Source organism: Sphaeramia orbicularis, chromosome 19 (genome assembly GCF_902148855.1).
Source record: "Sphaeramia orbicularis chromosome 19, fSphaOr1.1, whole genome shotgun sequence".
Lineage (NCBI taxonomy): Eukaryota > Metazoa > Chordata > Actinopteri > Kurtiformes > Apogonidae > Sphaeramia > Sphaeramia orbicularis.
Window position 1 is genome coordinate 23,662,058 of NC_043975.1, and position 72,089 is coordinate 23,734,146.

The 72,089-nt window shown below is 36.7% G+C and overlaps 1 long non-coding RNA gene across 1 annotated transcript; it reads right to left on the reverse strand.

Annotated features, from left to right (window-relative positions):
• Nucleotides 1-8,871: 8,871 nt before the first annotated feature.
• On the reverse strand, nucleotides 8,872-31,283 carry LOC115410506 (uncharacterized). The gene is made up of 3 exons (XR_003934102.1): nucleotides 31,273-31,283; nucleotides 22,227-22,238; nucleotides 8,872-8,939 (listed from the first exon to the last, which is right to left on the reverse strand). It is a non-coding gene; the product is annotated as an uncharacterized LOC115410506 (long non-coding RNA).
• Nucleotides 31,284-72,089: the final 40,806 nt, after the last annotated feature.

Sequence of the window (72,089 nt, forward strand, 5' to 3'; positions counted from 1 at the left end):
TGGAACCTTTGGAGGGCCGCATTTGGCCCCGTGGGCTGCATGTTTGACACCCCTGATCTAAAGTGATCAGACCAGTACAATACTATCATAATTACCTAGAAATAATTACAACTCCGCAGTTTTCTCTGTTTTAGTGTAAAAAAAAATTTAAATTACATGAAGATGTTGGCATTTATAAACTATTCTTTCACAAAAAAATGTGAATAACCTGAAAAAAATATGAACAACCTGAAATATCTTAAGAAAAATTTGTGCATTTTTACCAATATTCTGCCAGTTACTAAATGCTTTGTGTATTTGTAAATCAATTATGATGTGTAAGTTGAAATGTACATGTCTAAATGATAAACTGAGAAATAATATTGCTAAAATTGCACTTATTTTTATAAAGAGATTTCAGGTGTTCATGTTATTCACATTTTTAAAAGATAGTTTGTAGATGTAAGCATTTTCAGAATGTCATTATTTTTCTGGTTCGGCCCAGTTCAGATCATATTGGGCTGAATGTGGCCCCTGAACTAAAATGAGTTTGACACCCCTCTTCTACAACATTGATTCACCAGTAAAAACCACGGAGTTGGATCAATGACAGTGGATGGACACACTTGGTAATGATAGATTCGCTGATAAAGTCACCTTTTCTTCAGTTTTCTCTGTTTCTGATATAATAACCTTTGAATTTACTCCAAGCTTTAATAAACATCTACATGATAAGTAAATTAAATACAGGAAAATACAGGATTTACACAGAAAAGTGTAAAATGCAGATGATAATATTGCAATAAATGGTAATAAATCACTTGAGAAAGGTTAAATGTAGAGAAAAATTCATTGAAAAGTAGCTCTGGATCTTTATGGGTTAAATGTTGTTATAAGTGAATGGGATGATGAGTGAATTAACCACCAGTAGGAGGAGCATTATTCATAGTGTTTCATCGCATACCTAAATATGTACACCGTCTGCCTCTCACTCCCTTTCTCACGATCCTTCACATGATTAATGCCAAGCACATGAAACCTCACATGCGGACCCAGACGGAGAACACATAACATGACATAACTCCCCATGAATATGCAGCTGTATACTCGCCATGTGCCACTAAACATAAAATGAAGCCGGGCAGAAAGCGATCCGCTGCCGTTTCGACCTGTGTTTACTCTGCTGCCGATCACGTTTCCACTCTGCGGTTTTAGCAGAAACCACATAAACCTGGGAAAGAGCGCAGGAGACATAACATAACATAATGAAGTGGCCCGCTGGTTTGCATATTTACAGGTCGGCAGAAGGTATCAAGAAACCTCTCTGTACATTGGAGATATAAATACATGTTGAACTGATTTGGTTTGATTTAAGTCGCATATAAAAAATATACACATTAGAAACTATGCATATCTAAGCTGGGAGTATGAAAGTATCCATGTTTCCAGTGGAAACTTTAACCCTTTAACAACTGCAATGTCTCTGGCGCTGCATTTTAACATTTACAGCATTCAAATTACTGTAACTCCTGAACCATTTGCACTATTCACAAAATTCAAACTGCGTCGGAAAGCAGAGATCCTGAGCTTTCTGACACTATATAGGGTCAAAACACAGTAATGTCCTGTCAGAAAGCAAACTTTAACTCTTTCAAGCATAGTGGTCACTCCAGTGGACAGTTATACTCCAGCTGTTCTCTTGTATATTCATGGGTTTTGTTGTTTTAGTTCATATCAGCCAACACAGTGGACGCTTATACATCATCCCATACACTGACATTCATCCCATTACTGTAACTTTGCTGTTCTTGATAAACCTGATCTGCACTAACATGTTTTAGTGTAAATCAATTGTTATTTGTTAGACAAAAAGTTGTTTTGGTTTTCTTTTGCATATTACCTCCATGAAGTGAGTAATAACTAGCAGTAGAATATGTTAAAATGTGAGAAAACATCAGATTAGTAGGATTAAAATCGTTTCATTTGTTTTTATCTCACTTTCTGATATTGGGTTTTAAACACGTTTCTTTACTTCAAAAATTAAACGCATGGACATTTTTGTAACTTCATAAAAAAAAAAAAAAACTCAATTACTTTTGTTTTCATGCCTAAGGGGGGATAAAAACAAGAAGAAAGAAAAAATCTAGACTATGGTTGTCATAATTCGTGCATGAAAGGGCTAATTGATTGTCATTCCAACATTTATTTCAATATGAAGTACCTCCTTGTTTTGGATAATAACAATAATAACAATAATAATAATAATAATAATAATAATAATAATAATAATAATAAATTTTATTTGTATAGTGCTTTTCATGGAACTCAAAGACACTTTACATACAGCAGATAAAAAACAGAAATCAAACACATTAAAAACAGATAAAAGTAGGTGCAGAAAGCAGGTATATAAATATAAAACAGTTAAACATTGAAAGCAATCTTAAATAAGTGATTTTTTAAAAGGGATTTTAAGGTGTTGGGGTCGGAGCAATGTCGGATAATAGGTGTGAGAGAGTTCCAGAGGGTTGGGGCAGCAATAGAGAAAGCTCTGTCCCCCCAGGTTTGGTGCTTGGCTTTTAATGGATAATCCCTTATGGTCCAACTAAAGCTAAAATGAATTTGAAAGTAAAATTGTGGGTCATTTAGCAACATTAATGAGTCGAATTGTCTCTAAAATGTCCCATCAGAGAGATTTCAAACAACATGTTTTGACCCTATAAGACTTTACAGCAGCCATGTGGAACAATATTACAAGTAGAAAGGAACTGACGACTAATGTTTGTGTGCTTTGTTGTCGTTACCGCTGTGGTAACCAAATAATTTCCAGCAAACGATCAATAAAGTATCTATCTGGGGTGTAACTGTACAGAAAAATTTCAATTCCGTATGTTTTCAGTACAGTTCAGGTGCACTCCGTAACTACCGAAAACCAAAAGTGACACTTAAGATGCTTTGAACATTCAACCTGGCTTCTGTGCCTCTGAGATGCCACGTTTCCACTACATGGTATCAGCTCGACTCCACTTGACTCAGCCTTTTTTCGTTTCCATTACGAAAAAGGACCTGGAATCTGGTACCCGGTACTAGTTTTTTGGTATCACCTCTGCCAAGGTTCCAGGACTGGGGACTAGATACTAAAATATGACGTGTAAACACTGCAGACCACTGATTGGTCAGAGAGTCGTCTTTGTGACTCGCCATTTTACAAAAAACAGATGTGGAAGTTGACAGTAAATATAGCAGTAGGTTAATCCACATTATGACAGCCCACAAAACTACACCATGGTTGGTCGAGGAGGTTCAGACGTAAAAATTCAGCATGTACTTGACGAGACAACACACAACAAGTGAGTTTATCAGCAACCGTTTGAGCAGATGACATGGAAGTAACGCGCAGCATCGCTATGACGTCCAGGTACTGTATAGTCGGTAGTATCCTGTAATGGAAACGTTCTCCAGGAATAGGACCTGGTATCTGTGTCAAGTCGAGCCAGTTCCACATAGTGGAAACGTGGCATTACATTGTCTATTGTCATATTCACCCCCCCATCGGCACACCAGCTGCAGAATAAAGTGTTTTGGGTTTTTTTCACAACGGCAAGGCTGCAGAGTGTCTATAAGGAAAACCCTGCACAAGGGTTCTGCTTAGGGCTACTCTGCTTCCTGAGTGTTTGTGTTCTTTACATAGGCTACATGTATTAGGTCGGTGCACCTCCTTATTGCATCGAAGGCCCCGAATCGAAATGGTACGAGTGCACAGTTACACCTCTACCATCCAACTATCCATCTATCTATCTGAGACGTCCACACGGGCTAAAAAATGCATGGAAATGTAAAAAAATATGAAGCCATAATATGGATACTGAATGTTCAAGACCAACAAGCATGTTTGAGCAGATTTAAAATAGTTGAAAGTTTATTTTTCCAATCTCAAAATGTTTTATTATGGACATTTACAGTTTTTTCTGATAATAAATATGCTAAAAACTTCAAGTTTTTTTTTTTTTTTTAATTTACTAAAACACACTAAGCATTTGTTATTTATAATAATAATAATAATAATAATAATAATAATAATAATAATAATAATTAATGGCCAGATATTGAAAGTTAAGTTCTTCCTGAAAACAAAGGTTTGGGCAAAAGAATGGGCAAAAAAGACATTTTCTGACACTTAAAAAGGGTAGTTTGAACACATTACATTTTTGCCAAGTTTATAGCGGCTTCTTACAATATCATGGTTATCCTTATATGGAAGAAAAGTTGAAAAAAATAAATGTTTTGGCTCTTTTTGCTGTATTTCCGTGGCCGTTCAGCCTCAGTTATTTGTTTACTACAAATGCTGCCAGGCTCTTTACATGCATCTGACCAATGACCATTTCATCTTACAAACAAGCAGAGGTAGAAAAACATTTTTATGGTTTTTGTTTTTGTGCCATGAAAAAAAAAAAAAAAAGGACAAGGAAATTTAAGACTTTTCACTGGCATTCCACGGCATTTTTACGACATGCCCGCAGACTAGTACCAATGCACAGTAACCAGTGGAAAAACAACAGCATTATTGTTTGGGGACTCAGCCAAAGGGAGGATCTGAAATGCATGGAGAGGATTTAACAATATAACACACAACATAAGAATCAAGCGCTTCACTGTTTTCCCCTTTTTTTTTTGGTGTACTCCTATTTTTCCTCTACTGCGGTCGCATTTTCTCATTTCAGTTTCGCCAAGACTTGACCAAAAGAACCGGTCACAAAGTATTATGGGTCCTAGATGGCTTGTTAATCTGGCCCTGCACCTGCCTGGTTATATCTGCAGTCAGTCAGCGGGGAGGTGTGAGGTGGGGAGAGGGGCGTCAGAATGATGTAGAGGGTGGTGGAAGTGGGCGGTGCATCAGGGAGCTTGATTGACAGGTGCAGACAGCAGACAGGGGATCGTGGCAACAAGTGGACTGCAGTTACTTCAGCTGGACCGTGGACGGAGGAGGAAGGGGGAGAGGAAAAAGCCCTCAGCTGTGACAAATCTAAGCGCCTTTAGAGATGAAAGGTACCGACTCATGAAGGAGTAAGAGGAGTGTTTTTCTCCATGTTGGTGCTGAACATGTCAAGGCAGATGTTAATCTCCACAGGGAGTATTTCTTTGAGATTTTATTCAAGCAGACGTCACACGGAAACAGCATTTACAGCCAAACAATGGAAGTCGGCATTTTTATCAAATATGTTCAATATGATTTTTCAACTCCCTAAAATATAAACCCAGTACAGAAGTAGAATATGAATGTTTGAGCATCAAATCCATGTTTTAGATCAATATTTCTGCATGCATATATGTAACCGATCATCAGGCCTGTCATCTAGGCTACAGAAGTGGAAAAAAAAGATTTTCAGACACCCTCAAAATATTTTCATAATCGCAAATATTAGCATGAAATATTTGCAGAAACATCTTTTTTGTGTTTCAAAAGCTGCAGAAACAAACAAATGCATGTGTTTATTCTTTTGTTAACAAGAAAGTGAGGCTCTTGGCCAACGCAAAATAATCTGGGCATAGTGCAAGATAATGTCTGTGTATATGTGAACATGTATACAGGGTGGGGAAGCAAAATTTACAATATTTTGAGGCAGGGATTGAAAGACAGTGTATGACCAATTAGTTTATTGAAAGTCATGAGAATTTATTTGCCACAAGAAAATTTACATAATAGAAAATGTTTTTATTCTATGTGTCCTCCTTCTTTCTCAATAACTGCCTTCACACGCTTCCTGAAACTTGTGCAAGTGTTCCTCAAATATTCGGGTGACAACTTCTCCCATTCTTCTTTAATAGTATCTTCCGAACTTTCTCGTAATAGTTTTGCTCGTAGTCATTCTCTCGTTTACATTATAAACAGTCTTTATGGACACTCCAGCTATTTTTGAAATCTCCTTTGGTGTGACGAGTGCATTCAGCAAATCACACACTCTTTGACGTTTGCTTTCCTGATTACTCATATAGGCAAAAGTTTCTGAAAAGGTATGGATAATAGTGTTAGGTATGATTATGACATCAATATATGTTTGGTTTCAAAACAACTGACGTAGTGCCTGCTGAGAAAAAACAACTAAATGTTCATTGCAAATTTTGCTTCCCCACCCTGTATATATGTCTGCTAAAATTTACTTAGGGGTCAAATGAGTGGCCATTTTTGACAAAAAAAAAGTTGTAAGAAATGCACAGAACTGTGTTGAAATAATGCTAATACATTTGTGCACAGACTACTGATATTATTTGAAGGTGGAAGCTATATTTTCAGAAATATTGGATTTTGAATAGCACGTGTATGTGAAAACTTTTGTTGGTGGACGGACGTGACATTACCCATGATGATCTGGTCAGTACCAGAACTTTATTAGTAATAAACTTATATACTTACTATTGCTAATTCTCCTCTTATTCATAAATGTTAGTATTGTGGATCTAAAACAATAACAGCTGACACAAAAACACAAAATGCGGCAGTGGACGGATGTGACATGGTTGTTACGGATCCCATCATACTGATGCTCGGCAGCCATGTCACCGTTTCCACAAATGATCCCTGTGCAAAAACTAGGATCATAATTATTTATTGTATAGTTTAACATCATACTAAAGAGTAAATAATATAGAATTGTTATTTCTTTAGAAAAATGCTTATTATTAGAAAACTGTTGATTTAAAAAGTGACAAGTGACATTCTTAATGTATGTATTGGTGTAACATAAACAGGATGGATCAGCGCCATACTCCATACTGCAACCTGTAAAAATAAAACATTTGATATGTTGTATATAATCTTGTAAGAAAAATTGGGGAATCTGAAAGAATAGAATATTTGTTTTTCAGGTAAATTCAGTTAAAATATAACTTGGCCATTTGTGACATGAAAATATAGTATTAATTGTGATGAAATTGGACATTTTTGACCTGAAAACATAGTTCATATGACCATCAACATGTTGCTACAGAACTGAAATCCTGTACATTTGTATAACTTGCATTTACAAACACAAATTTCCTTTGGGGATTCACTTACATTGATTTCTTATGCACAAAGACATAAATAAGACCTCTAAGCAAATTTTAGCCGATATATGTAACCGATCATCGGGCTTGCCATCTAGGCAACAGAAGTGGAAAAAAGATTTTCAGACACCCTCAAAATATTTTCATAATCTCAAATATTAGCATGAAATATTTGCAGAGACATCTTTTTTTGTGTGTCAAAAGCTGCAGAAACAAACAAATGCATGTGTTTATTCTTTAAATGGTTAACAAGAAAGTGAGGCTCTTGGCCAACGCAAAATAGTCTGGGCATAGTGCAAGATAATGTCTGTGTATATGCGTACATGTATATATATGTGTATATGTACGTATATGCTCATTTACACTGACTACCTCCTGGGCCAGTGTAATACACAATGGTCTCATCTTTCCCATTTTATATAAGGTTTTTATGTACATATATATTTGGCTTCTCTTGTATTTTTTTTATCTGACTCCCTAAATGATCGTACAAGAGTTCCATGTGTATATGGCAAATAAACTTTGAATCTTTGAAAAAATAACCAAACTAAAGTCTTGACAGTTTCAACATGTCATTCATAATTTTGCCAAAACATCAATTTTTCACCTCAATGGAACAGAGCACGTGTAGAAGGGAGCATGGAGAATGAACCAATACTTGGCAGAGTTCAGTGACTAAGACTGATGCTTAATACAATGTATCACACATGCATGGGGTGGTTTTTACTGCTGTGTATGGTATTAAGTTCAAGACCACCTCCACTACTACTGAGGAAGTCCACAAAGAGAAACCACTTTAACCTCAACACAGTGTTTTCTGAATACTAAACATTGTTTTGCTAAAACACCAAAAACTTGCATAATACCTACAGAAAATAATGCACACAAAAAATTCAGTTGGACCATCTTTGGCTTTGATTATGGGATGTAATCACCATGGCAATGTTTATGTCAAACTATACTTAAGGAATGTCACAACATTTATTTCCATCAGGGGTGGTATTCATTTTTCACCAAGATCTTGCAAGGAAGGAAGGAAAGAAGGGTGGAAGGAAGGAAGGAGGGAAGGAAGGAAAGAAGGAAGGAAAGAAAGGAAAGAAGGAAGGAAAGAAAGGACAGAAGGAAGGAAAGAAAAAAGGACAAAAGGAAGGAAAGAAGGTAGGACAGAAGGAAGGAAAGAAAGAAGGACAGAAGGAAGGAAAGAAGGAAGGAAAGAAAGAAGGAGAAAAGGAAGGAAAGGAGAAAGGACAGAAGGAAGGAAAGAAAGACAGAAGGAAGGAAAGAAGGAAGGAAAGAAGGAAGGAAAGAAGGTAGGACAGAAGGAAGGAAAGAAGGTAGGACAGAAGGAAGGAAAGAAGGTAGGACAGAAGGAAGGAAAGAGGGAAGGACAGAAGGAAGGAATGAGGGACAGAAGGAAGGAAAGAAGGAGGGACAGAAGGAAGGAAAGAAAGACAGAAGGAAGGAAAGAAGGAAGGAAAGAAAAAATGACAGAAGGAAAGAGGGAAGGACAGAAGAAAAGAAGGAAGGATGGAAGGATGGACAGATGAACAGGAGAGCACACCAGTGTAAAGTCTGTTCCATCCCATCTCAGACTCTCAGTGGGGTTCAGGTTCAGACTCTGGTTTTCGATCCATGTGTGAAAATGATGTCACATCCTCTGTCACTGTTTGACCTGATGAATCCTGGTATTATCGTAAAAAAAAAACCAAATAAATAAATCCACTGATGTTCCTACCTGGTCCTTCAGTATGTCCATGTTCAGTTGACCTCATTTTTTGGGTACAAAACGTTGCTGAACTTAGACCTGACCAACTGAATCAAACCCAGGAACAGGGTCAATCTGGACTCATCAGATCACATGACCTTTTCCACTGAAACAGTCCAATCTTTCTGATCTCCATCAAACTGATGGTTGTCTAAAAAATGAGAAGCTACAACTGCACCAGTTAAAGGGATAAAGAGTTTGTTGCAGGTTTTTATAGACAGTGTAGACAGACATGGTTTTCAGAACAGTACAATAGCAACATTTTTTTTCCTATTATTGCTCATTTGCAAAGTTTAACATTAATATAAAAGATGCATTTCCTCTTAAATGTCTGTTATATGTGGATTTCCATTAAAGCTACATAATCAGTCTGGATTCACACCAAAATATGTGATGTCACAAAAACCTGCTGGTATCAGTTCCACCTTAAACTCAGATTTTTAATTGTGAAAACATTCCACTTTGAGCAACCGACCATGGAAACAACACAAGAACTGGAAAGCAACATAAAAAAAAAAAAAAAGTTGTTTTTGTGTGGAGGCAAAATTACACAGAAAAAAAGGGCATGTTTCTGATTTAACCTTCTGTGATGATTACTCCATCTCCTGTCTGTTTTCATATAAATCTGTAGTTACAGTTAAAGTAAATTAAACTCTGTTTCCTTTTAAAACCTTCCATAACCTTTGTTACATCTGTGCATGTTTGAAAAGCGCTGAACTTAAACACAATCTGAGCTTCATCATAGTTTGTAATTAAGTATATGAGCAAAATTTTAATTATACAGCACCTTTAAGAGTGTAGTTTAAGTGGAAAAAGATGACAAAAGTAAAAAAATAACAGAACTGCAAAAGAAAGTGCAGTAGAAACAAACGCATGAAAGATAAATAAAAGATGTTCTTTGAGTCTGCGTGTGTTGAAACCACAAAAAAGCATTCCTATTTCTACGCATTTGAGTCGCAATTGTAAACCCCCGAGTAAAGTTTGTTGTTTTTGTGTTATTAAACTTACTGTCACCGGATAGAAATCAATTAAATCACGTCTCACATTTCACATCTCTGAGCCCCTTCGACCTGATACCATCAAAGAATAGCATACCAACATCTGCCATCTGAGAAGCCCGCTGCATACTTTTCTGACACGGTAGTTCATTCTGATCGGAAAAAAATACCAAAGAACACTTGAATGAAATGAGAATTGGACTTATCTGTTCAGACAGCAAATTTGGATTAAGGTTTTCCCTATTGTTTTGTTTGGCCGGAGAGACTCGATCCTGTTACAAAACCGCAAATACCTCTCTGTGCGGTAGGATGTAGGGAAACCGGCAGTGTGTGTGTGTGTGTGTGTGTGTGGGGGGATGCCAAGACCCCCCCACCCTCCCCAGAGAAGAGACACCTGAGCAGGGGAGGGGGGGACCCTGGAGATTTCTCCCATTCCAGCTAAAACACAGACTATTTAAGCAGGAATAATAAAAATGCCTAACCTTGTTAAGTATAAGGGCAAGTATTCTCATAACACTCCCATGCAAAGGCATAAGGGAATTCAGTCATTGAATTGGTTGGGGTTGAGCTCGCATCACAGCTCTCCACAGCGCCTGCAGCAAGACTAGATTGCCTTTCCTAAGCCTCCCAAATAATATCGGCTGGGCGGTGTGAAAATGGCAAGAATGTTCCAATCTGATCTGACATAAGGGGAGGATTGTTTCATTTCTTTCTCTTTTTCTTGCCGTCTTTCTTTCCGTTGGACACATTCAGACACGGTGCCCGCTGTCCTCTGAGACGGACAGTAAAAGAGGTTGTGGTTATGTTTTTTTTTTTTTTTTGAGAGTTGTGTGGCGTGTAATTGGCATCTCTGGCCTCGGGATCTTTGAGCAGATAATAACTGTCTGAGTGGAGTGTCTCCGACCAAATTCATTACCTGAGACCATTATTCAATTACTCCACTCTATTAGGACATCAATTATTTGCCCCAGCGCTGCCAGATAAAGATGAACCCCGACTCACAGGGAGAATCTGTTGTAGAACTATGAAATGCAAATCAGGGTGTCGAAATGAGTAATGAGAAGGGTCAACCGTATGGTTTTCCAGGTTCACGTCACTTTTTTTTTTTTTTCCTTTTTCTATTTTTGCTCAAGTTATCATGAAATAGCGACGCTGGTCCCACACAGTATTGTTAACTGTATTTTAACCCTTTCATGCACAGTGGTCACTCCAGTGGACAGTTATTCTACAGCTGTTCTCTTGTATATTCATGGGTTTTGTTGTTTTAGTTCCATATTAGCCAACACAGTGGACACTTAGGCACCATCTCATACACTGACATTCAGACCATTACTGTAACTTTGCTGTTCTTGATAAACCTGATCTGCACTAACATGTTTGAGTATATTTTATTTTTATTTTTTTTGTATTATCTCCATGAAGTGAGTAATAGCTAGTATTAGAGTATGACCCCTAAGGATTAAACTGAGAGAAAACATCAGATTAGCTGCATTGAAAATATTTTTATTTTGTAGTTTTCACACAGTATATCACTTTCTGATATTGCGTTTTAAACACATGTTTCTTTGCTTCAAAAATTAAACACATGGTGGACATTTTTGTAACTATGAAAAATAGGTTTGTTAAAAAAAATTTGAATTGCATTGTTTTGTTTTTTTTTCCAGGCCTAAAGAGGAATAAAAACACTCAGGAAAAAAATGTGACTAAGGTTCTCATAATTCGTGCATGAAAGGGTTAATTGCATTTTAAATTGTATTTTAACCCTTTCATGCATAGTGGTCACTACAGCGGACAGTTATTCTACAGCTGTTCTCTTATATATTCATGGGTTTTGTAGTTTTAGTTCCATATCAGCCAACACAGTGGACACTTATGCATCATCCCATACACTGACATTGATACCGTTATTGTAAATTTGCTGTTCTTTATACACCTAATCTGCAGTGATATGTTTAAGTGTAAAAAAAATAGCTTGATATCGTTATTAGACTGTAATTAACAGGTTTGTTTTTTTTAACAAAAAGGTGTTTGTTTGGTTTTTTTTTTGCATATTATCTCCATGAAGTAATAACTAGTATTAGAGTTTGTTAAAATGTGACAAAAAATTGGATTAGCAGCATTAAACATGTTTTTATTACATAGTTTTCACACAGTATATCAGTAAATACATGTTTGGTTCAAAAATTAAATGCATGGTGTCCAGCTAAGAGGACATTTTTGCAACTCCATGAAAAATAAGTTCATACACTTTTTTTTTCTCCATTGCACTGTTTTTTAATGCCTAAAGAGGAATAAAAATACTCAGGAAAAAATCTTAAGGTTCTCATAATTCATGCATGAAAGGGTTAAACTGTATTTTAACTGTCTCTCACTGTAAGTACTTTGTGACTCCCTTTCTGTGAAAAATGCTCTATAAATAAAATTTACTTTACTTAAGGAAATTATGAGACCAAGCCACAAATTGTCACACTATAACTGTCAAGTAAGTATAACAACACAACAGTGAGTAAATGCTTCCTGGAATAAGATGCAACAATACAGGAACCCAAATGAGCAAGGCATGTATGTTAGTAGAACTGAGGAAAAATATTTTCACAGACTAAAGTAAAAGACGCTTTACTCAATCTCTGTCCTACAGTACATTACATTAAATACATTTATTAGCAACAAAACACAACGCAGAGGAAATATACTGTGCACTTGTGGACTATTTTGTTCGGAGAAACTGTTGGAAAAAAGTTTGGTTTTTGAGTTTGATTTTGCCTTGGTTGGTGGATTTGTTTCGAGTTTTGGACTTTGGGGGGGGGTTTGTGCATTTGAATTTGTGTGTTGTCTGCAATACATGATTTAGAATTTTAATTGGTTTAAATTTGGGATTTCTTTTCTCGTCATTTAATGTGCAGGGTGTTTGTTTAATTCAGCTTGCATCCTTTGTGTGGGTTTGAGGTATAACAAACAAACAAAAGCTAAATAACCAAAAACAAAAACTCAAGCATGTACAAAAGACTGAATTAAACCGACTACCCGACTTAACATCTTAAATGCCAGGAGAGAGACCTGGCTGGCACCCCTTATAAATCAATATAACAAAATAATATAAAATAAATAAATGAAAGTTTCAAACTGTCACAACACAAGCATAGCATTTACAGTTCGTGTAGACCACAGGAAAATGTTTTAAAACGCATAATTCCCTTTTAAACTAGAAAAAGCGCAGACCCCCCCCCCATCAACATTTCCTGAAAATTTCATCAAAATCCATCCATAATTTTTTGAGTTATCTTGCTAACAGACAGACAGACAGAACCCGACGAAAACATAACCTCCGTTGTTGTTGGCAGAGGTAAAAAGCTAATTTATCACTCCTTTAAACAACTCTAAAGTTAACACAATCCTATGTACTCCTCATTCAGACTGCGCTACTGTGCCCAGGTGCAATCTGGGAAACACATGAAAAATTAGCCAATAGAAATGAGAGGCAGCCGAGTGGGTAAAGCCGACCCACTGACACAGAGCCCCTGTGGACTGCAGGAGAGATGGCTGCAGAAGTGGGAGGAAGGGCAGATGGCCCCGGTGGTGCAGGAGCCACACAATTTCATGGCGTATTTTCTGCAGATGTGTCTGTGGTAACTCATGCAAGGGTTCAGTTCAGCCACTGACAGGGGTGATGGATAGACCCAGAGTCCCACTGTGACAAAAAAATACTTCGTCTGATCTTCAATCTCACTTTCGGGCCCTCAGTAGAAAAGTACTTTTATGAAAACAAAACAAAGAAGTGTAAGCCTATCTTTTAATGTGCTGTCGTTGGGAAGTCACCGGCACATTTGGGAAAGAAAACTCCAGACTTTATGCGTGAAAGGATCAGACGGTGACAGGGATGAGTTGACCATAACAATGCAGATGCAGCTGCTCTGGGAAATATTCTACCCTCTGTCAGATGGAAGACGAATCAACATAACGGATACACTAATCAGAGCATTGATCATTTCTTAAACGAGACACAAATTAGATGGGGGGATCACAACAAATAATCAATCAATGTAAATGGAAACTAAGGAAAGCCAATATGTAATGGATCTAAAGCAGTGGTTTCCAACCTTTTTTGACTCGTGACCCCATTTTTACATCAGAAATCTCTGGCGACCACAGACATTCAAAACGGAGACTTTTTTTTTGCTGAAATGAATTTGTTTTTGATCATGTAATAGTTTGCTAGAATAGTAGCTGAAACTAGTAAAGCAGGTAAACAAACAACTACCCCTGTCTGATAAATGAATTACCTACTATAGCAGGGGTGTCAAACTCATTTTCTTTCAGGGGCCACATTCAGTCCAATTTGATCTCCAGTGGGCCAGACCAGTAAAATAATAGCATAATAGCCTATAAATAATGACAACTCCAAATTTTTTAGTGCAAAAAACAACATGAAGTGATTAAACTATTTCTATCCAAACTGAAAAAGATGTGAATAACTGGAAAAAACTGAAATGTCTGTATATATATATATATATATATATATATATATATATATATATATATATATATGTATATATATGTATATTTTTTTTTTATCAATTACTAGAAATTTCAGGCAACCCCAAGTTTGAAAAACACTGCAGTATATAGTGCAGTATCACATGATGAAAAGGGCTGCTGTACCGTTTATAGAAATGTATGTGAAACCATTGAAACCAGTTAAAATGGATCATTTTGGGGAGCACTGGCGGGGGGAAAAAAATCATCATCAGACTGTGATAATTTGTGAGTTGTGATTGCAGTTTAAGTCTACTTGTTTGATTTTTAAAGGACAGTACATGGATTACTGATCTATAATGGGAGCTGTTGGCTGATGTGCCCTTGAGCAAGGCACTTGCAAAGGGTTAAACACAAAAAACACCATAAATATGACTTTCATTTGCTTTTTTAACTCAGAGTCAAAGTACCCAAAATACCCCCCCCCACACACACACACACACACTTTATTATTAATTTTATTTAATTTTTTTGTCCAATTACTAGAAATTTCAGGTGACCCCATTTGAATTCCAGGTGACCCTAAGGTTGAGAAACACTGATCTAAAGACAGTTGTAGCCAGTGAATTAAACAGCTATTTGATATGTCAGTAGGTTTTTATGGACGTTACCTGTACTTCTAAAGTACAAAAACTCACTAAGAACATCAGCTGGGGTGGGGTGGGGGGATAAAGTACACATGACTAATTTCCCCATTCACCTGAAAGCCCTCTGCAATTTCCCCCGAAAGGTGGGAATTTCCCTCAGGATGAGCCAATAACGCGCTGGAGATGCATGATCGATGCGATTCAATGGCTGATGAAAATGAAGCAGATGTTTTGAAAGCGAAACATTCATCTTGTGTCGAGCTTTCACGACATGCCAGCTTTCATTCAGCTCAGTCAGAAATTAGGGAAAAAAAAAAGTAGACGTGAAAAAGCTGATGAAATTGCATCATATTGCATCTGATGGTAATTGCCCCCCTTTGAATGGGACAAACATATTTTAATAAATGAGACCCCGACTAATTTGATTAATGGCCACAGTTTGACACATTGAACATGTCTGCAGGGAGTCACTCATTTAATGCATCCTCTGATTAACCCATAAAGACCCAGTGCTATTTTTGTGGCAGTTTCCAAATTTTTTTTTTTTTGCTATATCTACCTTTCTTAACTGATTTAACATCTTTTTTTTAAGTAATATTATGCTCTGTATTTTGCATTTTTTGGTGTAAATCATGTGTTTTTCTATATTTAACTCACAGATCATGTAGATGTTCATGAAAACTCAGTAAATTCAAAGTTAATTATATCAAAACAGAGAAAAACAAGTGGTGCCAGGCCCCTTGCACGTATTGTAGCTTATTTTGGCATCGATCCAGCTGATGTCATCATGTCTAAGTATGTGCGGTTGTCAGCATAGCAATTGCCTCTATATTTGTGCCAAGTTTGAAGTAAATTGAAACAAAATTGGAGATTTTTATAGACATTTGAAATCTCGCCCATTGTGAGTAAATGGGAGAAGAAAAAAAATTGCAAAAAAATCATAAAAATGTTAAATTTCAGCTACACTTCCCAAAATGTAGTCGTATCTATTCTTGGTCACTGGCAATATATAAACCCAGTTTGGCATGAATTCAACCAATAGTTTTGCTGCTACAAACATTTGAAATGTCAGCCTTTATAAGGAAATAGGGGGAAAAAACGATTTTAAAAATTCATAAAAAATTTTTACTTTGACCTGTTTTTCCCAAAAATGTAATCACATCTATTCTTGGTCACTGGCAATCTATAACCAAATTTGGTATGAATTCAACCAATAGTTTTGCTGCTAGAGTATTAACAAAGAAACAAGCTGAACCAAAAACAATACCCCTTGCCTTCCCTTTGGGTGGGGTAATTAGGAAAAAGGGATTCTTTCAGCAAAGATATTGCTAACTGAATGTAAAAACAAGTGTCTTCATCCACTGCCATTGATCCAACTCCATTGTTTTACTGTTGAATCAGTGTTGTAGAAGATGACGGTGTATGTACAGTAACTACAGAGCCTCTGAACATCCAAATGGGTCATATCTGATGACCATGAAAAAATGACAAACTGTATTTTACACCAATTATTTACATGGATTGATAGGATTAATGGATCAATGGGCATTAAACAATTTAGATCTGTAGATGGTTTGTGTCACCGGTGACTGTTTGGGTCTTTATGGGTTAAATCACAAGTGTCAAACATGCGGCCCGGGGGCCAAAACCGGCCCGCCAAAGGTTCCAATCCGGCCCGCAGGATGAATTTGCAAAGTGCAGAAGATATTCACAGTCAAGGGCATCAAACTTGAAAATAATAGCATAATAACCTAGGAATAATGACTCCAAATTTTCTTCTTGGTGGAAAAAAAAAAAATGACATCATGCCTGTAAATAATGGCAACATCAATTTTTTGTCTTTGATTTATTGCAAAGAACATTAAATTCTGACATCCTTTAACAATAAAATGTCAATAACCTGAACAAATATGAACAACCTGAAATATCTAAAGAAAATAAAGTGCAATTTTAACAATATTCTGCCTGATCTGTAATGCATATGTATTAATCATAAGTTGAGGCATAATATTGATATATTTTTCATTATTATTATTTCTTCTTATTTTTCTTCAGAAATTTCAGTTTTTTCAGATTATTCACATCTTTTTTTGTTTGGATAGTTTGTAAAATGTAAATGTTTTCATAATCTAATGTTATTTTTTGCATATAAAAAATTTGGAGTCGTCAATATTTATAGGCTATTATGCTATTATTTTACTGGTATAATTTATATGTTATTATGCTTTTATTTTATTGGTCCGGCCCACTGGAGATCAAATTGGGCTGAATGTGGCCCCTGAAAGAAAATGAGTTTGACACCCCTGGGTTAAATGATGAAACATATGCACTGGGAAATGTCACGCGAAACCGGAGTTCAGCTCATGAAATGGAACTATTTACATTTTCAACCAACTCTCTTTTTCTATCCATCATCCACCTCCTGTGTTTGTTTTGATTCTGCTCTACCTGTCTTATCAGGTGTGTTTCTTTACGATTCAACCTGTGGAAGCCCTCAGGATGCCCTACCCGCCTGCCAAAAACAGCGTCTGGGATTCCCCACATTCCCAAAGACGCCCCTTTCACTTCCCATCTTGATTTCCTCAGGCTAGAAAGTGGGATGATCCTCCTCTGTGTTTTGCTTCCAAGCCTATTCTTAAGACAACTCCAACAACAGCCACACATTTCTCAACTATATAATGATATTCGAAGCCAAAATGGAAATGTTGACAAAAAGATACAGTATTTTATAGCTTTCAAGACCAAATGCTGACAAATTTACATGGACAATATGCCTCTGTCACATTACTGCAGTGTAATAAACTGCAACATCCTTCCATTCCTCAGCAAGAACTTGTCGACTAAATAAAGAAGAAACCTCTGGTATAGTCATATCTCAGTTGACATATAAATGGTGGTTGATCACTCACCACCCAGAATGACAGATAACAGATATATTTTGGATTTTTGCTGCTGCTATTCGTAATATTTTTGACAGACCACTCAGCAAACAGATCAATAAGGCACTTTGCTCTTTAAATCAGACGCATCCCGATTCTTCTATGTACAAGCACATTACAGATTTGGTGAATCAAGAGGCGATAAATGTCATCCGGGATGTGTTTATGGATAAATCTTAATAAAACTGCCCTCTTTCATAGACTTGGTAGTTATTATGTTAAATCCATGGACTTTGTAAGGGATGAGGATGTAACCACTACATTATTTATTTATTTTAAGCTTCAAGTTTTCTTTTTTTTCCACTGCCATTTGTCTTGTTTGAGCCACATAACTGAAAATTCCCTAAAAACACTGACCACATTGAAAGGTTATATTAAACAGTATCATGTAATTACAGCAGTATCAAGTTGAGTTGGATAACAGTATAAAGTCTATGTCATGTATTGTACAGGGTGGGGAAGCAAAATTTACAATGAACATTTAGTTGTTTTTTCTCAGCAGGCACTACGTCAATTGTTTTGAAACCAAACATATATTGATGTCATAATCATACCTAACACTATTATCCATACCTTTTCAGAAACTTTTGCCCATATGAGTAATCAGGAAAGGAAAAGTCAAAGAGTGTGTGATTTGCTGAATGCACTCGTCACACCAAAGAAGATTTCAAAAATAGTTGGAGTGTCCATAAAGATTGTTTATAATGTAAAGAAGAGAATGACTATGAGCAAAACTATTACCAGAAAGTCTGGAAGTGGAGGAAGCAACAAAAAAACGTACCAAAGCTTTTATTAAAGCTCTGAAATCCAAAATCCTAAAGGATCCAACCAAATCCATGAAAAAAATGGCAATTGAACTTGAGGTAGACAACAAGACCGTTAGAAATGCAGTAAAATATGATTTGAAGTTAAACTCTTACAAGAACACCAAAACACTTGTTGATAACAGCTATGACGGAAAAGAGATTGGAAAGGTGCAAGAAAATTCTAACATGGTTCAAGAAAAAGTCCTCCATTGTAACGATCTTTTCAGATGAAAAGATCTTCACTATCGATGCTGTTCTGAACCGCAGAAATGACAGATTTATCGCAAAATCGAAAGCTGAGGTGTGATGAGTGCATTCAGCAAATCACACACTCTGACGTTTGCTTTCCTGATTACTCATATGGGCAAAAGTTTCTGAAAAGGTATGGATAATAGTGTTAGGTATGATTATGACATCAATATATGTTTGGTTTCAAAACAATTGACGTAGTGCCTGCTGAGAAAAAACAACTAAATGTTCATTGTAAATTTTGCTTCCCCACCCTGTATACTGATGCAAACATTAATGTAGTTGACAGACCAGTAACTTTAAGTAAAATTTGCATGTCGAAATCATTTTATGCTCTTGTTAGTGTGAAAAAGGAAAGAAAAAAATGATCCTCCATTTGCAAAGACGATGCACTGTACACTTGATTAATTATATGAAACAGCACACTTCCTGTGTCTTAAGTGGGCGTGGTCTGAAGGGCTGAGAACATTGTGTAGAGGACTGACAGTTGATTAAAACAGTCTAAATAAAATGAAAATGTATTAAAATGCCATTTTCTACAGGTAACCAACATTATTTTAACATAAGTATCATTTCCATAATTTTCACATTCATTTTTACCTCTTTTAGATGAACTCTGTGTTGCCAGATGAATACAGGCCCCCAAGCAAAGTCAATTTTCTCCTGATCTGAGTCTCTTAGAAATGGCATTTTAATGTAAAAACAAAAAAGCATCAACATGTGTGTCTCTAGTCTAGCAAAGGTGCGGGGCAGTGGGGGAACCAAGTGACGCTGTTTGGTGTAAAATCTTGACACCAAATAAAGTAGAGCTATCAGTCATGAAAAACCTAAACCACTATGCAAGACAGCTGTCAGCCAAACATAAGTCAGCTTCTATTAGCTTTGAAATGTAATTAATCATATTTTCAATATGTAACATTTGCACAGACTTGTGCATTCATTTTTAGTCTATGTTGAGCCACAAGGAGCTAAGCTAACTGTGGCTTGTGTTGCACATTGTTGAAGGGAATTTGAAAAACAAAACCTGTAAGAAATCATTGATAGGCAGGTACTATCAATATAGACCACCAGGATCTTTGTTTAGAAATGAGGTTAGCAGCAAATGAAGGCACTAAACACACCCCAACATAATCGTAAGCACAGAAGACTGGAAACATTTTATACATTTAACCCTTAACATGGCAATAATTTACTTCAAGGTCACAATTTCACTTAATAGAGGGTGAAAATAAAGCAAATAAGACCATAAATCATGGAGGTTGCAGGGTTTTTTTTGTTGTATTTTGTGCTATTTTTTAACAAAGTGGCTACTGACAGTACTGTGGCATGAAATATCAGTTTGTCTATTACCAAAGGGCCAATCAGCACCCTTGTTATATCATGTCTAGACTGGTAACTTGTTATATCCCATAAAATACCAAGACAATCAGATAGCAAATAGGTCACACTTTGAATCGGTGGAGATTTAACTCATTCGGTAAGGTATTAGACTGCAACACAGAAGACTTGGATGTTCAATTTCTGGTCAAAGTAGCATACATTGATTTTTTTTTGGACCACAGCACTCAATACACTGAACTGACACAGAACTGAGAAGTCATATGACACACTGCCACATATAACAAGTAGCTCCGCCCACCTTCTCCAGCCTCACTGACTGCACAGAGCAAAGAACACCATAAAACAACATATAGAACATTTACAACAATAATTACTATTCTATACTATAAACTACCACTAATTTGTCATTTCTTCCATCAGTTGCCACAGTACTGTGGTACCAAAATGCACAAAAGAATGCACTGAAGTATATGCCATATTTGACCACAGTACTGTGGGAACAAGAGGTTAATGAGTTCATGTAACAGTACCCATGATTGGCTGTAGGACAAATGCTAACATTTGATTGGCTCTGTGGCAATCTATATTTCGTGCCACAGTACTGTGGCAGTAGCCATCGCCATTTTTTTAAAATGGGAGTAAATTGGAGCTAAGCATTTTGGCTCCACCTTCTAGTGGCCATCAGTGGTATTACACTGGTATTGGTAGCCCCTTGTGGTATAAATACCTGTGAATATCTCAGGCAAGGAATTCCTCATTATAGCTCGGCCAAACTTTTTTTGTATTTATTTTTTTATATTGCTTGAGTAAATATTAAAAGGATTATTATAGACACACATTTATCAGAATGAGCCCCTGTCGACCAAGCTTGACTGAGGCCCACACAGTTTGGCTATAATCTCCAGAAGCTTACTGATCTAGAAACAGCCCTCAGCTTTCTGTGGCGAAGCTTTTCTGTGATGATAAGGTTTGATAGCCCCCCATAAACTGCCCTCATAAACCCGCACCGCTGCTCTTTTGCGGCAGGGGGCTAATCAGCCCGGCCAGGGGAGCTGAGGTAAGAGTCTGGGGATCGACTGGGGAGGGGGGAGGCAGCCAGACGGGAGACAGAGACCCAGACCACTGTATAATCATCAGGAGGAGGAGATGACGACTACACCACAGATTAAGTAGCATGCTGGAAAAGACACATGGCTCATGCAGAGAAGGAGAGGAGGGGGGGGACGATATGGAAGGATGAAGAACTTATTTGATGACCTGTGTTGACAGATAAGAAAAGCAGCGACTGCCGAGGATAAGAAATGAGGGGAAATGTACGCAAAAACAGGAGAGCCTTACAGGAAAAGAGGATAGTAATGCCAATCAGAGGGCCAGAGGGTCTGTAAAGGGAAGCTGAATTTCCTCCTGTATTTATCTTAATGCCTGGATTTAAGGTTCAGGGGGCTGGGAAGAGTAAATACTTTGAGGGGTTCACAAAAGGACAGTCTGTAAGGATTAAGCAGATCTAAAGGCCCCTGTGCTACCTTACATAAGTCACAAAGTAAATTCAGATTATGGTGGATTTGTGGTTATTTTCCCAAATCAATCTGGATGTACAGACTTAAAAAAAAAAAAAAAACTAAACAAAAAAAAAAAAAAACACTCCTCCAAGTACATATGAATATGTATTTTACCTAATATACGACTAAAAGCAGATGAACTTAGACAAGTATTAGATTTATATACCATTACAGTCTGTTGAAAATTTTCTTTATCCACCATTAACTAGTTCACATATTATTTCAGACGTTTAGCTGCATTTATTTTTATTGTTTCCTCTTTTTTTTTTTTTTTTTTTTTAAGCATGCATATTACTTAAATAAACACACATTTATTTTCATGGCGCTCAGTAACAAGTAACAGTTGTTATAGTTTTGCGTTTGGTGCTTGACTTCAGTTTAGTCTGTTTTATAAGCGCATGAGTTGTTAATTTTAGTTTGTGGAACTGAACAGTTTTACTTAAGTTTTTTTATAGCTTCAGTGTTATATTTCCCTTTGGTTTTGTGTGTGGATTTAGAAGTCATTTAATAAAAATCACATAATCCCAAAGCATTAACAACTCAATAAAACGTGGCAGATTTTATTCTATTTCAGTGTAGTTTGCTTTGAATTCATTGTAATTTTTCTATTGTTTTGAAATTTTAATTCTAATTAGGTTTTTGTTATTCATTTCAGTTAACGTTTCAGCTGTAGCTTTCATTTTAGTGCAATACTACATTAAGACCAATAGTCTCTTAAGACCCAGCAATGCATTTTTGTTGTCTGTAGGGGACAAGAGTTTCTTGCCAAAAACAAACAAACAAAAGGGGTAAAAACACTGTCCACTGCAAAAGACATTGCATAAAAACATAAACCTGCTGCATTACTCCTATCTTATTTGTCAAAACAATCTTGAACATATTCTAATCATATTTAATTCATTCTCATAATTACTTTTTTTTTTTAGACTGGACTGAAAATCACTGTAGATGTATACTCACAGATGGCGCTAATTGTACTGTTATATTTTTCTTTTGTATCCCATTAGAGCAGATAGTTCTTTCTTCTTGTCATTTTTGTTGCTGACCTCTGTTTTATTTGCTTAGGGGTGAGGGAGGAGCAAAGGGGTGGATTTCTTCTTTTTTTTTTTTTTTTTCATTTTTCTGTTTTGTGATGTATCTTGCAATGTCTGTTCTTGAAAATGTAAAAGAAAAAAAAAAATCTATAAAATAATTAAAAAAACAAACTGCTGCATCATGCCATTTCCAAACAAGAACATTATTTAATGTAAAAAAGCCTTAACTTTTGCTCTCCCGGGTCTTAGGAAGATGTGAAAATAATAAGGGGAGGTTAGAGGCCTCCATGGTCAAGAAAAACCTTAAAATCTCAGATTTAAGTCACAAATTTATGAAAAAAAAAAAAAAAAGAAGTCAAGAGCTCATAATGAGGTTCATGGTCATTGTGAAGATGTAAATGTAATGGCTTAACATGTTCAGGATTTTTACCCATGAATTTGTCTTTTTTTTTTTTTTTTTTGGATATTATTGGGCTTTTTAGACATTTTTGGACAGACACTATAAAAATTGACAAGGGTTGAATAGAGGTGTTGACGCTCTACCAGGTGAACCATAGCATCAGGTCATAAATGGGCCTTTTTTAATCCATAAAGACCCAGTGTTTCTTTGTGGCAGTTCCAAAATATATTTTTTCCTCTATATTTAAGTTTACTTAAGTGATTTATCACAATTTATTATGACATAATCCTCTGTATTTTGTGTTTTTTAGTGATCATCAGGTATTTTCCTATATTTAATGTATTGATCATTAAAGCTCAGATTAAAGTTGAGGATTATTATATTAGAAACAGAGAAAACTAAAGAGAAAGTTATTTTCTGCAAAATCTTTCATTAACTAAACATAAACCCGGTGTGTCCATCCACTGTCATTGATCCAACTTCATTGGTTTTACTGGCGAATCAATGTTGTAGAAGAAGACGGTGTTTCCACGGTAACTATGAAGCCTCTGAACATCCAAATGGGTCATATCTGATGACCATGAAATGATAAATAACTGTATTTTACACCAATTATTGACATATATCGATAGAATTAGTGGATCAGAAGTTATCAAACATTTTAGATCAGTAGATGGTTTTGGTCGTCGGTGGCTGCTGGGTAGCTCCCAGATAGCAAAATCATTATGGCTTAAATCTGGCACACCATTTTGGCAAGGTTCTGGGTGGATGTATGGGCCCTAAATGGCCCAAAATAGGCAAGCCAAAATCAAACGGGAAGGAAGTCAAAATTCACCTAAAACTAATTGTGGACTTCCAAAATATAGCCATAATTATCCCAGAAAAGCCCCAGATCCCCACAAAAATTAGCCAAAACTCACCCAAAGAGAAGCCAAAAGTAGGGCCAAAAATCACCCAAAACTAATTGTGGACTTCCAAAATATAGCTGTAATTGCCCCAGAGGAGCCCCACAATCCAGCCAAAAAGTTCCCAAAACTAACCTAAAGAGAGGCTATGCCAAGTGACTGCTCCTACATTAACCCCCATTTTCTCATTTACTGACCTAAACAATATTATGCTATACTATTCTAGGGTGACCAGGTGTTCCGATTCACACAGCATTATGACCATTTTTTTCACATCCCGCAAATTGAGACGATGTCCTGCATTTGATTGGCTCTGTCTGTCCAAAGTGCAGGACAGTCGCCTTTCTCTAAACATGACTATAATTTTATAGTGGTGACAGCGCTCTCACCATTGGCTGTGTCCGCTGTCAATCAACCAACATACATGTGGGGTCAGGAGTCCATCAACCTGTCACCGGCGTCCTCCTGAGCTCCGCCCACTGACACAAAAAAACAAAGGAAAAAGCCTCAGACAACGACGTGCAAATATTGGAGGAAATCATGGAAACTCCGCGCAAAAAAAAAAAAAAAAAGAAGCCGCAACTACAGAAAAGACATGGATGAAAGCAGTGGGGGATGATTCACAGAGGGTACTCTGCGAACAATGTCAAACTTATTTCTCCATCGCACATTGAAGCGAGTATGACTTGAAGCGAGACTGTATGTATGTGATGTTTGGTTAGATTTGATCCATATTCCCTTTTACCTATTTTTAAGTTTGGAGTTTGAACTGAGAGACTTGAGGTGACAAAATATGCTTTTGCTAAGTATGTGGATATTTATTTTTTGACAAAATTCCACAGGATATTTATTTTATCTTATTCTATTTTTATTACTGTGTTAGAATTCAAAATGTTTGACTGTTCCGTGTTTGGATGCACAAAGGTTTTTTGGTCCTAGTAATGTTAGATTGGCTGGAAGTGTTAAATGTTGTCAGTTATGCTTTTTTTGTTTTATTGCACATAGATTAATTTACGTTTGAGGGTTGAGAACATACACTCAAATAAAAAAAGCTGATTTTCTAAAAGTATTCAATTACATTACAATATTTGAAACTTGAGATTTCTTTTTTGAGTTTTTACAAGTACATTTTTTTGTTTTGTTTTTACAAGCAAAAAAAGTTGTTGAAACCTGTGGAAAAAAGCAAAAAAAATAAATGCCCAGTACAAAAATATGCATACTGTGTGTCCAACCAAATGAAATTGTTGTTATTCATATTTATAAGCTCGACAATAAGATGCACATAGTTTAAAAATCTACACTTTGTTCCAGCATTACGGTGTCCCACATTGTCCCACACAAACACACTCCTTGTCCCACATGTGGCTCGTAAGCACCTGGTCACCCTATACTATACCATACTGACCCTGGTACCGGCGTATGTTCAGTGTAATTGGACCCAGTCGTCTGGTGGACGCCTGTAGGTCAGGCCAGATGGCGGTCCACCTCTCAGCACCAATTTGTGACCGGAAGCGTCCTTCCTGCAGTGAGGATGTGATCGGTGTCAGTGCCCCGGCCCCACCGCTGGCTCATCAGGCCACACCGCCTGCCAGGAAACGCCTGACCGCGGGGCTCAAAGTGCTCGCCCACAGATGCTCCGTTTGGATGCCTTTCCCTCTGTTTGTTTCTCGTGGTAACTTTTAATGACTCACCCAGTGCCAAAGGGGATCAATAATTCCTGCAAAGGGCGGAAAAACAAAATTATTATTCTAAATCAAGAAAGTGAAAAGCAGGGGAAAGTTGTAAAATACTGACTAATGAGTGGTCGCGTATTAAGGCCAGAAGTAGAATGAATGCCGGCTTGTTTAGTTCTTTTTTATGTCACTGTTTTTGATGTGAAATCTAAATAAGAGTCACCACACTGTGAACTATACAGGACCGTATTAAGGGGTAGACCAAGATGAGCTAAACTTTGCTGTTCCGCTAGAGATGGATTCAATTAGTCCAGTCCAGTCCAGTATGGAAGCCACCTGTTCTGATTTATGTGTGCTTGTTTACATGTGTGTGTGGGTCCATTCCTTCCTAACTGTAATATGTTGCATATGCTGTCTTTGCTCAGCGTCCCACCACTGCTTACTCAAAGGGAGTCAGTGAAGGTAACCGGGTGCACAATTGTGAAATTTCCCTCCACAAAGAAGATTATAGCAGGAGAAAGTCAATCAAATCAATTCAGTTTCATTGATATGGAGCCAATAATATATACAACTATCTCAAATTAAGTTCTTACAATATTATACAGATGAGAAACTATACTAAACCCCCAGATCAAAACCCCTGATGACAGCAGGGAGGAAAAACCTCTGGGTGGGATGAGTGGAAAGAAAAGAGAAGAACAGAGAAAAGACAGAACAGACATTGGGCAGGATGGAGGCCAGAACCACACATCAGGAAAGTTCGGCTCCAGAGCCAGAGATACCTGCAGAAAGGAGCAGGAAGAAGAAAAAAAAAAAAAAAGACAAAGTAAGGGAAAAGTTTTAAGTCTAATCTTAAAAGTAATGTATCTGCCTCTGGGAAAACTGCAAACAGAGAACTGGCTCCACTAGAGAGGAGGTGGATACCTGAAGGCTAGTTATAGAAACTCTGTATAAGTCAACCTGTGCTCTGAGAATGAGGCGTTCTGTTTGGGTTAGATGGAACTGGGAGGGTTTTAATGTATAAATAATGGAGTATGATCATTGATGGATGAGTGTGTTAGAAGGATTTTCCTTTCATGTCTAGGAAGTCAATGAAAAGAAGCTAATATTGGACAAATATGATGTTTCTATCTGCTACATAGGTCTTTCATTTTTCTTTATTTTTATTATTATACAAAAGTCTTTTTCTTGTACATATAGTTATATATAGTTACCTCCACTAAGCAGGTTATGGTTTGGTCAGCATTGGTTTGTCTGTCCGTTTGTCCGTGTGCGAGATAACTCAAAAAGTTATGGATGGATTTGAATGAAAATTTCAGGAAATGTTGATACTGGCACAAGGAACAAATGATTAAGTTTTGGTGGTGATCGGGGGTGGGGGGGCCACTGATCTGCCTTGGCAGCGGTCTGCGCTCTATGAGTTCTTTTCTAGAACAGAGAGTGCAGACCTCCGCCAAGGAACATCAGTGGCCCCCCCACCCCCGATCACCACCAAAATTTAATCATTTGTTCCTTGTGCCAGTATCAACATTTCCTGAAATTTTCATCCAAATCAGTCCATAACTTTTTGATTTTTCTTGCACACGGACAGACAAACAGACAGACAAATGGGGGGGGGCACTGATCTGCCTTGGCAGAGGTCTGTGCTCTCCAAGTGCTTCTAGTGTTTTTTTTATTGGGCTAAATTTGGGACCTCGAGTACCAAATTTCGTGCCATCTCGTGTAAATGTGTGATAGGTATGACAATAAAAATCCTTGAATCCTATTAGCACTTGTGCAGCATCATTTGGGATTAGATTTAACATAGAATAGAAATACCTTAGTGTGATACTGAAGGACAAAACAAGACTATTACTTTTGTGAAATGTTTCAAAATTTTTTGTCATGTAGAAAATCAAGATCATTGAAGTTACCATAATTAGTTCTTTGGCTGTAAGTTGCAAAAAAAAAAAAAAAATTCAAAAAATATTTATAAACTGGAAAAGCACTCAGAGCGCAGACCTCCGCCAGGGCAGATCAACCCCCCCCCCCCCAAAATCACCACCAAAATGTAACTATTTGTTCCTTGTGCTAGTATCAACATTTCCTGAAAATTTCCTGAAAATTCCAACATTGATTCACCAGTAAAACCCATGCAGTTGGATCAATGATAGTGGATGAACACACTGGGTTTAAGTTCAGTTAATGATAGATTTGCTACAAAATTCACTTTTCCTTCAATTTTTTCTGCTTTGATATAATAACCTTTGAATTTACTTTGAATTTTCATGTAAATATAGGAAATTAAATATTGGAAAATACATGATTTACTGTGGAAAATGTAAAATATAGAGGATAATATTATAATAAATGGTGATAAATCACTTAAGAAAGGTTAAATAGAAAGAAAAATTCATTGGGGAACTGCCACAAAAGTAGCCCAGGGTCTTTATGGGTTAAAGCATTTAAGATTTTCCTGTCAGATCATTTGTAAAATATATAAATAAATAAATAAAAAGTTATAAACCAGTGTTATCAGTGAATCTTTCCAAGTTATAATATAATCTGTGCTGTCAAATGAGACTTGGTGGCTAGTTCCAATAATTCTGCTAATTCTAAACATGGGGCTCATTTGCAGACACTTGTAACAATTAATGTGACACTTATTTAGGAAATTGGCATTGCCTCCAGTAAACAGGAACATAAGGCTTTATCTAACAAGAACTGGAAACATGATTGGAAGTGCTTTAACTGGCCTTTAAATCAAGGGGATTAGGAGCCATATGTGAGGTTCTTTAATCTCCTCTGAGGGCGGGGGCCTGGTTACTCTGTCGGTATGTTTTACATTAGCTGAATCTAATAGCTCCTGCCAGGCGAGATGGCACACGGGTTCAGGTTTCGACTATAGGAGCGCTGCATAGAATCCTTAATTCACAGAGTCAGCGAGTTCAGAGGAGAACTGGGTGCATGGGTCGAGCGTGGAGATGTTCCTCTGTCTCGTATTCCGTCATTCCTGTTATGCTAACATCATCACCTGTCCCTGGCGTCGGACACAACTGAGACGAGCATTTAAATATTCATCGTATACACATTTTAATAGACTGTATTTTCTGCTCAAATTAAGCGTATCTATCAGGACGCCTCATCTTGAAGGGGTTGCTCATGCAGAAGTAACAGCATGCTCTATATAAATATTTCAATAAGCCTCACATCCTCTGCAAGTTTTGAAGTATTAAAACTTTACATGGAAATTTACTGAGGACCTCACACCCTGGAGCCAGCTTTGAATGCAGATAAGCTCAAATACGATCATGTTAATGGTATATAATTTTAGATCTCGCCTGCTGCTTTCTTCTTTTCATGTTCTAACACACCGATTTTGTTTGGTTTTTTGGGGGGTTTTTTTTGCTGAACTTCATCTGAACTTTAAGAACTTTTCATGAGTCGTCCACAAATTATCAGTCATCACTCAAAGAACATAAGCTTCCGATATTTTCCAGAAGATACAAGACAAATTGCTGTGCAACTCAGTGAATGTTGAAACTTTCCTTAATGCAGATGCACTTTGCAGATGTGAATTGGCTTTCAAATTCTAGGATTTAAGCCTGACAGTTTTAATGCCATCAATTCAGTCGGGAAGAACTCAAGAGACAGAACTTCGACCTCGACACGGTTTCTCTAAAATGCGTACTTGAGTAATATTTTCAGAGCATAATAAGCCCGCGAACGGACTTGGAATCAGCTTGAAAGCCATGAAGCAACAAGATCTTCGGTAAGAAGGAGATTAGAGTTTAGGTCCATCCATCAACGCACCAATAAATCTTTAAATGCATTCCTCTTGAAGATCAACTATTAGCTTCAAGCTTTGAAATGAGGTGGAAAATGAGAACCATGTTAAAGTTTTCAAAAGTTCTGGTATTATTTTGCTTTTATTGGTCAGAAATAACAAGCAGAAGGCAACCAGAGATGACCAAATGGTTCCAATAGCAGCAATGGCAAACTGCTTTGTATATGGAACGTTTTCACAGCATAGCTCATTTCTATTGATGAACTTTGTGTCATTTTCTGAGATCTGACATCCAGCTGTTGCTGTAACTAAAATCATCGCACCCCAACCAGATAAATGGTGTCATTTTTTTTGCTTCACCAAAGTAGCAAAAAGTATAAGAAAGTATAAAATAGACAAACTAGCAAGTGTCATTGTCAGCGGGCTATATTTAATCACCACTTCCTGTTTCTATTGTATCTCCATCTGCTGCGATAGATGAGATTAGATTTCAGTAGATCAAATCAAACTGTAATGATGCCCATGGGGAAATTGGACAGCAGAGAAAAATTGGATGCAGATAAAAATAGAGCACATACACACTCCGCTGCTACAGATGAAACAACTGATAAATACAACCAAAAAAAAAGCAGTGAAGATAAAATGATACAGCGCATCACACATCAGCATGTGTTTCATAAGTACTTTTACCAAAGAAGAAATGGTGCAGGTGGTGCAAAATGGCAAAATATACTAATGAATTGCTCAGCATTGCACTTTAGTAAGATACCACATTACACAGACGATTAAGTACTATATCTCTTTAACAGGCAAGTGACAATATTTGGTAATTTCCACACACATTACAAGACAGTGACAGAAACAGTTAGAGGACAGTGAGTCAACAATCTCAGGTCCAATGTGGTCTACAGGGTCTGTAAGGTCCACCTCTCCATGAACAGTGAGTGGACCTGCTTTGTTAGGTACCATGAAGCAATGGTACTAATGTAAGGAATGATGTTCAAAGGGATAATGTGGATGTGGACAGGGGTCTGGATCAGCACTTATGTTGTTGTAATGTTGTAATGTTCAAATGTTTTAAAATACATGTTCCTTTCACCTTACATGCATTTTTCCTTGTATTTTTTTATAAATACTTCTTGGATTTTTTTTTTTTTTTTTTTTTTTTGCCACTTACTATAACAGGGTTCCCACTCTTTCCCTGAAAATTTCCAGGATGTTTTCAGCCACCACAGAGACAAGTTATTACATCATACACTAATCCATTCCCCCTCATTCTTCGGAAGTGTTCTTTTCTACAGTTGTAACTTGCATTTACCCAGATTGTTTCTATGTTTATTACTCAGACATTTGATGGGCAGTCTATGGGTGTAATTTATCTCGGCTGAAATTTGCTTAGAGGTCTTATTTCTGTCTTTGTGCATAAGAAATCAATATAAGTGAATCCCCAAAGGAACTCTGTGTTGGTAAATGCAAGTTAGGCAAATTTACAGGATTTCAGTTCTGTTGCAACATGTTGATGGTCATATGAACTATGTTTTCAGGTCAAAAATGTCCAATTTCATCACAATTATTACTATATTTTCATGTCACAAATGGCCAAGTTCTATTTTAACTGAATTTACCTGAAAAACAAATATTCTGTTCTTTTAGATTCCCCAATTTTTCTTACAAGATTATATACTACATATCACGTTTTATTTCTAAAGGTTGCAATATGGAGTATGGTGCTGATCCATCCTGCTTATGCTACACCAATACATACATTAAGAATGTCACACGTCACTTTTTAAATCAACAGTTTTGTAATAATAAGCATTTTTATAAAGAAATAACAATTCTATATTGTTATTTACTCTTTAGTATGATGACAAACTATACAATAAATAATTCTGATCCTACTTTTTACATAGGGATCATTTGTGGAAACAGTGACATGGCTGCCGAGCATCAGTATGATGGGATCTGTAACAACCATGTCACATCCGTCCACTGCCACATTTTGTGTTTTTGTGTCAGCTGTTATTGTTTTAGATCCACAATACTAACATTTATGAATAAGAGGAGAATTAGCAATAGTAAGTCTATAAGTTTATTATTAATAAAGTACTGGTACTGACCAGAGCATCATGGGTAATGTTACGTCCGTCCACTGTCACGTCCGTCCACCAGTTATTTATGCTCTTTCTAATGCCATTTTAAGAATTCTATTTTAATTTATTTTCTTCTATTCTGTGTTATTTTATATTCTATGCTATATTCTGTTCTATACTGAATTTATTAATTTCAATGCCCCCCACCAGGTGTTAGGGTTTAGGGATTACACCAAATTAACCCTAACCCCATTATACCATATTCAAAATCCAATATTTCTGAAAATATAGCTTCCACTGTCAAATAATATCAGTAGTTTGTGCACAAATGTATTAGCATTATTTCAACACAGTTCTATGCATTTCTTACAACTTTTTTTTTTTTGACAAAAATGGCCACTCATTTGACCCCCTAGGTAAATTTTAGCCGATGGGTATAATTTATCTGTGAAAAATCTTGATGACAAACGTATCATAGAATAATGTAAACACACCCACAGATTATAGCGTAGCACTTGATTAGCAACAAACTGGAGTTACAATGTTCAGTTGGGCAACTCCCAACTCAACTTTCTCTTCCACTTTCTCTCCTGCACTTCAACTAAAAATGTTTGTATATTTTCAATAAATCACTGTAAAACAATTTCCTTTGTTTCATCTCAGTTTAGGCACAAGGTCACAAGGCAGGGGGAGGATATATAATTTTCCAGGACAACGAAACAATTTCCAGAACATTTGACCTTTTTTTATTTTCCATGACTGGAAAATTAGTCAATCATTTTCCAGGTTTTCCAGGACATGTGGGAACCCTGTGTAAGGAACCAAATATGGTAACTTTACTGATTTTGACTTTCTACATGATAAAAAATTTAGAAAAATGTCACAAAAGTAATAAAGTCTTGTTATGTCCTCCAATTACACATTAAGGTTGTAATTTTGAATTTCAGAGTATTTTTATGGAGTGATACGCATAATTTTTGGGCCCCATTGAGGGAACTGAATGTGGCCTCTGTCCTGGATGGAAAGGGGAAATTGCTGACTTGTAAATCAGTCTGTTTTCTCATTGGCATCAGAATGTAGCATGAATTCAATATGTTTGGTTTTCCGTAAGTGTACACAACCTTGAAGAGCCAAAAGTTAGAGTGTATATCATTTATAACACATTTCCATCAATATATCACAATGCTGCGAAATAGGCAGATGTTTGGTATTGAAGTGAACTAAACAAATACTCATGATTTATAGAGCTTCTGAGTAAAGAAACAGAGAGTGTATGAGTCTACATGGTCTGATGGAGGCTAACATTTCATAAATGATTCATTACGTGCAGTGTTTTTCTTCTTCTTTTTTTAAAGACTGCCCTGCAGATCAAAGCAAACTGTTTACACAACCCCAGCAAGAAGGTTCAGTGAGTTTAAGATAAAAATAAGACACTTCAGCAACAATCCAGGCTCTTTGAGGCTGTACACAGTCTGTTCTGCAGCCAGGAATAGATGCTCACACAGGTGACAATTACATTTAAGACGTATGGGATCAAACCAGAGCAACTTCAATAAGGATCACAAGCTTCATTAAAGTTTATCCACAGTCCTACACCAGCAAGTTTACCCATTTGAATATTAATCCACAACCAATTTTCAAGATACTTCACTCAAACCAAAACTGGCAACCTGCTGTAGGTGTTCTATCCAAATCATGGAAGCACCAGAGAAAGATCTTTAATTCATTAATTCACCACCATTATCTGTGATTAAATGACTGCAACCCCATCCAATCCTTGATAGTAGGTATTTTATAACCCCGTCTCCCCGAAATTCCAGTCATCTAAATTGCAAATCCAATTATATTTAAGGAAATGCAATTTGTAAAAGCTGGATCTGCTACTTATTAAATCATGGATATACACAATCCACCGGGGAGTGGAGTCCACTTCTGGCCCCCTATAGGTGTTTAGGTTTAGGTAACAGAAGTGGCTCAGGTTATAGGTGGTTCATTTTCTGTTTTAAACCAAGCTTTGTCATCATCCTCCAACCTTAACCCAGTGGTTTCAGCGCCTAAAGTTGTCAGAAAAGATTTAACAATGACACTGTAAATCAAAGCGTTGGTGTATTTTTTGTTGTGGAATACAAATGAAATTTCCATATATATGTAGGATCAACGTTTTTGTATCATGTTAAGATTTTAATTATGTTGGAATAAAAAAAAAAAAAAAAAAAAATGTGGATGGCCTTGCATTTGTTAGAAACCAAACTAGTCTGCAGTTTTCATTTTGCAAACTGACTTTCTGAAACTTAGGGTGTTTTATTTTAGTTGGAACCAAGTGGCTGACACTGCCAGGCCTGTATAATATGAGGAAAATCGACATCATACAATAAAGGATTTTAATATTGCAATGATTAACTGAAGGAGCTGAACTGGCTTGTATATTATAACCAAAATGAAAAAGACCAGAACTGTGCATCCAATTGCTTTAAACACCAAAACAGATTTCAGAAGATGAATTCCCTTCTTCATTTCATTGTGAAACAAAGCGTTTTGACAGTGATTACCTCTAAAACACTCAATCTGTTCCCACAACCCCCCACCCCACTCACCATTGTCCATTATTCTGCATACCAGTAAGGACTGGGTGTCATAGCTTGAGCGGTCAAGGCACGTTCAGATTCAGGTCTAGACTCTGGTCAGATTCAGGTCTAGACTCCGGTCAGATTCAGGTCTAGACTCCGGTCAGATTCAGGTCTAGACTCCGGTCAGATTCAGGTCTAGACTCTGGTCAGATTCAGGTCTAGACTCTGGTCAGATTCAGGTCTAGACTCTGGTCAGATTCAGGACACCATACCAGCATGTACCCTTCTGAAAGTACTGGCATATCTGGATTGATGGCAACACTGACAATTCATGTAGAAATTTACACCTTAGACCGAATTTGCAATTGCCATTTAAAAAATACCTGCAGACACGTCCAACCCAAGAAAACACATATGGATCCACTTCTGACCACTGCCTCCATCACTCAATACACAGACTATGATTAACCACAGACATAACGGCGACCCGGCGTTCCACTGGGTCACTGCTGGCCACTGTCCATTCAGGACACTGACCTCATCCACCCCCTCCGGGATGGCGCAGGCTGACCACAGCCCATTGTGGCCTCATTGTAACGGCCTCTAGAGACGGACCACATTTGTGTGGCCACCCCTCAGTGATTGATGCTGGCCTGACCCCAAAAGTGGCCTGTCCCAAAGACTCTGCTGGACACGCAGCTGCAATTAGCCTGGATTTGTCTCTTTTTGTGCTCATTGCCCACAGAGTGTATGCAAACCATAGACCCCTGTTTTTGTTCTTCATATATTTTTGTCCTTGGACCATTGGTGAAAACTGCTGTTGGACAAAGAAAAAAAAAACATTTAAAAGCATTTGATTATGCAAATTTTAAATGCTCCAAATATTTTAATAATATTTGACGTTGCTTTATATGAAATCATTATTTATAGTGTTGGGAATGAGTCACAAACCCCCGACGCTGTTAATGTTAAAGTTGAAATTGAACAGATGGTGTTTTCTGCATACTATTTTATTGTTTTTAAAACATACTTGGCGTGAAGTTTAAAAAACAAATGTATTGCATATCTTTGTGAAAAATCTGCTGTTTCGTGAGACTACTGAAACAAAGAGCAACACAGATTTTGGCTGTTAGACGATTAAAACAGCTCATTCTAACAACAAAATGTTGATATACTAAAGACACAAGCATTTTCTACATGTTATTGTACAAAATATAGTCGTTTCTAGAACTGTGCTAGCCAACCAGGCAAGAGTGTTTGAGGTCAGAACAAAATTATTTAAATCTCCACTAAGGAAACAGTCAAGACTGAAACTAGTCACCCTAGCTACTTCATTCCAGAGCCAATGACCTACTCAGTTCCCTACATTCATCATCCATCCGTTTGGTTTTACTGCCAAAATCCTCAAAATGCCAAAAGACTCACTCAAGGATTTTAGTTTTAAGTATCTTAAAGTTGTAATACCGCTGATGGCCACTGCAGTTCCAGGTTCCAATAGGCCACAGGTGTCAAACATGCGGCCCGGGGGCCAAATCCGGCCCACCAAAGGGTCCTATCTGGCCCGTAGGATGAATTTGTGAAATGCAAAAATTACACTGAAGATATGAACAATCAATAGTGTACAAATAATTTTAATTCAGGTTCTATACATACACATATCAACCAATTAGATCTCAATTGGTTCAGACTAGAAAAACACCATCATAACCTATAAATAATGACAACTGCAGATTTTATCTTTGTTTCAATGTAAAAAAGTAAAATTACATGAAAATGTTTACATTAACAAACTATCCTTTTACAAAAAATGTGAAAAACCTGAAAAAATATAAATGTGAAATGTTTTGTAAATGCAATTTTATCAATATTATACCTGTTACTAAATGTTTTGTGTATTTGTAATTGTAATGTAAGTTGTAATGCACATGTGTAAATGATAAACTGAGACAGAATATTGTTAAAACTGCACTTGTTTTTCTGAAGACATTTCAAGTTGTTCACGTTATTCAGATTTTTATGGAAACAATGTAGATATAAACATTATCATAATGTAATTTTACTTTTTTCACTGGTATTATTTTACTGGTCCAGAACCCTTGAGATCATATTGGGGTGAATGTGGCCCCTGAACTAAAATGAGTTTGACACCCCTGCTATAGACACACAGTGGACTACTATTTTCCATTATTTGATTATTTTCTAGGACTCATTCTGTTTTATTTGGAACTTTTAGTAAATGATGATCTGATCCATCTTTCAATTATTGTTCCATTTAGTAGATTTTGGGGTCAAACAGGCTAGATGACTTTAACGTCTGTAACATTAGACTTTTTGTGTCTCTTTATCTAGTTAAATTTGTATGTTCTTGTTTGACAAATCGATTGTAGAATACTAATATTGTAACTTGGGAAAAGTTCAGACATCAATATTTGGTGGAATAACCCTAATTTTCAATGACAGCTTTCACATGTCTTGGCTCTCCACCATTGCTGTTGGATGATTTTATGCAGCTCCTGGCATGGATGTTCAAGAAGCTCAGCAATGTCCTGATAGAAAAACCAGTCCTCAGAGTTTGTGAACATTGTCAGAGCAGAAGTCCAGTAGTTTTCAGTTGTTATTTTTTGATTCCAATTACTTTTGTGGTACTAATAGTACTGTTTTTGCCTATTGTAAGAAGATAGTAATGGCCGTAGTAGTGGTATATACTTTTTAAATAAGACATGGATCGGGTGTCTATTAAAGGGGTCACATTTTGCTAAACCCACTTTTATTAGTCTTTGGTACATTTATTTGTGTATTTGTGCCCTAACAGTTCAAAAACTTTGAATTTGAACCCTCCAGGTGCTGTAAAGCTATCTTTATATTCATTTTGGCAAAAATTGAGTGGATTTCTACTCCTCGATTTAATTCCTTCTTAATTTGTTACATTTATAACTAGTTACGTCACGACATTTGCACATATAAGGTCAAGACTTCCGAAGAACATTTCTCCAAGTACGCCATAATTGTTTGTCAGCAGCAGCGGTTGTAGTCCATACTGAAAATATGTCCAAACTTTGAGCAGATTACCTAAAATGTTTAGTTATTGGTTGAACGGGACAGAGCAACACAGTCAACAACCTGGAGGGGTGGGGCCTGGGGTGGCTCATTTTCAATTAAAAGGCCAGCGCTCAAAATGACCTTTCTGGTGTCATTTTTCAGAAATAAGGTTGAAGATGGACCTGTGGAGTTGAATTAATGAAGAATTCAGACCCAAGCAGAGCATTTACAGTTTATGTAGACCACAGGGAAATGTTTTAAAATGTATAATTCCATTTTAAAAAAAAAAAGAAAAAAAAAAGCTAAATATCACTCCTTTAAATAGAATAAGGTGTGCTTGTGTTGGAATTCAACAGACACAGGAATGGAATGGCATGTTAATATGAGAGGAAATTGCAATGGTCTCTTAATTTTTTCCAGAGCTGTAGTAGTATTGTATTCACACACTCTGCCAAACATACCCTGGTGAAGATGACCATACCCCCCAATGTTTGATTATGGTGATGTCATTTATAAAATGGCTCCCAAGTGTGCCCTTAACTGTCTGGATGCTCTCCACCACTCAGCCATCCGTTTTGCCACTGGTGCACCCCCCCCCCCCCCCCCCCCGCCCCCATCATTGTGATCTGTACAAACTGATAGGCTGGACCTCCCTCCACACCAGGTGACTTCTATTTATCTACAAGACACTTCGAAGGAAAACACCTCAGTACCTTTCCAACCTTTTGCACCTTTCCCACAATAACTACCACCTGAGGTCCAGTAATTTTCTTACTCTGTCTCTTCCAAAAGCCCGCACTGTCTTTGGCCAGAATTCCTTTCGTTTTAAATGATCGGAACTCCCTTCAAAATTCCCTTAAACTTTCAGCTCTCCCATCACTCTGTACGTTTAAACAGAAACAATACGGATGCACCGATACCGGTACGAGTATCGGGCATCGGCTCCGATACTCAGTGTGTGTACTCTTACTCGTAAAAGATATCCGATACAAATGCACCGATACCACGTACGGCTGTGTGACACTCACAGTTCAGTGCAGCAGGTACGCGGCGGTGGAATAATGTGTGGGGAGTGTGAAGAGTGTGGAGATTTTTCAAAATACATGACTGTGATAAAAGTAACACTGACTGCAAGTAACGTTAAAGACACAGACAGATACGGATGCAGGGTTCTGTCCGTCCTCTGCGTACATTCCATCCGTTTTCGAGGTGCTGGCGGATGTGTACCCAGACAGAGAATATCACCAGGAGTACGGAGCGGTGTGGACCACCACCAGCGGAAGTGAAAACGAAACTTATCACTCATTTCTCTTTTCTCTACCTGCTGAAGCCAAGCTTTTAAACCTCACTAGCGAAAACGCTGCAATATTAGTATCACATTAGTGTTGCCTCTGTCGTCTCCATGTTTGTTATTACTGACTTTCTTCTTCTTCTTCTCAAAAAACTTTACTCTTCTTTGTGGTATTTGTCCAGTATGGTTAATTCAGAGCAGCGCCCCCTGGTGGATTAATTGAGAAACGCTCATTCCAACTCAAATGTCAGTAGCAGCACTTTTTTCCAGTCAGACTAATGATAACGACAATAAAGCACATTTACAAAAGGAACTAAGAACTGGAATGGGGTTATTAAGTACTCGTATCGGTACTCAGTTTTGGCAAGTACTCAAATGTAAGTACTCGTACTCAGTCTGGAAAAAAGTGGTATCTGTGCATCCCTTAGAAACAACAACATTCCCTAACTGACTGTTGTACTGTTTCCTTTTTTCCATTTTAATTTTGTTCTGTTTTGTTTTGTCACTGTTTTTGTCTGTTGGGGCCTCTTGCCAGGTCATCATTGTAAATGAGAAGCTGTTCTCAATTGATTTTACCTGGTAAAATAAAGTACTACTTCTAATAATAACACTGGGTTACAAAAAAATGTTTTTTGCAAGTTGTCTAGGTTTTTTCCAACTGAATTAGGACCATTTTGCACCACTAAATCCAAAAATGACATCTGTTTTTCTCAATCAGGTCAGGTTTTTTTGCCAATTTGATTTTGAAAAATTTGATCTTCTCACAAAATTGATTACATTTTTGTGACTTTATCAGTTGATTTTTTATATAGTTCTCACCCAAAATAGGTTTTAAGAGAAAAAAAATCATTTTCTAACAGGATTCCTGTTAGGTACAATGGTGTATTCACCGCAGATGTAGCAGAATACGTCAGGCTTATTTTTGCAAGATCTTCTAGTCGAAGCCATTTCATTCACCTGTAATATTAAAGAAAAACAATCATAAATTGGCAAAAGTAAAATCTTCAGAACTCGTTTATTGCAAGAAATATGAAAGAATTTTGTATCATATGATGTGAAAATGCCCATAAATGTAAGCAAAAATGTTAAAAAGCCAATATGTAGCATAGTTCAGAAAGTTGACCTGATTGACCAAAATTAATGTGATTGTTGGATTCAGCACACCAAAATGATCCTAAATCAGCTCAAAAAACTTAAACAATAAATTTGTTGTGGACCAGTGTAATAATAATAATAATACTAGTGTTGGAAAGCTAAGGATTTTAACTTCCCGATGCCATTTGAATTTTGTTGATAGTACAAACGGTTCAGGAGTTGCAGTCATCTGAATGCTGTAACACGCATTGCCGTTGTTAAAGGGTTTACAACCTCTTATCCCGAAGCCTCCCACCTGAGGAAGTCCTACAGGAAGAGCTGCTATCACCTCATATCTACTCCCGTGTCCTGTCCTGCAGAGAGCTGTCACCACTCCTCCCGTCTGTTTCTAAAGCCTCCTCTCCGTGAGCTGAAGGAGTGATAACACCTCTCCTGGTGCCTGTTATTGATGCAGCTCGGCCAACTCCATACAAGGCTGTAAAGTGATGGAGACGCCCTGGGACTGTCAACCAGCTTGTAGTTTACTTCTCGTCCATTTCGTCGCCCGCTGCCTCCATCTCCCTCCTTTGCACCCTGTCGTACACTGCGGCGGCTTCATCAGGGGACACTTCAGAAAATAAACAGCAGCTCCTCCTCCTCCTCCTCCCGTCCCTGTTCTGCTTCCTCAGTGACGGAAGAAAAAGTCTCTCTGAACCAATGGAGGACGAGTGTGAGAGTTTAACAGGGAAAAGAACATGTTCTATAAAAAGACTTCACTCAGCTTTAGTTAATAAAAAGGAATCGCCCTGGGAACAGGTTACACAAACTGCAAAACTGCAGGATGGATCTAATATCTGACAAGCTTTTAAAATTAAGTGTAATGTAGAAAATGGGAAACAGTCATTTGTATCTTCAGGGCACTTTATATTCTTAATTTCACCTTATTTTATATACTTTAAGCTGCTCTTTTTCGACTGTTTTAATTACATTTAATTGGTCAATTTGCTGAATTTACTTCTGGGTTTCTTTCTATTGGTTACTTTAGCCTTTTGAGACCCAAAAAAGTTGCGATGTTAACCATTGGCTTAGTACTGGAACACAACATACTATCATAATATTCAGGTTTATCAATATTTTCTCAACCTAGTTTTTTGTCCATGTTAATGCCAACTATTATTTCTCTTAATGTCATGGACTCTTTGTGACCTCGCTGTTATTTCTTTACAATAGTGTGCTCTTATTGTAAACTTCTCTCTAACAGCCTCACCCCCGCACTTTTGACTAAAATACTTAGAGCAGTTCTCTCTTTCTTACCACAAGTTTCATTTGACCCAGACACAAGCTAGCACACATCCTCTTTGTAACGTATGTAAAGAAACCAGGAACAGACATGACAGCACATACTCAAACAACACCTGTATCGGACCAATAATACTGCTCTGTCTCTGAACCATACCATAAATGGGAAACATGCATCTTTTTCTGTATAAGAAGACGTACACACTGTGTTCGATGGGGAACTGGTACAGAGAGAGGGTGAAGCTCTGTCTGTGCACAATAAAGGATCACTTGATTGACCGCAAATCCATTCTCCATGAATTTCTTTGCCGATTTAGGTCTCAGCAACATCCACTTTTGGGGATGAGAGTTTCACAGCTTTAGTGAAAAAGATATATGTATTTTTTTTTAAGTTTAAATGTGTTTGAAAAAATAATAATTTCATCATGCTGTTTGCACCCAAGAGCATATTTTCCATGCAAAAAAAAAAAAAAAGGTGGAAAATTTGTACTTTCTTAGGTCTCTGGAGGTCAAATTAATGATCAGTTACCTTTCCTTTTTTTTTTGGGGCACCCCTTGATATTCTACCGCAGTGGTTTCCAGCCTTTTTTGGTTCGTGACCTCATTTTAACATCACTAATTTTAGGTGACCCCAGACATTCAAAACAGAGACATTTTATTCCGGCTAAAATTAATTTGTTTTTGATCGTGTAATAGTTTGCTATAATATGTTGCAAATAAATGTTAATTTTAGGCAACATTTAGACTAATGTAAATTTTTATTAGTAAGCTTTAATATTTTTTTTTTTTTTTTTAAATAAATTATCAGAAATTTCTGGTGACCCCAGACATTCAAAACAGAGAAAAAAATTTTTTTGGGCTAAAATTAATTTGTTTTTGATCATGTAATAGTTTGCTATAACATGTTGCAAATAAACAATTTTAGACAACATTTAGACTATATAATGTAAATTTTTATTAGTGAGTCTAAATTTTTTAAATTTTTTTAATAAGTTATTAGAAATTTCTGGTGACCCCAGACATTCAAAACAGAGACATTTTATTTGCTAAAATTAATTTGTTTTTGGTCTTGTAATAGTTTGCTATAATATGTTGCAAATAAATGCTAATTGTAGGCAACATTTAGACTATATAATATAAATTTTAATTAGTAAGTTTAAGTTTTTTATCAATTACTAGTAATTTCAGGCGACCCCATTTGAATTCCAGGCGACCCTACGTGGGGTCCCGACCCCAAGGTTGAAAAACACTGTTCTACTGTCTTTATTTTGAGTTTCATTGAACCACATTTTGATGCCGGACCTGACATGAAGGAACAGAGGGATGGAGAAGAAAGGGGGAGGAGATGGCGAAGACCCTCACAAGGAAATATCACCAATACTAACAAAAACAACCATGGTGATGATTATACTGGTAACAATAACTAGAACGCGAGCTGAGTAAACTAGGCAGAAGGGAAAGAAAGGAAGAAACTGCAATAAAAATAAAACCTATTAAATGAGGAATATAAGAAAACATGAATAGTATAAACGATGACAGCCCAAATAACACCAGCAAAAAATCTACACAGCAGCAGTTGTTCACACTTAATAGTCTAAGTTTCCATTATCTCTCCATAGTTTCCACTCCTTCTGAGGCTCAGAGGACCGATGGCTGACATGAGCGCAGGGTTTATTGATCTGCTGTGTGGTGTTCTCTGTGGATGGTGTCGGCCTGTGGAACATCCATCAGGAATCGCCAGCGTCTTCAGGTTTGACATGATAGATTGAACCGATGACACATGGAGCGTGGACTATGTTGTTCTCACTTGACCTCCTATTGGTTTAAAAGGTCCAAGCGACGCCACTCAGCAGATCCTCTGAGGGCCACACATGACACCCCCCCCCCCCCCCACACACACACACACACACACACGCGCCATGACACCAACATTAAAATATGCTCCAAGGAAGTGCTGTTTAAAGCAGGGGTGCCAAACATACGGCCCGGGGGCCAAAATCGGCCCGCCAAAGGGTCCAATCCGGCCCGTAGGATGAATTAGTGAAATGCAAAAATTACACTAAGATATTAACAGTCAATCCTTTTACTTTAGGGCCCATATAAAGCCCTACTTTATTCTTTAGAGGGTCAGATCAGTAAAATACTATCATAAAAGCCTACAAATAATGACAATTCCAAACATTTCCTCTTTGTTTTTGTGTAAAAAAGTGAAATTCCATGAAAATGTGTAAATATACAAACTAGCCTTTCACAAAAAATATGAAAAACTAGAAATGTCCTAAAAGAAGTAAGTGCAATTTTACTAATATTCTGCCATCTACTAAAATATTTTGTGTACTTGCAGATCCATTGTGATCTGTAAGTTGTAATGCACATCTACAAATGATAAGCAGAGGCAGAATAGAGTTAAAATTGCACTTATTTTTCTGAATAAATTTTTTCATAGTTGCTCATGTTATTCACATTTTTAAAAGGATTGTTTATAGATGTAAATGTTTCCATAATGTAATTTTACTTTTTTTTACTATAAAACGTATTGAAATGTTTGGAGTTGGCATTATTTATATGTTATGTTATTAATTTACTGGTCCTGCCCACTTCAGATCATACTGGGAGGATATGACCCCTGAACTAAAATGAGTTTGACACCCCTGGTTTAAAGTCTGTAAGTATTATCCAGCAGTAAAAATACTATTAAAGGACAAAGATTCCACCCCTGAGCATCTTCGTTCAGTTAATATTGAGTTACATCTGATTTTCCATAAAACATAAGCAACTGTTAAAATGGAAAACACACTATTTAATTCACTCAGAACAGACATTACAGTAAATAACTGAATGCACATTAGCTAGTTTTAATAATGAGAAAAAATACATTTTTATTCTTTGATTATATGTATATTCACTTACTAGAGAACATTTGTAAAGTTTTTGAAGTTTCCGATTGCTTTTTTTTTTTTTACTTCAAGTTGATGTATTTCATCTTTTTTTAGAAACATGTATTTGATTAATCCACTTATTTGGAGTTTCCGAGCATCAAGTCTGTTTTTTTTTTCTTTTTTTACTAAAACACACTTTCAAGCATTTATTATTTTATAATAATGGCAGGATATTGAAAGTTAAGTTCTTCCTGAAAACAAAGGTGCAAAAGAACTGGCAAGAAAGACATTTTCTTACACTGTTATTGCAAAGAAAACATGAAGTCACCTGGGCAGCCTGTTATTTTTTAGACATGATGACATCAGCTGGATCGATGCCAAAATAAGCAAAAAAAACAAGCAACAATATGTGTGAGGAGCGGGGTTTGTTGTGCTTGGCACCACTTGTTAATCTAAGTTTTGTTCATTATTGTTAAGTTTTCAGTGATACTTGCATTTATTAGTTCAACGTGTCCTGTTTTCTTTGACTTTCAATGCACTTTGTAAACTACTATCTTCAAAAGTCTTATATAAAAAAAAATACTCTTCGGCTAACATTTGCTTAGAGGTCATATTTATGTCTTTGTGCATAAGAAATCAATATAAGTGAATCCCCAAAAGAACTTTGTGTTGGTAAATGCAAGTTATGCAAATTTACAGGATTTCAGTTCTGTTGCAACATGCTGATGGTCATATGAACTATGTTTTCAGGTCAGAAATGTCCAATTTCATCACAATTAATGCTATATTTTCATGTCACAAATGGCCAAGTTATATTTTAACTCAATTTACCTGAAAAACAAATATTCTATTCTTTTAGATTCCCCAGTTTTTCTTACAAGATTATATACTACATATTACATGTTTTATTTTTACAGGTTGCAATATGGAGTATGGTGCTGATCCATCCTGCTTATGTTACGCCAATACATACATTAAGAATGTTACACGTCACAAATCAACAGTTTTGTAATAATAAGCATTTTTATAAAGAAATAATTCTATATTGTTATTTACTCTTTAGTATGACGATAAACTATATAATAAATAATTCTGATACTAGTTTTTGCACAGGGATCATTTGTGGAAACGGTGGCTGCAGAGCATCAGTATGATGGGATCAGTAACAACCATGTCACATCCGTCCACTGCCACATTTTGTGTTTTTATGTCAGCTGTTATTGTTTTAGATCCACAATACTAACATTTATGAATAAAAGGATAATCAGCTATAGTAAGTATATAACTTTATTACTAATAAAGTACTGGTACTGACCAGAGCATCATGGGTAATGTCACGTCCATCCACCAGCAAAAGTTTTCACATACACGCGCTATTCAAAATCCAATATTTGTGAAAATACAGCTTCCACTGTCAAATAATATCAGTAGTCTGTGCACAAATGTATTAACATTATTTCAACACAGTTCTATGCATTTGTTCCAACTTTTTTTTATTTTGACAAAAATGGCCACTCATTTGACCCTCTAAGTAAATTTTAGCCATCTTATTTATTTTTATTATAACCATCTGGTCATACTGATTGTCATATATTGAAGTAAAAACAGCCTTCTCTTCCATCAGTTTCTGATCTGGGTCTCTTCTCAGAGCTCTGTGGTAAAAGGCCAAGTCTCTGATTTATTGAGCTGCTAACGTAGCTTCGCCACCGCTCGGTCATCCTTGTACTTACATCGACAGCTGGCTTGTTTATTTAACACTGTCAATTAGCGGCGCTTTCACTTTGAGCTTTTCTCTGGATGTATCTTTTGTGCCTCACCTCCTTCTACATCAGTCCGATTATTGATAAACCCACAACGAACACTGGTGACATTCACTTTAAAACAGAGGTGTCAAACATGTGGCCCTCAGCATGACATTCAAAAATTACACTAACAGTGGTTTTAGTTCAGATTCCACATACAGACCAACGTAATCTAAAGTAAAATAACAGCATAATAATTTACACACTCAACAAAAATATAAACGCACCACTTTTGTTTTTGCTCCCATTTGTCATGAGCTGAACTCAAAGATCTAAAACTTTTTCTATGTACACAAAAGGCCTATTTTTCTCAAATATTGTCAATAAATTTGTCTAAATCTGTGTTAGTGAGCACTTCTCCTTTGTCCTTTGCTGAGATAATCCATCCACCTCACAGGTGTGGCATATCAAGATGCTGATTAGACAGCAGGATTATTGCACAGGCGTGACTTAGGCTGGCCACAATAAAAGGCCACTCTAAAATGTGCAGTTTTACTGTATTGGGTGGTCCAGGGGGGTCAGAAAACCAGTCAGTATTTGGTGTGACCACCATTTTCCTCGCACAGTCTTCTTCATGAATTCTCTGAAACAGCTTTGGAGATGGCTTATGGTAGAGAAATGAACATTCAGTTCACAGGCAAAAGCTCTGGTGGAGATTCCTGAAGTCAGCATGCCAATTGCATATTCCCTCAAAACTTGTGACATCTGTGGTATTGTGCTGTGTGATAAAACTGCACATTTTGGAGTGGCTTTTTATTGTGGCCAGCCTAAGGTACACCTGTGCAAAAATCATGCTGTCTAATCACCATCTTGATATGCCACACCTGTGAGGTGGATGGACTATCTCAGCAAAGAAGAAGTGTTCACTAACACAAATTTAGACAGATTTGTGAACAATATTTGAGAGAAATAAACCTTGTGTGTACACAGAAAAAGTTTTAGATCTTTGAGTTCAGCTCATGAAAAATGGGAGCAAAAACAAAAGTAGTGCATTTATATTTTTGTTGAGTGTAAATAACGACTGTTTAATGTGAAAAAAAAAAAAATGACATGCCTATAAATAACGACAACTCCAAATTTTTCTCTTAATTTTAGTGGAAAAATAATAGAAAATTATGAAAATATTTATATTAAACTATTTTTGAACAATAAAATGTGAATAACCTGAACAAATATGAACAATTTGAAATGTCTAAAGAAAATTAAGTGCAGTTTTAACAATATTCTACCTGTTACTAAATGTTTTGTGCCTTTGTAGATCTATTTCATGAATGATAAGTTGAGGCATAATACTGTTAAAATTGCACTTAGGTTTCTTAAGAAACTTTTACTTTTTTTTTCGGATAGTTTGTAAATGCAAATATTTTCAAAATTTAATGGGGGTTTTTTGCACTAAAACACAGACAAAAATTTGGATTAGTCATTATTTATAGATTATTTTGTTATCATTTTACTGGTCCAGCCCACTGGAGATCAAATTAGACTGAATGTGACCCCTGACAGAAAATAAGTTTGACATCTCTGCTTTAAAAAGGTCTGGAATCGACATATGTCATTACGCACCCCAACACAACCTCATTTACTCTCAAATCTGGCTCATGGACCAACCCCACTCTCGTTTTCTTTTTATTTAATTATTTATGCCCAATGAGTGTCATACCTACTAATATTATTGCTTTTATTTGGTTATTTATTTAATCTTAGATTGGGATGCATTACTTGGGATTTTGTAGGGTGGGTATTGTGTATATATCATGTGGAAAATCCAAAAGTATTGTATTTTCTTGTATGATTGTCACTTTTTTTTTTTTTTTTTAACCTTGATTCCAAAAATGAAACGTTGGGGAAAAAAAAAAACAAACAAAAAAAAAAAGCCTGGAGGATGTGACGAAATGACATAAAACACTGCTTTTTCACTACCTAGTCTTTTAAATTCTACATGAAAATGACAACATTGACAGCAGTGAGAGCAAAAATATGTTTTCAAGAGAGTTTAAGTTAATGGAAGTCAGTGTTATCACATGTAAACCCAACATATTTTATTGGTAATTCTTGACCCTAAACTGAACATCTTATCACTGGGGGATCAAATTGAAGGTCACCGTGGGTGCAGAACGCTTTTTCAGGGCCAACACATGGTTTTAGCTTTACTTGTTGATGGATAGGTTTAGGGTAGGGGGTAGTGAATCCATTATGTTAATGTCCAGAAACAACCAGTGTGTGTTTGGTTTATATTTGTGGACTCCCCCCCATTTAGTCCCGCCTTAATCTGAAATGTATTTGTAAATTTGCTCGTATAAACAAATTGTCTAATTGCGTTCTGGGCTTCGTGCTATAGGTTTTGTTTCTATGCAAATGCATGTGTATATTGATTAGATATTTATCTTCCAAGCTGCTGGGGGGGGGCTTGTTCTGGTCTGCAGGGGCCATGAGGCAAAGGAGACGGCCCCCTCATCCCAGAGGTCACAGATTTTAATCTCTTTTTTTTTGTGTCTGAACAAGCCTGTGGATTATCAGAATGTGGTTAAAGCTGATCTGTAATTTCAACGTACATCCCTATAGATCAGAAGTGTTGAAGTCATTTTAGTTCAGGGGCTACATACAGGGTGGGGAAGCAAAATTTACAATATTTTGAGGCAGGGATTGAAAGACAGTGTATGACCAATTAGTTTTATTGAAAGTCATGAGAATTTATTTGCCACAAGAAAATTTACATAATAGAAAATGTTTTTATTCTATGTGTCCTCCTTCTTTCTCAATAACTGCCTTCACACGCTTCCTGAAACTTGCGCAAGTGTTCCTCAAATATTCGGGTGACAACTTCTCCCATTCTTCTTTAATAGTATCTTCCAGACTTTCTCGTAATAGTTTTTCTCATTGTCATTCTCTTCTTTCCATTATAAACAGTCTTTATGGACACTCCAACTATTTTTGAAATCTCCTTTGGTGTGACGAGTGCATTCAGCAAATCACACACTCTTTGATGTTTGCTTTCCTGATTACTCATATGGGCAAAAGTTTCTGAAAAGGTATGGATAATAGTGGCAGGTATGATTATGACATCAATAAATGTTTGGTTTCAAAACAATTGACGTAGTGCCTGCTGAGAAAAAACAACTAAATGTTCATTGTAAATTTTGCTTCCCCACCCTGTACAGCACAGTATGTCAACAAGCAAGACCAGTATAAAAAATTAAAAATAAAATAAAAAAAGGTCAAATTATATGATGAAAATGTTCACAAACTATCTTGTAAAAAAAAAAAAAAAAAAAAGTGAACATGAACTGAAATTTCTGAAGGAAAGTGCAATTTTAACAACATTATGCCTCAGTTTATCATGTACACACGTTCTTTACAACTTACAGATCAAAGCGGATCTACAAATGCAGTACAAGAATAAACCTAACCCTAACAAATAAAATATGTTGCGATTACATGCGTTTACATGTGCGATAAAATTGACTTCCATTAACTTCAGCTCTCTTGACTCTTGAAAACTTTTTTTTTCTTACTACGTCAACGTTGTCACTTTCACGTAGAATGTAAAAGACTACATGTTGAAAAAGTACTGTTTTATTTCATTTCGTCACATCTTCCAGATCTTTTTAAAGCAGGGATGTCAAACTCATTTTCTTTGACGGGCCGCATTCAGCCCAATTTGATCTCCAGTGGGCCAGATCACTAAAATAATAACATAATAACCTATGAACAATGATAACTCCAAATTTTTCTCTTTATTTTAGTGCAAAAAAAGAACATTAAATGATGAAATTATTTACCATTCTGTACAAATTATCTGAACCAAAAAAAGATGTGAATAACCTGAAAATTGTCAAGAGAAATTTAAGTTTTAGTGCAATTTTAACAATATTATGCCTCAACTTATTAAAAAAAAAAAAAAAAAGGCACTCTTCTCTTAAGACATTTCAGGTTCATATTTCTTCAAGTTATTCACATTTTTTGTGAAAAGATAGTTTTTAACATTAAAATAAACAGAGAAGTTTAAAGTTATCATCATGTATAGGTTATTATGATAGCATTTTACTAATCTGACCCACTTGAGATCAAATTGGGTTGTGTATGGTACTGTTAACCCTTCATCAGGCAAGTAATTTCCAAACACATTGCACGACGGTGACATCAACAGTTACAGTGAGTCAACAGTCTGTCAGTCAGTCTGTAAGGTCCACCTCTGCATGAACAGTGAGTGTACCTGCTTTGTTAGGTACCATGAAGTAATTGTACTAATGTAAGGAATGATGTTCAAAGGGATAATGTGGATGTGGACAGGGGTCTGTTGTTCTAATGTGCAAAAATACATGTTCCTAGCACCATACATGTGTTTTTCTTGTATTTTTTTTTTTTATATTAACTTGTATTTTGTTTGTTTTTTTTTTTGGTGCCACTTACAGGTAAGGAACCAAATATGGTAACTTTACTGACCTTGATTTTCTACATAATAAAACATTTTTAAAAAGTGATAAAGTCTTTGTATGTCCTTCAGTAACATACTAAGGTTGAAATTTTGAATTTCACAGTATTTCTATGAATGTCCTATAAAGGGTTAATGCACTGGAAAAAATCAAAATCTTACCAAGTGTATTTTTCTCATTTCTAGTCAGAGTATCTCATCACACTTAAATAAGACATAATCACTTAAAGAGTAACTTTTCAGTGAGATATAAGAACTTATTTTTAGACAATAGATCTTGAAAATCTTATTTCAAGAACTCTTACCAAGACCATTTTCACTTGTTCCATTGGCAGATTTTTTTGCTTAATTCAAGATTTTTTTTTTTTTTTGCTCAATTCAAGCAAAAAAAATCTGCCAATTGAACAAGAGAAAATTATCTTGGTAAGATTTCTTGAAATAAGATTTTCCAGATCTATTGTCTGAAAATAAGTTCTTATATCTCACTGAAAAGTTACTCTTAAGCAAATTATGTCTTATCTTAAGTGTGATGAGATATTTTGACTAGAAATGAGAAAAAATAACTTGGTAAGATTTTGATTTTTTTCCAGTGTGTCTTCAGTGTAATCTTTGCATTTCACAAATTCATCCCTCAGGCTGGAATGGACCTTTTGGTGGGTCAGAGCCCTGCTATAGATGATGAGAAGGACATGTTACTGTCTCCAGAAGAGGGTATAATAATATTTCATAACACTCTGTTCTGGTGCATGTGTTAAGGCGAGATTCATGTCTGTTTCCTTTGCATATTTTGACACTTTTTGAAGAAACACACGTCTAAAGAAGATGATGGGGAACATTCATAGATGAAACAACAGCAGGGCCTTGACTGAGCCATGGAGATGCAAATGACCCGGGAGACAAAAAGTACGCTCTAAACACTCAAATAAATATGCAAGTTTAACGACGGGTATCATCTGACCTTTCATGCCGTACCACAGGGGAGTTTACCCCCCCACACACACCACTCCCCCCCTTTTGGTCTCATCACACGACCTCGGCATCTTGGGGGGATTCCTTTGCAAAGTAAAAACAATCAAATCCAATCTCATATTTGCCCTTAAATAAAGCTCGCTGGAAAACAAAGGGATGACTGAGTGGGAGGGGCATACAAAGAGGGGCACATGCATCTAGGAGGGTCCCAACTCAGTGTGACACCCCCTCTAATGACTGGCATAGCAGATGGCAAGAGACAGAGACACATATGTGCCCCCGCGCATCCCAGGCTTGTGTTGTCGTCACCCGCTGCACCGGCGCTCCGGTGGTTGGCGTGGAGGATGTGAATTCATCCATGACAACACACTTAGTATTTTGTGTGACGGCGCGATGTGTGGTCCAGTATATTTATGTGAGCATATTTACAGGATGGATTATTGTGTTTTAGCAGAGTTATATGATCACATGTCTAATGTTGGGCAACTCTGAAAACTCAAACTTATTTACAGAATAGAAATGACATTGCTGAGGAATAACATAGGAATAATGTAAGAATAGAATAGAATAGAATAGAATAGAATAGAATAGAATAGAATAGAATAGAATAGAATAGAATAGAATAGAATAGAATAGAATAGGAAAAGAACTGTAAGAGAAATAGAATAGAAATAGAGATGGAAGAGAAAAGAAAAGTAATAAAAGTAGAATAGAGATAGAAAAGAATAGAATAGAAAAGGAATAGAAATGGAAAAGAAATAGAAAAGAATAGAGTAGAAATATAACAGAAATAGAACAGAATAAAAATGGAAAAGAATAGAAATAGAATAGAAATAAAGAATAGAAATAAAGAATATAATAAAAATGGAAAAGAATAGTAATAGAAATAGAACAGAAATAGAAAAGAATATAATAAAAATGGAAAAGAATAGTAATAGAAATAGAACAGAAATAGAAAAGAATAGCATAGAAATAGAATAGAACAGAACAGAAATAGAATAGAATAGAATAGAATAGAATAGAATAGAATAGAATAGAATAGAATAGAATAGAATAGATGGAACTAATAGAATAGAATAGAATAGAAATGGAAAAGAATAGAATAAAAATGGAAAAGAATAGTAATAGAAATAGAACAGAAATAGAAAAGAATAGCGTAGAAATAGAATAGAACAGAACAGAAATAGAATAGAATAGAATAGAATAGAATAGAATAGAATAGAATAGAATAGAATAGAATAGAATAGAATAGATGGAACTAATAGAATAGAATAGAATAGAAATGGAAAAGAATAGAATAAAAATGGAAAAGAATAGTAATAGAAATAGAACAGAAATAGAAAAGAATAGCGTAGAAATAGAATAGAATAGAATAGAATAGAACAGAAATAGAAAAGAATAGCGTAGAAATAGAATAGAATAGAATAGAATAGAATAGAATAGAATAGAATAGAATAGAAATGGAAAAGAATAGTAATAGAAATAGAATAGAAATAGAAAAGAATAGCGTAGAAATAGAATAGAATAGAATAGAATAGAACAGAAATAGAACAGAATAGAACAGAAATAGAATAGAAAAGATGGAACTAATAGAATAGAATAGAATAAAAATGGAAAAGAATAGTAATAGAAATAGAATAGAAATGGAATAGAAAGATGGAACTAATAGAATAGAACAGAATAGAAATGGAAAAGAATAGAATAAAAATGGAAAAGAATAGTAACAGAAATAGAAAAGAAATAGAAAAGAATAGCGTAGAAATAGAATAGAACAGAAATAGAACAGAAATAGAATACAAATAGAATAGAAAAGATGGAACTAATAGAATAGAATAGAATAGAATAGCTGAGAGTAACACAGAATAGAACAGTATAGAACATAACCCATAACATTATTCATTCAAACAAGCTATTTAAATCAGTTTTACATTATTTAAAAAAAAAAAAAAAAAAGACATTCTAGTAGGTCCCAAGTAGGACCAGTGGTGACTTATGGGTTTGGATTATAGTGATAAACATGTACAAAGTGCTCTGAGCTGAGGTATGGGGCCGATTAGAGGTGACTGAGGTACTTAACAGCCACAGGGACAATGATTTATTCTGCTTTGTACTGGGAATTCTGCATCTTTTCCCTGATGGAAGGAGGTTGAAAACATTTAAGAGGCGTCTGCAACCATGTTCAAGGTACAGATCATCTATTCCAGTCATTATTTTAGCACTAAAGATGTCCTTTGAAATTAACACCGCTGTGCAAGTTAAGTCGCAATCTCCATTACATTAGAAAAGAAAAAAAATCAAAGTAAAAGAAAACAGCCTTTTTCTGGGACAATACTCCCTTTTTTCTAAACAAGCTCAAACAATTGCAAACCCCAGCTTGTTTTCCTTAGTTTAAGCCTGATACCACTTACTTAAGAATATTAAATGTATCTTAAACATCTGTGTTTTTGTTGCTTGTAATAGGCACCACTTGCGTAACTGTTTTTTATTAAAATAGTTTTTAAAAGCACATTATAGTCTGTAAGTGTCCAAATCCAGCCTCATTCATTCATTCACTTCTGCTTTTCTTACTTAATTTAGAGGCAAAAGATGAAATTTCATGTAATAATGTAAAATAGTTTTTTTTTAGTACGACACATGAATTTTTGGTTTGTTGTTTGTTCAGCCTCATTATGCATGAGGAGTAAAGATCAATGGTTTGACAGTTTTAATGGAGTCCACAAGCTGCGCTGTTTGTCGTCAGTGTTTACTTTAGACACTCAGGCAAACACAAGCTGACAAAACCCAGCAAAATACACACACACACACACACACACACACAAACGGCTGAGGTACTGTTGTGTTTTGGAAACCTGATTCGTCCGTTTCTTCCCGGCAGCAAGCACATCGACAGAGGAGGAGATCATTTCACCTCAAGAGGAGTTTGATGAAATGTGTGTGTGTGTGTGTGTGTGTCTGGATGTGTGGGTTTGGGGGGGGTCAGCAGGAATGTCTTTGAAAAAGGGACGGTGAGAAAGAAAAACGTATAGTACAGACAGTGGATATGCCCAACCATAAGCCAGACCCTGCACCTGTCCTGTCTCTGCTGGTGTCCCCCACCACCACCAGGATAACGGCAGACGGGGCCTGGGGTGCACAGGGGTAAATCCTGCCAACCCCCTCCACACAAACCACCTTAATACCACCCACACACACACATACACAAACACACTGAGTGGCAGCTCCGTCTGGGTCAACAGCACACCCTCTGACATTCCAGCAGTGAGAGAGATATGGGGGTGTCAGCTCACCTGGTTTTGGCTGAGGGACAGGCCAGGGGACAGTAGGGGAGCAGCCGGCCGCCCACAATATTTATTTAGCTGTTCACGGCCTCAGTGATGTCTTCATTTACCCAGAGCCTGAAATCCGGGTCATGGCCAACACTGTTAAATATGAAAACATTATTATTCTCTGCCGTCATACACATTATTAACCCATAAAGACCCGGTACTACTTCTGTGGTAGTTCCCAAATGACTTTTTTTTCTCTGTATTTAAGTAATTTGTCAGTTAAATAGTTTATTTTTGATATGTATAACGTTTTTGGGTTTTGAGCAGGCTTGGTCAGAATTTATCTTGTTATGCATACAATTAGAACTTACAGTTAAAGGGGTCATATTTTGCCAAACGAACTTTTATTAGTCTTTGGTACATTTATTTGTGTATTTGGACCCTAATAGTTCAAAAAGTTTGAATTTGAACCCTCCAGGTGCTGCAAAGCTATCTTTATATTCATTTTAGAAAAAAAATCAAGTGGATTTCTACAACCTGTTTAAATCCTTGCTTAATTTGTTGCATCTATAACTAGTTACATCACGACATTTGCACATATAAGGTCAAGACTTTGACGAACATTTCTCCGAGTATAACATAATTGTTTGTCAGCAGCAGCGGTTGTAGTTCATACGGAAAATATGTCCAAACTTTGAGCCGATTACCTAAAATGTTCAGTTGTTGGTTGAACGGGACAGAACAGCACAGTCAACAACCTGGAGGGGGTGGGGCGTGAAGTGGCTCATGTGCATTTAAAGGGCCAGCGCTCAAAACAACCTTTCTGGTGTCATTACTCAGAAATAGGGTTGAAGATGGACCTGTGGAGTTGAATTAATGAAGAATTCAAACCCAAGCGTAGCATTTACAGTTTATGTAGACCACAGGGAAATGTTTTAAAATGCATAATTCCATTTAAAAAAGAAAAATATCACTCTTTTAATACTTATTCGTTTGCTTAAGCAGGGTGCAATTTGTCAAAAAAACAGAGGGGGGGATTTTTTTTTTTTTTATACAGCAGATCTTACACAAAATATTAACAACTTCTAACCTCTATCCACTGGACACACAAATGCTGGGCCCCATGAATTTGTCAGCCCCCCCCCCTCCTTTTACTGCAGCCCAGCGCATGGGGACATTTGCGAATTCTGAGACTGCCGACAGTTCAGTTCAGGTGAACGTTAGTACCAGTAATGTCGGACATAGATGTAAGAAAACTGTCACAACCTGCCTGTTATTTACATTGGTTGGTTGTCCCCCCCAAAGGATGAAATTCACTGAGCAGAAGTAGGGATGTGAAAACCAGAGGGGGGGCGTTGATCCCCCCCACCCACACTAACAAATTGCACCCTGCATTTAAGTACTCCAAACAACATATTTAGACGCAATTCAAGACCATGTTGACCTCACAATCCAACTGATTTAAGCCCTGCCCTAATTATATTTGTGATATTGTGAGTCTTAAAATGTAGATTATTGGATTTTAGACTTTTTTCAGGAACTTGTGCAGACCATGTTGATGTAAATGTCTTATTTTGGACAATATGTGTATTAGCTCATTGGCACAAGAGTAGTTTGGCTCGGTGGAAGGACTGCCAGAATAATGGTGAAATCTTTCTGTAATGTGGTAGCAGGACATACTTCCTTCCTTCCCTCCTCACCTCCTCCATTGCATCCCATCCTCCCTCCCTCCCTCCAGCCTCTCCACTGCAGCTACACCCTGAGAAGACCCACATCTTTTTTGGGCCATTTTCTTGCGTTGGGATTGACTCATTATATTTTAATAAGTCGCCTCCTCATTCCTCAAATTCTCTCTTGACACTACTTTGCAAATGCACTGTTGCTGAAACTAGTGCTCGGAGCCTCCAAAGACCAAACCAAACCACCCAGATAACTTCTACCCCAATTCTGTAACACTGGAGGGGGCCAGCCCTTCCCACAGTACTTTTACAAATGTGCAGTTAGGGATGATTATGGGAAACAAATACAACAGTACTGGCTAAAGTACACATCCACCTTTGATTCAATTCTTGATAATCCATGTCTTTATAAACAATACTTAACGGGCACTCCCAGTCAGGCCAAAACATACTTTCTTCCTGCACTGAGATGATTATGCAAACACACATTTACTCTTCTCTCTTCTTTTCATAGATTACCACGATGTAATCCCTCCAGAAAAATGTGGGTAAAAATCTTTGATGATGTAATGGAATCTGTGGGGGTTTTATGCGATTTTATCTGAAGAAATTTGGGGAATTTTGCACAAAGTTGCAAAAACATGTGGGAACTGGAAACACATCTGTTTCAATAAAAAACATAACGTGCTGCACACTTTTAATCCCCCTCAGCCAAATATAGTGGAAGATTCTGTTGAAAGTTACTGCCCAATAATTTAGATTAGATTGTCTTTGTGTAAAACTTTTACATATATATTTATGCGTGAAAGTACTAAGATAGTATAACTGCAGAAGGCACATTTGACCTTGAAAAAGTAGGTCAAGGTCAACTATTTTCAATAGGCTTCCGCTCTGCCAAGATGCATCCACAGTATTTGGTGCAGATATATAAATGCATTCTTCAGATAATGTGATTATGTCGAATGGATAGACAGACGAAAAAACAATTACAATATCCCTCAGCAGAGGGTAAAAACTGATTCTCCTCCCACAGCCCATTCTGACTAGGCTACTACTAAATGAAATATGTCTAATTACATCCAATGATAAGCAAACATACAAGTAGTAAACATACACTACATCAGAAAGTGCTGGTTCTGTTTAAGTTCTTTCATTTTCTAAACATGGCTTCAACATTCCTGAGTCACAAGTGTCAACAATATAATAATTGCTTCCTGCTTCACAAAAGTGAGGTAGAACATGTCATCTGTTTCAAGGCTGTTATGGCCTTTATGTTCATATAACAATATTATCAAAACCATTTTCAAATGTTTCACACTGGGAAAGTGGCTCCAGTGTCGATTTTGTCTTATGTTCCAACGTCCAGTTGCATGGGGGTACCCCCGATTTTGTGTAGGACATCGGGGTACTGGTTTGCTCTGTCTTTTGCACATATTTATGTCGGCAAATGAGCTGCATTTTTTATCATCTTGCACGATTTTTTCTGAGCTTGCAGTCAGTTTACCTTCTGTGGACATGCACACCAGTGACATCGCACGTTGCATATTACATCACTGTGTTACAAGTTACAATGCAATATTTTTTAAACTTTAAACAGAAAAATGCGGGGATTATGAAATCATGCGAGTCCCGTATATTTTGAGCGGAAATATGCCATTATTGTGGTGAATATGTTTATATCCTTCTTGAAAAAATGTAGACCCCTACATAATGTACACCATTTGTTTGATTATGCTTTGAATTATACAATCGCATAATCGTGTTTTTCTGGAGGGACTGACTACGAACTTCAAGCTATTCCGATAACTAGCTGCTCGTCATAGCACCACACTGATGATGTTTTCAACTCCAGGTTTCAGCTGCATCATTCTGCTTCCCCCTCCGCCTGCTTTATAGGCTCAAGCTCTCCCAAGTTCCTCATCCTGTCAGCTTGTGCTAAAAGTCTAAAAGCTCTGCAGACACAGACAGGCGGTGGCATCTGTGAGCAGCCAGAGTTTACACCCAACACTGTGCCTTGTAGATACCACCTCCAAAAGGTGCAATGCAGCTTTAAAGTCAGTGGCGTTGACCCTGTTTACTTTTGCATGTATTGATCTATTTATTTATTTACTTCCAACTTGATTCCTCCTCTTGCCTTCTCTGTTCTCTCTCCTCTCATCTGCCCCTGGTCCAAGCACCCAGGGATCTCTCTTCCAGTTTAATAATTCATGAATGTTCAGGCTGCTGCCGTAATCCTGACTGACACTAAAAGTCTGTCTAGATTTAGTGTCATGAAATTTTCATCCGTAAATGTACAGTGGAGCTCTGTCTTTCGCCTCCCTATCCTCTCTCTTAAGGGGCACTCTTGCTTTTACCACAAATCTCTCTCTCAGAGCAAGTTAAACTTTGCATAGCTAGCCTCATTCTCTCACTCACAAGCACATGTGGACGAGCATAAACATATACGGACACGTACAAAGCGGCGGATAACACACCGACAGATACAGAGGCTGAAATAAATAGAAAGCGAGGGATGATAGAAGAGCGACATCCCACTTTGCTTCGTCTTGATGAGGCTATTTACTGTCTTACATCTGGACTCATTTGTTCACCTCCGCAGCGGCTGAGGAAAGGCGTGGACCTCATGAGTACTAAGTGACTCACACGACCGCGACTGGGTACCTCGGTGTCGACAGTCCCAGTGGAAATCGCCATTCTAGCTCAGCGTCAGTGTCACATTTTAGCCAACAAGCAACGTTACACGGAGCCGTATCATGTTTGCCTGACATTTAGCGGTTTGTCCTACACTGTGATAGCTTTGCTACATCAAAGGACAGAAGATACTTCACACCGCAGGTCTTTGTCTGTAGTCATTTTAATGAGCAATGCTAAATATTTCATTTTCACCTCACCTTTACAGACATCTACAGACGCTGTTGACCCAAATTCTATTAAATGTGTTTGAGTTACAGTTAGATTGCTGACGACACACATGCACCGAATAGACTGATTAATTGTTTAAGACGCTATTGTTATCAGCAGTTCTTGGCTTCAGCGGTAGCCGATACGTAATATGAGGTTTCTCAACAGAAACTGCTGACTTTGAAGGAAATTAATCTTATAAAGATAAATTAATAACACCTAGAATAACCTAGATTTTTCAAGACAAGTTTAGTGTGCAGTTCCAGAGTGACTGATTCATCACTTTGAGTTTCTTGCTCAGTAATGCAGTTTTAATAATGGATATATTACCCCACCCCCCGAGGGAGAGGCAAAGGGTATTGTTTTTGGTTTGGTTTGTTTCTTTGTTTGTTTGTTTGTTAACACTCTAGCAGCAAAACTGTTGATTGAATTCATACCACATTTGGTTTATAGATTGCCAGTGACCCAGAATAGATGTGATTACATTTTGAGACAAGTAGGTCAAAGTTTAAATTATTGATGAATTTTTAAAATCTTTTTTTCCCCATTTATTTATAATGGGCAAAATTTCACATGCCTGTAGCAGCAAAACTGTTGCTTGAATTCATACCAAATTGGGTTTATAGATTGTCAGTGACCCAGAATAGATGTGATTACATTTTGGGAAAAGTAGGTCAAAGTTCACATTTTTTATGAATTTTTAAAATCTTTTTCTTCTCCCATTTACTTAGAATGGGCGAAATGTCAAATGTCTATAAAACCATCAATTTTGTTTCAATTGACTTCAAACTTGGCACATATATAGAAGCAATTCATACACTGACATTAGCACATGCATAGACATGATGACATCAGCAGGATCGATGACAAAATAAGCTACAATATGTGCGAGGGGCGGGGTTTATTGTGCCTGGCACCACTTGTTAATGAAAGTATTTATTCAACAGTCTAATTTCTGAAAAAGTCACAAATATTACAGTCATGGCCAGAAGTTAGGCTGTGACATAAATTAACTTTTTGCATAAATGTGATTATTTGTCAATGAAAGTCTTTGAAAGTTAAAAGGAAAAAAAAACTATTTGTCAATGTACCTCAGAAACACATAGAAAAAAAAAAAAAATCACAATCTGTATTACCACTTTCTCACTTCTTATAAAATACAGGAAGAAGATACAAACTAAGTTTTCTTCTGCTTTGTGGAGGCTTAGGCTGTTTGTGATAGCTTTGTGCTGTTATGAGACTAGAAATTCTTACATCAATTTGGACCAAAATGATTAAAACATTTCAATGATACCTACATGAAGTAAACAAACATTAGCTGTGATGTTACTATTAATTACCTGTATCGTCATGGCCTGTTTTGAACTTGTTAGGAGTGTTGTAATGGATTATTAATGTATAATATGTTAACTCTTACACATCTGTGTAAATCAGACTCACTGTTGGACCATCAGCTGACTTTGGATATTTTTTAATCTTCATTTCTTCAACAGCAGCAAAACAGCACAAAGAACAAACTGTGAAAGTTAATGCAGATTAAAACCAAATAATTCAGTGCATACAGATATAAAAGTATTGCTATGAACAGATAAAGTGGCCAAATCAGTGACCTTTGGCAGCAAATTAATACTGCAAACCTATGGGGGGGGGGCATAGATTAGTTCGACACTTTGGAAATAACAGCATTCATTTGAAATGACCCATTTATGAGTCAAATTACTGTGTTTTACAATAGCTGGGTCTCTATTACCGTTTTCCGCAAAAGAAAAGCGATATTTCTTCAATTTTGACAAAGTATAATTGCTAATTGTAGGTGTTTCCATTGAAGAGTGTTCTTCTGATGTGTGATTCTAGTCATTTCCCATCTACCCCTCTTACGATATGTCATAGTTGTCATGCAAAGAGCACAAGCGAGTGAGACAGCGAGAGAGAGATTAGGGAGAGTTAAGGGATTTCTGGGAGAGAATTGTACACAATTCACCAACAAGTTGTGGATTCAGAATTTCCAAATGACTCGGGCAACATTTAACTGTTATGTTACTGAACCTCTCATGGGACTTGTCATGCCCGTGACTACTGAAAATGTGTAATATGCGTTTCCATTACACTTTTGTGCCATACTTCTATATTGAAACATCTCAAAAACTGCCTCATGAGAGCGTAAAATGTTTTTTGTGATCTTTGACAGTTTTTGCGACATTTCTGTGTTTCCATCACCAGTTTTATATTGCACAATTTACATTTCGCACATTTGTGAGTGTAATGGAAACCCAGCAAATGACAACCTCTGGTCATCACAAACCCAACAAAGACCTATTAAAATCTAAGATCGGGAGGTCACCAAACTAATGCCACAGTGAAAGTTATACATGTGTGTGATGTTTGATTTCTTTTTTGGTTGATTTATTTCCATATATTGGAGTGTCCTTTTAATTCTGAAATTTATTTTGCCTACTGATGTTTGAAATAAAGTCTATCAGCTAAAATTTGCTTAGAGATCTTTTGTCTTTGTGCATAAGAAATCAATATAAGTGAATCCCCAAAGGAATTTTGTGTTGGTAAATGCAAGTTATGCAAATTTACAGGATTTCAGTTCTGTTGCAACATGTTGATGGTCATATGAACTATGCTTTCAGTTCAAAAATGTCCAGTTTCATCACAATTAATGCTATATTTTCATGTCACAAATGGCCAAGTTATATTTTAACTGAATTTACCTGAAAAACAAATATTCTATTCTTTTAGATTCCCCAATTTTTCTTACAAGATTATATCCTACATATCATGTTCTATTTGTACAGGTTGCAATTAGGAGTATGGTGCTGATCCATCCTGTTTATGTTACGCAAATACATACATTAAGAATGTCACACGTCACTTTTTAAATCAACAGTTTTCTAATAAGCATTTTTATAAAGAAATAACAATTCTATATTGTTATTTACTCTTTAGTATGATGATAAACTATACAATAAATAATTCTGATACTAGTTTTTGCACAGGGATCATTTGTGGAAACGGTGACATGGCTGCTGAGCATCAGTATGATGGGATCAGTAACAACCATGTCACATCCGTCCACTGCCACATTTTGTGTTTTTGTGTCAGCTGTTATTGTTTTAGATCCACAATACTAACATTTATGAATAAGAGGAGAATTAGCAATAGTAAGTATATAAGTTTATTACTAATAAAGTACTGGTACTGACCAGAGCATCATGGGTAATGTCACATCCGTCCACCAGCAAAAGTTTTCACATACACGTGCTATTCAAAATCCAATATTTCTGAAAATATAGCTTCCACTGTCAAATAATATCAGTAGTCTGTGCACAAATGTATTAACATTATTTCAACACAGTTCCATGCATTTCTTACAACTTTTTTTTTTCACAAAAATGGCCACTCATTTGACCCCCTAAGTAAATTTTAGCTGCTATATATAAATAATCATTGAGTTTACATAGCAGTGAAACATTATAAAAGCCTTTTCTGAATTATGAGAAAACAATAAGACTAATACAGTATGTGTTGGGGTTATTTGATCATGCTGCTCTAACCGGGCAGGTCTTGTAAAGCTGTCCACACACACCTACACACACCCCGCTTTTACTCCATGACATTTAGAAGATGCTGAAGAATCTCACCCATTCCTAGAAGGAAGGAAAATCTTTCACCTAATACTCCGTCACACACAGGGTGCCTCCAACCAGGCAGTTATACGAGGACAGAGGCCGCCACTCCACAGCGCAATTGTTCTAATTTATGTCAGCGCTCGTACTTTGTTCGCCCCGAGTCGTTTTTTATATTTCGCCATGGAAACAACTCTCCCCTTTTTTCCATTAAAAAGGCACTTGATGGTTTTAGTGAGTAATCAGTTGATAAGACGCCCGGAGCGCGGCCCCTCGTGGTATCAGTTAATTCTCCTTCTGCTAAGAAAGGACCGAGGCCCAGGGAGGAGTTGATAAACTTTCAATGCTCGTCGACAGACATTCATCGGCGCTTAAGTACTCGCCGTTGCCGAAGTATTAATAGCCCTCTTATCGGGGCAGAGAAAAGGCTCTTTAATTGGCTGCTGGGGTAATTTCACTCTGTAAAACTCATCAGTATCAAAAAAAACCAAGCGGCAGAAAAGATGGATAGATAACCCTTGGATGACACGAGGGTTTGTAATTACCACCCACCTCTGCCTCCATCAGCTACTTCTTCTTCTTCTACTACTACTCTGTGCATTTCCTTCCCCCCACTCTTGCATGCTTCAAGAGGGATAAGTCAACCTGAAGAGAGAGATAACCGCAGTGTGGAAAAGCACCACTCACACTAATGGACAGAATATGAGAGCAGCGAGGAGGGAAAAAGGGTTAGCAGACCCTCTACCCAACAACTCACCCGTGATTTCCAATCCTACTTTTTTTTTGCACTATGTTTAATGTCATTTACCCCCCCTTCTTTAATGCTTAAACCCATGGTTAAATACTTCTCATACCATCTTCATCCTAGAAGAAAATTCCGGAGGCATCTCTACCACATCTCCTCACCACTTGCACCCTTGTCAACTCAATGCACTCTCTCGCTGATGTAAAATATGCATGGCATCACATCTATGCTCATTGGTGTGTGTGTGTTTTTTCCCTTTCTCCTCTGTCTTTTTTTTGCCGGGGACACATTTTATGCAGGTAACAATTCCACCCTCTGACACAGATAAAAAAAGATCACCCACACTTCCTCTGTGTCCCCTTCACCTTTTTAGCCCAGCTGGAGGACAGTCGAATGGCAGCAGTCTGGCCGTTTTCTTTTATTGGCACTTATTAAAAAGGACACAGACCTCTGCAGTACGGACTTGAAATGCTCTCCTGTCTTCGTTTGTTATAACACTACCGCAGCTTTTATACCTCTCTGGACGGACTAAAAATTTTTATTTTTATTTACCAGCTTTCACTTAGTATCAGGGATGCACTGATACTAGTATCAGGTATCGGTCCGATACTGAGCGCATGAACTAATACTTGTAAAAATCAGACTTCAGACTTGCTTTATTATCATTCAATCAATGCACCATCAGTACCTTATTAAATGAAATGTCGGTACTTGGCTCACCACAGTGTCAGTTTATAAAAAATAAATAAAAACACCTTGCGAAATATAAAAGTAGCCTAAAACACTGTAAACATTCTAAATATATATGTATAAAAATTTAAAAGACTAGAAGACTAAAAACTAAAGTGCATAGTGCAATAAAGTGCTTCAAATTATTGCACTAACAGGTTTGATGATCCGATACAAACACACCTATACCACTTAACGGCAGCGTGAAGTTCACCTCATGGTGCAGCAGGTACGTGACGGAGGAGTAATGTTAGCAGTGTGGAGATTTTTCAAAATAAACAATGGTGACAAAAGTAACAGTGACTGCAAGTTATAAAGACAGACGGATACAGACGGAGCGTACTGTCCGTCCTCTGTGTACATTCTGTACGGAATTCTGACCTTTTTCTGGGAGCTAGCGAACCCAGAGCCATATAAAGATCATTATATTATCTTATATATAAGGTCCTGTGCGTACCCAGACGGAGAATACCACCGGGAACCGTGGGGGTAGCAGATCTTTTTCAAAGAGCGACTGTATAAGTTAATGAAAAACTACTGACATATTTATAACAATTACTCTCATCGATATCAACATTAGTATCTACATTAGTATTACCTCCTCTGTCGTCGCCATGTTTGTCATTACTGACTCTCTCCTTCTCAAAAAACTTTACTCTTCTTTGTGGTATTTAGCAGCTATGGTAGATTGAGAAACGCTCATTCCAACGCAATAAAGCACATTTTCAAAAGTAACTAAGAACTGCAATGGTTTTACTGAGTACTCGTATCGGTACGGGCAAGTAATCAAATGTAAGTACTTGTACTCGGTCTGGAAAAAAGTGGTATTGGTGCATCCCTACTCAGTGTAAATTGTGTACAATGCATGTTGTTAGGGCTGTGCGATTAGTCGATATGAAATCGGATTTTTTAATTAGGACAGTTTTTGAAAAAAGGTAATCGTCAAATCAATTTAATCTCTCTGGTGTCTCTGGGTCACATGCCTCTGGGCTATTGTAGGCTCCTCCTCCTAACTGTGAGAGCAGTCTTCTACAAAATTCCATGTAATAACCATGGACCTTAAATCTGTGATGGCATCATGGAATCGCCAAAAATTCCATGATGGGCCCACAGAAGTGATACCAATGTAAGCTGTGGTCCACGCAGGGATCCCCCAGTTCAAATATAATTGCATGGGGATCATGCATCTTATGTGACCCCACACAGATCTGTACCGTACTGTCTTCTTCTGAGCCTCTGAGCATCCAAATGGGTCAAATCTGATGACAATGAAAAGCTGATAATCTGCATTTTACCTTAATTAATCAAATGTATGGATAGGTTTATTGGTACAGAACAAGGTTATAATAGTTTGGGATTTTTCATTATAGTTTAGTTTTATTTAGTTTCGACTTTTTTTCTCTAATTCATTTAGTTTTAATTAGTTTTTTGAGCAGGTTTGCTAGTTTTTATTAGTTTTTGTTATTTTCTAAATGCTTAGTTTTAGTTTAGTTTCTTAGTTTTTCTTATTTCAGTTAACGAAAATGTTTTTACAATTCTAGTTTTCGTTCTTTCATTAGTTTTCTTTAACGATAATAACCTTGGTTCAGAAGTTATTAAACATCTTAGATCAAAAGAGGCTTTTAGTTCCTGGCGACTGTTTGGATCTTTGAGGGTTAACCCTTCAACCTCTGATGTGTCTGTGGTGAACATTGTTAATGCACTACTTAAGTCAAATATTCAACCATTTGCTCAATAGGAAAAATTTGAAAATGTGCTGATAGAATAGACCATGTTCTTCCCATAGATGACAGCATGCTCAGTGCACCTCCTGTTGCTTGTGGAATGGAGGGTAAAACAGCAGTAAGTGAGACTGACTCACTATAAAAATAGAGTTTGGGCTTTTTTTTTTTTTTTTTTTTTTTTTAATTACACCATTTGTCTTGTCATTTGTTTTTACTATTGTTTCCAGTGTTGTTGTGATTTTCCTTTTTTTTTTTTTTAAACCAAGTTTTGACTGTGTAAATGCTTTTTGGACTTCAACCAGGTGCCTGAAAGCAGCTGGACTTATTTAGAAAACAAGAGCCCCAGAACAAAATCTATTGAGCTAAAATTCAAATATTTGTTGTTGTTCAGTGTGTTCCAGTTCACAGTTCATGTTCAAGATCCTAAATCTCTGCCTTATTGAGTAAAAACCTGTCAAATTTTCGATTCCTCTCTTTGTCTTTTTCTATTATTCCACCTTGTTTAGACCCTAAACCACACAGTAAAGCAAAACCATTGAATAAAAAGGACCACAAGCACATACAACAGCTTTTACGACAATGAAACAGACACAATTTCCCAGCAGCACGTTTACCTGGAATAATGCCTCAGGGGTTAAAGCACAGGTGTCAAACATGCGGCCCAGGGGCCAAATCTGGCCCGCCAAAGGGTCCATTCCGGCTCGCAGGATTAAAGTGCAAAAGTTAACCTGAACAGTCAAGGTTGTCAAAATCATTTTGGTTCAGGTTCCACATACAGACCAATTGTGATCTCAAGTAAAAATAACAACACAATAACCCATAAACAATGACAATGACAAATTTTCTTTGTGAAAAATTATGTGGAAAAATTTAGTGGAAAAAAATTACACTGTGAAAATATTTCTATTTACAAAACTATTCTTTCACAATAAAATGCAAATAAATACATAAATAAAATCAAAGATGAACGACTCGAAATGTGCAATTTTAACAATATTCTGCCCGTTACTAAATGTTTTGCGCATTTATGGATCCACTGTGATCTGTAGTTGTGTTAATAATAATAATAATAAGAGATGGAATATTGTAGAAATTGTTCAAATTTTATTCCCAACTCCAAAATTTCAACAATATTATTCCTGTTACTAAATGTTTATGTAACATTGTGTGTAATATACTTGTATAAATAAGTCGAGGCATAATATTGTTAAAATTGCACTAATTTTTCAAACGAAATTTCATTTTTTCAGGTTATTCACATCTTTTTTGTAAAATGTAAATATTTTCATAATTTAATTGGGGGGTTTTTTGTACTAAAACAAAAAGAAAAACTTGGATTTGTCATTATTTTATAGGTTATTAAGTCATTATTTTACTGGTCTGGCCTGCTTGAGATCAAATTGGGCTGAATATGGCCCCTGAACTAAAATGAGTTTGACATCCCTGGGTTAAAGGGTTAAAGATACCGTCTTTTTGGAATAAGGGCAAAAAACAGAGTACCCTGTGCATGTAAATGTTGTGGGTGATGCTACACCGCACCACACATGACTCAGTGACATGATTTTATTCTCTGTGATGCAGATAGTATCAAAAGCATGGAAATCAAATGCATAATCTCCATTTGATTTCATGTTTTTGTCTTTGAACAAGTGTGAAGACAGCATTGCCTTGAAGCAGTCTTCAAAACTGCAGTGGATAAATTTAGTCTGGTGAACTACCCATGACTCTCATTTGATCTGAATGATAGCTAATGATACAGGGAATGCAAGAATGGCCTTTTATCTATACACTTCACATGTAGCTTAGTGCAGTCAGCTCCGAAACACAGCCTCTAGTGTCTATGCAATTATAATAACCGAGGGGAGCGGTGGAAACATGGAAGATGGAGGCAGCAAAAATAAAATCTACCATGTAATGAAGTGATCACATGTTTCATATGGCGAGTTACATATGTGTCTGCTGGAGCAAAACCGACATTAATATTCAGCAGCGTGGAAAGAATGAGCCGTCACACAGGCTAAATACAGGTATGACTGGGTTTGGGTTGGAGGATGCTCAATGACATGAGCTAATGTGTTCATTTCATCCCACTGTTCATGGAATGTGGCCAAAGATTAGTGTGAGAGCTTGTGTGTGTGTTTGTTTGAAGAAACAATACCAAATACACACCTTCACTCACACATTCGGGGTCTGTGGCCTCCATTTTTGGGAGATGACGCTTGGTGAGCAATCTCAGCAGACAGATGTCTTATTAAAGGAGACGCCCACCAGTTCCTGGAGCTGGGAAAATGCTATGAATAAATTTATTACACTAATGTGCCAACCTTAAAACTGTAAGTGACGTTCAAATACTGAAATGATGCAGCCAATTGACGTACACTGCAAAAATCTAAATCTTACCAACTGTATTTCTCTCATTTCTAGACAAAATATCTCATCACACTCAACCCTATAACGCTTAACGTATCATATTAGATACATGAGTTTTGAAGCCCTCTACATGATCAGGGTGACATTTTTTTTTTAAAAACCTGATGTATACAATTAGTTACATGCAATACACAGATAATCCACCAGTGGGGAGGAATTCGTTCACCAGAGGCCTTTCCAGTGACACTACAGGATTGTCATTAATGAGGAAGGAGGCAGGACTTTAACAAATTGCTAATTCCTTTTCAAAATTGGAAGACATCTTTGTGTTATATTGTGTTTTTGTTTGTTCAAATGTAGCGGCTGTACTCGTGTGTTGTGAATAACTTGCCAAAACACGATCCTCTCTTTACCTCGCCGTTTATTCTGGCAGAAAACACACAATATCAGTCTCACAAAAAACATGGACTCCGTTCTCACACTGTCAAAATAAAAAAAAAATTAAAAAAAATCAAAGTTAGCTAACACCACACGCCAATCAGACCATGAACATACAATAAAGAACATTGCCATTCAGAAACATGCTCAACCAACAGGGAGCCAATCATGACACAAACACAACGGTACAAAACAATCATTCAAATATGACATAATTTTTTTTTTTTTTTTTTTTTAAATGTACAATAATGACGGGACCAACATGCATGTACTCACCAGGCAGACAGCACAGTGAAACTGTCGCCATCTCACTGGGGTGCACGACCCTAGTTCGCAGGGGTGTGGTGTTCAATGTCCATAAAATAAAATTGTAATTAACACAATAAAACAGTGCGAGATGGCAAGTGGAATCCTAGACCATACACATTAACTCTGTTACACAAACATAATATTTGAGTACTGAAACCTGATTATCAAATATGATACAAAATTGAAACTCATACATGGAAACTGATATTTGAAAAAAAATATTTTTTGGTTGTTCAGAGGGACCAATAAAGGCTCCAGTTTCAAAGAACTGGAATTTTCTGTCAACGATTTAATGGTTCAGGCTTTACAGGGTTAAAATAAGACATAATCACCTAAAGAGTAACTTTTCAGTGAGATATAAGAACTTATTTTTAGATAACAGATCCTGAAAATCTTATTTCAAGAAATTTTCCCAAGATAATTTTCACTTGTTCTATTGACAGTTTTTTTTTTGTTTGTTTGTTTTTTTGCTTGAATTAAGCAAAAAAAATCTGCTAATGGAACAAATGAAAATTATCTTGGTAAGATTTCTTGAAATAAGATTTTCAAGACCTATTGTCTAAAAAGAAATTCTTATATCTCACTTATAATCACCTAAAATAAGACACAAGTTACTCTTTAAGTGTGATGAGATATCACAGGTTTTCCCAGGATCATCTCTGGACCTGCTGCTGTGGTCCTGCCTCTCTCCACCCTCATCATCATCACTCACTTATCCATATAGTTATGATACTGTTTATTATACAGTTCCACAGATGTTCTAGTTCAGTTATCCCCCCCCCCGCATCTCTATTGCTCTCTTTTTCTCCTCCTTTACTCTCTCTCTTTAACCCCAACTAGTCAAGGCAGACGGCCATCCTTCAGGAGTCTGGGTCTGCTCCAGGTTTCTGCTGTTAAAGGGAAGTTTTTCCTCTCCGCTGTCACCAGTCACAAGTGTTTGCTCCTGGAGGATTCTGTTGGGTTTCTGTAAATTGGCTTAGACTCTGGTTGTGACCAGCTCTATATGTAAAGTGTCATGAGATAACTTTTGTTATGATTTGGCGCTATATAAATAAATTTGATTTGATTTTGATATTTTGACTAGAAATGAGAAAAATACACTTGGTAAGATTTTGATTTTTGCAGTGTATGAGTCATTAAAAAGCAGGAAAAATTGCCTCAAGCTGTGACATGTCTTGACTTGGCTCTTTTTTTTTTTTTTTTTTTTTTTGACCATCTCACCATGCACATGCATTGGAACTGCCGTCGGTTTCATCCATGCATCTCTAAAGGAAAACCCCAAATGAGGACCGTCTCCACACCACTACTGGTAAAGCACGGCAGCTGAGGAGTTTCCACCACCTCCATCGCCAAAAAAACCACCTCAAACACTCCCTCGGCCATGGAGGAACGCTGTGCCTGTTTATGGAAGTGAGTGGGCATGGACTGAAGGAAGTGGCAGGGCAATGACTCCCAGACTAAGAGTGGTAGCTATTGACTTTGTGCATCAGTGGAAGCATTACCATTGAAGTCTGAATGTGACATCACCTAAACAAAGATGAAATGTAGTCCTGTTATCCCTCAGGCAGAAGTGGCGGTTTACGGCGATGCCAGGGCAGCCGCATGTGGAAACGCTGCTGTGCACACAAGCACATGTGCCCGCATGCACACACATTTTTCTCTCTTTTTCCTTGTTTCTTTGATGCACAGACGCACGCAAGAGGAAACCACAGCCGGCTTTGTCAAAGGAGAGACATATCTTTCTGAAAAAAATAAATAAGCCACATGGGCCTGGGTTAAAAGATTCCCAGACACTCCCTTGTTTACCCTTCAAAATCTCAATGCGAATAATTTCATTTTCCTTTGACATTAGATCAACTCAAAACCTGATGACAGAGTTATAACCACTAAAGGGAGAGAACAGAAAAGCTAAAATGACACATATTTCAGCATCGGAACATTTTTTTTCTTCATTTACCATCACAATGTACAGTTTAACCCATAAAGACCCAGCACTACTTTTTCTATAGCCTTCTCTATATCTAACCTTTTCTTAAGTGATTTCTTATCATATTTTCCTCTGTATTTTGCATTTTATCAGGATAAATCATGTATTTTCCTATTTTTAATTCACTAATTATGGAGGTGTTCATAAAATTGCAGATTAAACTTGAGGGTTATTATATCAAAAACAGAGAAAAACAGAAGAAAAAGTGACTTTTTCAGTCAAATCTATCATTAACTGAACAGACACCAAGCATCTCCATCCATGCGTTTTACTGGTGAATCAATGTTGTAGAACGCAGGTGTCAAACATATGGCCCAGGGGCCAAATCCGGCTCGCCAAAGGGTCCAATCAGGTTCGTAGGATGAATTTGTGAAATGCAAAAATTACACTGAAGATATTAACAGTCAATCCTTGACATATAAAGCCCTACTTTAGCCTCAAGTGGGTCAGATCAGTAAAAGACTACCACAAAAACCTGCAAATAATGACAATTCAAAATTTTTCCTGTTTTACTGTAATAAAAAAAAGTGAAATTACATGAAAATGTGTAAATTTACAAACTAGCCTTTCATAAAATATGAAAAACTAGAAATGTCCTAAGAGAAGTAAGAGCAATTTTACTAATATTCTGCCAGTTACTAAAATATTTGGTGTATTTTGCAAATCCATTGTGATCTGTAAGTTGTAATGCACATTTACAAATGATAAGCAGAGGCAAAACAGAGTTAAAATTGCACTTATTTTTGTTCATAAATTTCAGTTTTTTCATGGTTGTTCGTATTATTCACATTTTTAAAAGGACAGTTTATAGATGGAAATGTTTCCATAATGTAATTTTACTTTTTTCATTATAAAAAACATTGAAATATATTATGTTGTTATTTTACTGCCCACTTCAGATCATATTGGGAGGATATGGCCCCTGAAAGAAAAGGAGTTTGACATCCCTGTTGTAGAAGATGATAGTGTTTCCACGGTAACTACGGAGGCTCTGAACATCCAAATGGGTCATATCTGATGACCATGAAAAGTGTATAAGTGTAAAGTGCAAACTGTATTTTTCATTTTAGTTAAAATGAAGTATTGATACAGAGTTCTTACATGACTGCTTTTTCATTTCCAATGAAAATGCAGATTATAATGCACCTTAAAAAATGAAGACCTTCCAACTGTCTTGATTGCCTACATCCAACCTGTTGACTGAATTCTATAAAGAGGAAAAGATGTTATGACACTCAGGAAAATTGATGCGCATTTGAAAATTTCACATATATTACCTGCCTTGC